This window comes from Hordeum vulgare, chromosome 3H (genome assembly GCF_904849725.1).
Source record: "Hordeum vulgare subsp. vulgare chromosome 3H, MorexV3_pseudomolecules_assembly, whole genome shotgun sequence".
Lineage (NCBI taxonomy): Eukaryota > Viridiplantae > Streptophyta > Magnoliopsida > Poales > Poaceae > Hordeum > Hordeum vulgare.
Genome location: NC_058520.1, coordinates 520476701 through 520548313, shown reverse-complemented (window position 1 = coordinate 520548313; position 71613 = coordinate 520476701). Strand labels below are relative to the sequence as shown.

Below are 71613 nucleotides of genomic sequence, written 5' to 3'. Positions count from 1 at the left end.
CCAGCTTTTCAGGCTGAAGCTTTTTGACATAAGCATCACATCCCCAAACTTTAAGAAACGACAACTTTGGTCTTTTGCCATACCACAGTTCGTATGGTGTCGTCTCAACGGATTTTGATGGTGCCCTATTTAAAGTGAATGCAGCTGTTTCTAATGCATAACCCCAAAAAGATAATGGCAAATCAGTAAGAGACATCATAGATCGCACCATCTCTAATAAAGTACGATTACGACGTTCGGACACACCATTACGCTGTGGTGTTCCAGGCGGTGTTAACTGCGAAACAATTCCACATTGTTTTAAGTGAGTACCAAACTCGAAACTCAGATACTCACCCCCACGATCAGACCGTAGGAACTTGATCTTCTTGTTACGATGATTTTCCACTTCACTCTGAAATTGCTTGAACTTTTCAAATGTTTCAGATTTGTGCTTCATCAGGTAGACACAACCATATCTACTTAGATCGTCAGTGAAGGTGAGAAAATAACGATATCCGCCGCGTGCCTCCACGCTCATTGGACCACACACATTGGTATGTATGATTTCCAACAAGTCACTTGCACGCTCCATTGTTCCGGAGAACGGAGTCTTAGTCATCTTGCCCATGAGGCATGGTTCGCACGTGTCAAGTGAATCAAAGTCAAGTGACTCCAAAAGTCCATCAGCATGGAGCTTCTTCATGCGCTTTACACCAATATGACCCAAGCGGCAGTGCCACAAAAATATGGCGCTATCATTGTTCACTCTAACTCTTTTGGTCTCAATGTTATGTATATGCGTATCGCTATCAATATTCAATATGAACAATCCTCTCACATTCGGTGCATGACCATAAAAGATGTTACTCATAGAAATAGAACAACCATTATTCTCAGACTTAAAAGAGTAACCATCTCGCAATAAACAAGATCCAGATATAATGTTCATGCTCAACGCAGGCACTAAATAACAATGATTTAAGTTCATCACTAATCCCGATGGTAGTTGAAGTGACACTGTGCCGACGGCGATTGCATCAACCTTGGAACCGTTTCCTACGCGCATCGTCACTTCGTCTTTCGCCAGCCTTCGTCTATTCCGCAGTTCCTGCTTTGAGTTGCAAATGTGAGCAACAGAACCGGTATCGAATACCCAGGCACTACTACGAGAGCTGGTTAAGTACACATCAATAACATGTATATCAAATATACCTGATTTTTCTTTGCCCGCCTTCTTATCTGCCAGATACTTGGGGCAATTGCGCTTCCAGTGACCCATACCCTTGCAATAGAAGCATTCTGTTTCAGGCTTAGGTCCAGCCTTGGGTTTCTTCGGCGGATTGGCAACAGGCTTGCCGCTCTTCTTCGAATTGCCCTTCTTGCCTTTGCCGTTTCTCTTGAAACTAGTGGTCTTGCTCACCATCAACACTTGATGTTCTTTACGGAGTTCAGACTCTGCGACTTTCAGCATCGCAAACAACTCGCCGGGAGACTTGTTCATCCCTTGGATGTTGTAGTTCAACACAAAGCCTTTATAGCTTGGCGGCGGTGATTGAAGGATTCTGTCAGTGATAGCTTCTTGCGGGAGTTCAATCCCCAGTTCAGCTAGACGGTTTGAGTACCCAGACATTTTGAGCACATGTTCACTGACAGACGAGTTTTCCTCCATCTTGCAAGCATAGAATTTATCGGAGGTCTCATACCTCTCGATCCGGGCGTTCTTCTGAAAGATGAACTTCAACTCCTGGAACATCTCAAATGCTCCATGACGCTCAAAGCGACGTTGAAGTCCCGGTTCTAAGCCATACAAGACTGCACATTGAACTATTGAGTAGTCCTCCTTACGTGCTAACCAAGCGTTCTTAACATCCTGATCAGCCGTAGCGGGTGGTTCATCTCCTAGCGCAGCATTAAGGACATAATCCTTCTTTCCAGCTTGTAAGATTAGCTTAAGATTACGAGCCCAGTCTACAAAGTTGCTTCCATCATCTTTCAACTTAGCTTTCTCTAGGAACGTATTAAAATTGAGGATGACACTTGCGTGAGCCATGATCTACAACACAAATATATTCAAAGTGGACTTTAGACTATGTTCAAGATAATTAGAGTTTAACTTAATCAAATTATATGCCAAACTCCCACTCAAAAAGTACATCTCTCTAGTCATTTGAGTGGTTCATGATCCACTTACACTATCCCAAGTCCGATCATCACGTGAGTCGAGAGTAGTTTCAGTGGTAAGCATCCTCTATGCTAATCATATCAACTATATGATTCATGATCGACCTTTCGGTCTCATGTGTTCCGAGGCCATGTCTGCACATGCTAGGCTCGTCAAGCTTAACCCGAGTGTTCCGCGTGCGCAACTGTTTTGCACCCGTTGTATGTGAACGTTGAGTCTATCACACCCGATCATCACGTGGTGTCTCGAAACGACGAACTGTAGCAACGGTGCACAGTCGGGGAGAACACAATTTCGTCTTGAAATTTTAGTGAGAGATCACCTCATAATGCTACCGTCGTTCTAAGCAAAATAAGGTGCATAAAAGGATTAACATCACATGCAATTCATAAGTGACATGATATGGCCATCATCACGTGCTTCTTGATCTCCATCACCAAAGCACCGGCACGATCTTCTTGTCACCGGCGCCACACCATGATCTCCATCATCATGATCTCCATCAACGTGTCGCCATCGGGGTTGTTGTGCTACTTGTGCTATCACTACTAAAGCTACATCCTAGCAAAATAGTAAACGCATCTGCAAGCACATATGTTAGTATAAAGACAACCCTATGGCTCCTGCCGGTTGTCGTACCATCGACATGCAAGTCGATATTTCTATTACAACATGATCATCTCATACATCCAATATATCACATCACATCGTTTGGCCATATCACATCACAATCATACCCTGCAAAAACAAGTTAGACGTCCTCTAATTTTGTTGTTGCATGTTTTACGTGGTGACCAAGGGTATCTAGTAGGATCGCATCTTACTTACGCAAACACCACAACGGAGATATATGAGTTGCTATTTAACCTCATCCAAGGACCTCCTCGGTCAAATCCGATTCAACTAAAGTTGGAGAAACCGTCACTTGCCAGTCATCTTTGAGCAAAGGGGGGTTACTCGTAACGATGAAACCAGTCTCTCGTAAGCGTAAGAGTAATGTCGGTCCAAGCCGCTTCGATCCAACAATACCGCGGAATCAAGAAAAGACTAAGGAGGGCAGCAAAACGCACATCACCGCCCACAAAACCTTTTGTGTTCTACTCGAGAAGACATCTACGCATGAACCTAGCTCATGATGCCACTGTTGGGGAACGTCGCATGGGAAACAAAAATTTTCCTACGCGCACGAAGACCTATCATGGTGATGTCCATCTACGAGAGGGGATGAGTGATCTACGTACCCTTGTAGATCGTACAGCAGAAGCGATTAAAGATCGCGGTTGATGTAGTGGAACGTCCTCACGTCCCTCGATCCGCCCCGCGAACTATCCCGCGATCAGTCCCACGATCTAGTACCGAACGGACGGCACCTCCGCGTTCAGCACACGTACAGCTCGACGATGATCTCGGCCTTCTTGATCCAGCAAGAGAGACGGAGAGGTAGAAGAGTTCTCCGGCAGCGTGACGGCGCTCCGGAGGTTGGTGATGATCTTGTCTCAGCAGGGCTCCGCCCGAGCTCCGCAGAAACACGATCTAGAGGAAAAACTATGGAGGTATGTGGTCGGGCAGCCGTGAGAAAGTCGTCTCAAATCTGCCCTAAAAGCCCCATATATATAGGAGGAGGGAGGGGGACCTTGCCTTGGGGTCCAAGGGAACCCCAAGGGGTCGGCCGAGCCAGGGGGGAGGACTCTCCCCCCCCAAACCGAGTCCTACTTGGTTTGGTGGGAGGGAGTCCTTCCCCCTTCCCACTTCCCCTCCTTTTTTTTTCTTTCTTTGATTTTTCTTCTTTGGCGCATAGGATTTGGTGGGCTGTCCCACCAGCCCACTAAGGGCTGGTGTGACCCCCCCCCCCAAATACCTATGGGCTTCCCCGGAGTGGGTTGCCCCCCTCCGGTGAACTCCCGGAACCCATTCGTCATTCCCGGTACATTCCCGGTAACTCCGAAAACCTTTCGGTAATCAAATGAGGTCATCCTATATATCAATCTTCGTTTCTGGACTATTCCGGAAACCCTCGTGACGTCCGTGATCTCATCCGGGACTCCGAACAACATTCGGTAACCAACCATATAACTCAAATACGCATAAAACAACATCGAACCTTAAGTGTGCAGACCCTGCGGGTTCGAGAACTATGTAGACATGACCCGAGAGACTCCTCGGTCAATATCCAATAGCGGGACCTGGATGCCCATATTGGATCCTACATATTCTACGAAGATCTTATCGTTTGAACCTCAGTGCCAAGGATTCGTATAATCCCGTATGTCATTCCCTTTGTCCTTCGGTATGTTACTTGCCCGAGATTCGATCGTCAGTATCCGCATACCTATTTCAATCTCGTTTACCGGCAAGTCTCTTTACTCGTTCCGTAATACAAGATCCCGCAACTTACACTAAGTTACATTGCTTGCAAGGCTTGTGTGTGATGTTGTATTACCGAGTGGGCCCCGAGATACCTCTCCGTCATACGGAGTGACAAATCCCAGTCTTGATCCATACTAACTCAACTAACACCTTCAGAGATACCTGTAGAGCATCTTTATAGTCACCCAGTTACGTTGCGACGTTTGATACACACAAAGCATTCCTCCGGTGTCAGTGAGTTATATGATCTCATGGTCATAGGAATAAATACTTGACACGCAGAAAACAGTAGCAACAAAATGACACGATCAACATGCTACGTCTATTAGTTTGGGTCTAGTCCATCACGTGATTCTCCCAATGACGTGATCCAGTTATCAAGCAACAACACCTTGTTCATAATCAGAAGACACTGACTATCATCGATCAACTGGCCAGCCAACTAGAGGCATGCTAGGGACGGTGTTTTGTCTATGTATCCACACATGTAAATGAGTCTTCATTCAATACAATTATAGCATGGATAATAAACTATTATCTTGATACAGGAATTATAATAATAACTATACATTTATTATTGCCTCTAGGGCATAATTCCAACACGTACCTCAAGCTTGAAGAACGCCGCGTGAAGATGGCGCGGATCCGGGACACACACACGACTGTCACCACCGACACTCGCAGTGGACCGGCTCCCACGCGGCCGGCTCCCGAGCAGTCGGCTGCTTTTCAACCGCCGTAGCCGACCCCATCTGGAAATGGCCGCTGTCGCGGTGGGTGTCAGCAGCAGCAGCCGAACGACGCTCCGGGTGGAACCGCTCACCCTCCATAGCAGCAGCCGGCTCCATGGTACGACGGGCAGGACCCGTGGACCGGTGTCGTGCACGCTTATTCCATGCCGGTTCCCCATGCTCCTCCTCCCGGTCTCCTAGGTCCCCGGCCCCCATCGCATCAGGCGTTCTATGTCGCGCCCCAGCCGTACATAGTGCCGGACGGCCCTCTCTCACTTGGCCAGCCGGCGCAGTCAGGCTAGCAGCCGTCGCCCCCTCCGGTCCAGCAGGCGCAGTCAGGCGGGCAGCCGTTGCCCCTGCCGGTCCAGCCGCGCAGTGAGGCGGGTTTACCCCGCCCCACTGGGAGCCGGCTTTTCTCGCGACACTGCACTCCGCCCCTACACGGACAAACTACACTAGCGGTGGTGAGTGGTACATGGATACCGGCGCTACGGCCCACATGGCTGCTCATCCCGGTACCCTTCACACCTCTTATCCCGTCAACACCTCTACTCGCATCACCGTCGGTGACGGTTCCTCTCTACCCATTACTCATATAGGACATGCTTATTTTCCCTCCTCCTCCACACCACTTTCTTTATCCAATATTTAGTTTCACCTGACCTTATCAAAAATCTTGTTTCCGTTCGCTACTTTACACGTGAAAATCCCGTTACTATTGAATTTGATGAATTTGGTTTTCTGTCAAGGACGCCCGTACCCGGATGGTGCTTCACCGATGTGACAGTATTGAAGACCTCTACCTGGTCGGCTCGACTGCCTCCTCCACCTACGGCGCTCCTGTTGCACTCGCCACCATCGTGGATCTTTGGCATGCTTGCTTGGGTCATCCCAACCCAACCACCCTTCGTCATATTCCTTAAAATTTTCTTTCACATGTAATAAGAACACGAATCACTCTTGTCTCCTGGTCGTCCAGACGACAACCAACCGTTTTCGCGCTCGAGTGCGGAGGCCGAATACCGAGTAGTGGCTAACACAGTTGCCTTGTGTTCCTGGCTTCGATAGATTCTACAGGAGTTGCATCGCAGTGTCACCAAGGCCATGGTTGTCTACTATGACAACGTCTCTGCTGTGTATCTTTCCGCCCATTCTCTTCTTTCGTCTCAGTCTCGTCTTTTCCCAGCTATGGTTTGATACATCCCAAACGTATCTATAATTTTTGTTTGTTTCATGATCTTTTGGGTGACATTGTTATATGTTTTGCTACACTTTCATACCTTTTTACACATATTTGGACTAACCAACTAACTCAGTGCACCCAGTGCCAGTTTCTGTCTACTGATGTCTTTTTTTGCAGGGACTGTTACCCCAATTTACCGAGTCCCAAAAATCCTGAGAGAAATATATGAAAATCAGCGTGATGGAAGCTTCGTGAGCACCAAAGATGGGCCAGAGGGGAGCCACGCTTCGCCCAGACAGCCTCCTTGCGCGGCCTACCCCCTGTCCGCGCCCACAGGCCCCCTGGGTAGGGCCCACCTCCTCTGGTGCCCTACCTTGGCCTATATTTACCCACCGTGGAGGAAACACTGATTGCGGAACCCTTTTTTCCAGAAGCAATTCCGATCTCCGCCGCCATCGCCAACAAGTTTCAAGGGACCAGAATTCCGGTGTCGGCACCCTGCCGGGACAGGGAAGTGCCCCCGGATTCATCTCCATCGATGTTGCTTCCTCTCTCCATGAAGTGGGAGTAGTTCCTCCTCGGGGTTGAGGTCTTCTATAGTAGCTATGTTGTTAATTCTCTCTCTCATGATGTGATCTTGATTGTGATCATGGGCTATGTTAATCTAGGGTGATCCCATGGTGTTTCCCCTTCTTCTATGTATTGGATTGATGTACTCACTTGATCTTATCTAGTATAATCCCCGAGACCATGGTGACAGCGGTCTATTGGACATGGATTAGAAGAATATTTTCATGAGTGACTTTCTCTTTTTGTGAATTGATTGAAGATTGAGAGTCTCTTGGTGCTTGTCTTTGACTATCCTTGAGATATGTTGTGGTGATTGTGGTACTCTCTTTGGATGGTCGAGGTGACATTGGGAAATACATAGATGAGAACTACAAACTCTGAGGTGTGCTTTTGTAGCCCTACATAATTCTCGTCCTCTCTTGATCACAGAGGAATGACCTGCGAGTACGTCTCCATTGCATGTTTTAGTGGAAATATCATCTCATTGGACTATGTCAATGTTGTTGGGAGTTGCCACTAGTGAAAGTATGAAGCCTATGCCTTGTTTCTCATCATTTTTACACCGTTTATGCTCACTTTTTTCACTTGGTACCTTGCTTCCATTTTTATTTCAGATCTACAATACCTTGTTTTACCATCCATATCACTTGCCTTTTAACATCTCTTCGCCGAACTAGTGCACCTATACAACTGACAATTGTATTAGGTGTGTTGGGGACACAAGAGACTTCTTATATCTTAATTGCAGGGTTGCTTGAGAGAGACCATCTTCAACCTCTACTTCCCTGAGTTCGATAAACCTTAGGTCATCCATTTGAGGGAAATTGATGTTGTCCTACAAACCTCTGCGGTTGGAGGCCCAACATAGTCTACAAGAATAGAAGTGTGCGTAGACATCAAGCTATTTCTGGCGTCGTTGCTGGGGAGGTGAGTGCTTGAAGGTATATCTTTAGATCTTGCAATTAAATCTTTTCATTTCTTGTTTTTACTTTCACTAGTTTGTCTTAATGGAAAACAAAAAAATATGAGAGAGCTTTATAAACTTTATCTTGAACTAGGACATGAAGTGTTTGAGGATAAAATTAAAAAACCTATGGAACTTCATTATTTGCATAACAATTATGATGGTGGCAATGTTATTAGTATGCTTCCTTTGAATACCAATATTGCTAATGACATGGAAAGCTCTAAGCTTGGGGATGAAGGGTTTGATGAACATGACATTTTTAGTCCCCCAACTTTTGAGGAGAAAATTTTCTATGATGATTACCATGATGATAATGATAGTCCTACTTTCACTATTACCAATGAGAAAGATTATGCTTATGTGGAGAGTAAGAGTACCTTTTTGCATGTGGATCATGGTAACAATGCTTTTAAGTGATACTTATATTGTTGAGTTTATTCATGATCCAACTGAAAATTATTATGATAAGGGAACATATGCTTACAGATATTTCAATAATATCAAGTTCCCTCTCTTTATGTCGAAGGTTTTGAAGTTGCACTTGTTTTGCCTTCCTATGCTTATTGCATTGTGCTTCAATAAATTATTCTATTGCAATATTCCTATGCATAGGAAGCATGTTAGACTTAAATGTGTTTTGGTATTTGCTTGTTGATTCTCTCTTTTTTCTACAACTCTTATTCCTACAAGAGCATCATTAAAATCTTAAGCCTATCTTTATGGCTATAAAGAAAGAGCTCCAGGGAGACAACCCTTGTTATCTTTACTTTGAGTTTTTACTTTCAGTTTTTAGTGGTCTTGATGTGTGTTACTACTTTAGAGACATCATTGTATCTTTATTTTTAAGCTTTGTGCCAAGTTTTAGTCTCCGATTGCAAGAAAGTTCAAAAGTTGTGACATGTTGTCGAGAAGCAGATTTTGTCTGCTTGACGGAAAAATTCACCAAACATCACGCGATTATCTTTTTGATCTGAATTGTTTTGACAGTCTGCTCTATACAATTGGCATTCTGGCGTATGTTTTGAGTTTTTTGATTTGAGTTGCAGAAGTGCCCTGAAAAAATTCTTTACTACCTGCTAGTCTGTTTTTCACTGATTCTGCCACGTTTTGCGTTTTCATCGTTTTGCAAATCTTAAGCTTGCTTTTCCTTTGCAAAAAACTTTTGGAAATCATGAGAAACAATATATTTTTATGAAAATATTTATTTTCAGTAGGTAATGAACTATTTTATCATGGCTACTAACCACTCTAATCAGCTTATGATGAGTTTCGTATGAAGGGAGTTTTCAAGTATGCGATGGAAGATGATGAAAGAAGATCCAGGAGTGTCAAGCGCTCTAGCTTGGGGATGCCCCCATGCACCCCCAACAAATATTCAAGGAGACTCAAGCGTATAATCTTGGGAATGCCCCCGTGCATCCCCTTCTCTATCAACAATCATGAGTTCGTCCATCTCCATGCTACATTTTTATCACTTCATATGTTATGTGCTATGCTTGGAGCATCCCGCTCTTTACTTTTTTATTTTGTTTTAGTTTTTCTTGATATTCATAACAAGTCGGAACCTAGCCTACCTTGTTTGGGAGAGAAACACGCTCCATTCCACTCTAGAACACAACATAGGTTTTCATGCTTATCTTTTTGTGTGTTCTCTATCTTTTCGTAGCTGCTGTCATGTTTAGCTCTTAGTTTTCATGCTATATCTTTTTAAGAGCTTTTATTTAGGTTTCTTACGGAACTCTCTTGAGTTATCATGCTTATATTGTTTAGAGAGTTGGCTTGTTGCACTAAGTTGTGTGTCTTGCATGAGTAGGTAATTGAGGTTGCTATTTAAGTATAGTAGTAACTTGCAATAGTTTTGAGGTATTGATTTGAGTAATGTTTGGACTATTGGTGCCAAGAGCTTGAGCCTATTAGTGATAAATGTTGTATTTTGGGAAATCCGTGTGTTTATCAAAAACTAAAAATTAGTTGAGAACTCTAGCTACTAGATTGATCGCTAACCTCTCGAGGGGTTGGAATATATAGAGTACCCTCATGTTGCCATGGGTCGAGGACGCACAAGGATAACCAAACCCCCAAAAACTCCTCCTCGGGGTACTTGTATCTTTGTGAATTTCCTAACTATATAGAGAGTTATCGATAATAAGTGTATGAGTTCTTCGGACTAATGTGAGTATTCGATTGTTGGCACTTCCACCATCTATATTTTGCTAGCCTCTACGGTACCGTGCATTGCGCTTTCTCACCTTGAGAGTTGGTACAAACTTCGCGAGTGCATCCAAACCCTTGGCATGATACGCTCTGTCATCATAAGCCTCATTATATCCTTCCTCAAAACAGCCACCATACCTTCCTATTAAGGCATTTCCACAACCTTTTTGAGATACATTGCCATGCAACATCCACCATCTCATGACTTGATCTTCATGTCATACATGATTTTTCTTGATCTAGGAGCTGCATGCTAGTTGGGATTTTCCCTTATCATTGCTACATGACACACTAGTTCCATTTCTTATCCTGCTACACTGGCATAGGCATACATTTGCATACATCATGATAGTTTTCACTTGTCTTTATGTGAGTACTTCTTATAAAGTGTGATGATCTTCTTTTTATTCTTGTAGAACATATAGTGTTGCCCTTAAGTGAGGAAAAGATCCCAAAGAGGACAAATGAAAAGATCACAAAGAGGACAAATGAGAGATAAAAATAAAGAGCCGAAGAGGCCACAAAAAAAGAAAAAAAGAGAGAAGGGGGCAACACTACCATTCCTTTTGAAAGATCCACACTCGTACTCCATTGCTATATTTGTACTACATAGAGATTATCATTCATGCATAACTATGTGGGGACCCTTAGACTATAGAACTTGGCTTGCATATTCCAATGTCGAGCCTCCTCAAATGAGCTCTAGGTCTTCATGAGCAAGCAAGTTGGATGCACCCCCACTAGTTCCATTGGAGAGCTTACCATTAGCTCATATGTGCATGTGTTGCATGGCAATCCCTACTCCTCACATCATATCTATCATTTGGCTTTCTCTCGCCTATGGTTGCCCTCATTGATGTGAGCCTTTCACACCTTTTTGTCTTCCTTCCCCATCATTGTTCTCTTTGCCATCCTAAGTGTCAACATATCTTGCTTGCGCTCATCCATTGCATGAGTGCTCAAAGTCGAAAGGGAGAGGATCATTTTGACTTGTGTGTGACTGGTGGTCTGGGGATGAGTCAAAATAAGATTTCGAAGGAGACCAAGTGTGAAATTTTAGTAGATTGAGTTCTCAATTAAAATATTTTTATGCTCTCAACCCATCTCCCACTTCTTGCACGCAAACACCATTTGGAGACATTCGAGTCACGGACAGCGAGAGCTCTTGCACCTTTATGTTCTTACTTTGTTAATTTCAATACAAAATATAGACTCTTGCTTGTTATTGTCTTGACTTGAATTGCATATCTTACTTGCTTTACTTTGAAGTTCTTATATGTGTGTTTGCATGTCACCATAGAAATTATTTGTGCTATCATTTACCTACTCGAGGATGAGCAGGAATTAAGCTTGGGGATGTTGATACGTCCCAAACGTATCTATAATTTCTGTTTCTTCCATGATCTTTTGGGTGACATTGTTATATGTTTTGCTACACTTTCATACCTTTTTATACATATTTGGACTAACCTACTAACTGAGTGCACCCAATGCCAGTTTCTGTCTGTTGATGTGTTTTTTGCAAGGACTTTTACCCCAATTTACCGAGTCCCAAAAATACCGAGAAAATTATATAAATATCAACGTGACGGAAGCTTATAGAGCACAAAGGTGGGCCAGAGGGGAGCCAGGCGTCGCTCAGGCGTCCTCCCTGCACGGCCTACCCCCTGGTCGCGCCCACAGGCCGCCTGGGTGGGGCCCACCTCCTTTGGTGCCCTACCTTGGCTTATATTTATCCCCTGTGGAGGAAACGCTGATTGCGGAACCCTTTTCTCCATAAGAAATTCCGATCTCAGCCACCATCGCCAACAAGTTTCGGGGGACCAGAATTCCTGTGTCGGCGCCCTGCCAGGATGAGGAAGTACCCCCGTATTCATCTCCATCGACGTTGCTTCCTCCCTCCATGAAGCGGGAGTAGTTCCTCCTTGGGGCTGAGGTCTTCTACAATAGCTATGTGGTTAATTCTCTCTCTCATGATGTGATCTTGATTGTGATCATGGGCTGTGTTAATCTAGGGTGATCCCATGATGTTTCCCCTTCTTCTATGTATTGGATTGATGTACTCACTTGATCTTATCTAGTATAATCCCCGAGACCATGGTGACAACGGTCTATTGGACATGGATTAGAAGAATATTTTCATGAGTGATTTTCTCTTTTGTGAATTGATTGAAGATTGAGAGTCTCTTGGTGCTTGTCTTTGACTATCCTTGAGATATGTTGTGGTGATTGTGATACTCTCTTTGGATGGCCGAGGTGACATTGGGAAATCCATAGATGAGCACTACGAACTCTAAGGTGTGATTTTTTAGCCCTACATAATTATCGTCCTCTCTTGATCACAAAGGTGTTAGAGCATATATCTCCATATGTGGTTTTGGTAATTGATGACAATTCCTATGGACTAATGGTTGCCTTAAGTTATATTCAAAGGATTTGTCCATAGGCACTTCTTGAAGTCCATCTGTTGGGTTCAAGGAGTTTATATGATGACCAAGATGTTATTCAAGGTATTATCCAAAGAATGGTCATAGAAACACTAGGTTGATCAAGATCTCAGACAAAGAGTAAATCAAGATGATCAACACACAAAGCGTATAAGATGTACCGAGAGGGATCAAGTGATCCCATGGTATGGTAAGCATTGTCCATTACGTGTTTGTGTACTAACCCATGGTCTTTGTGAGACTCCTATGTGGGGGTTAGGTGTGCTTCCATTGGGCTTGCGTCAAAAGGAAGATCTCATACAACCCATGAAGGATGACGTCAAGTGGTGATCGTCATCAAGATTGTGGTGTGCAAGTTCAAGTGGATCAGCACGTATATATCATTGAAACTATTGTCAATGATCATGTGTTGATAAGGACAACCTCATGTGCTAACAAGGACAAGATCAAGATAAGCATTCCTGAGCACTACATGCTTGATTCTTGTGGATGTTCACATGGTGGACAGGACAAGATCAAGATAAGCATTCTTGAGCACTACATGCTTGATTCTTGTGGATGTTCACATGGTGGACAAATGAAGATGAATACATAAGCTAGGCTTTCCGCATTGTGTATGGGAAAGCTACTTGAAGACTTCATCATGTCTTGCTTTCAACTTGAGCCAAGAAGGAACAACAACATCAAGCTCAGGTGAAAGGGCTAACTCAAAGGTATCAGTTCCTTTGACGTTAGTGGTGCGGAGTGATGATCGGCGAATAAAAGTATACACTCAAGTATGGATCATCAGTACTCTTTTATGATTCTTGAGTCCTTAGGGATCCCGCATTATTAAGAGGGGATCACAGGTTTTGCGATGAACTTGCTCAAACTACATCTTCACTTTCTGCTCAGACCACATCTCCACTGCTTTGCTGTTATCTGTAAACAGAACCAGTGCCTCGGACATCCGGCTCCCTCCGGACGTCCGAGGGCCGGACGACCGACTGCTTCGGAAATCCGGAATCCTATACCAGAGAAATCAGAGCCATATAACTCGGATTTCCGGCTCCCTCCGGACGTCCGAGGGCCGGTCAAGGGTCGGACGACCGACCACCTTCGGAAATCCGGAGCCCTGCACCAGAAGAACATGAGCTCTATAACTCGGATTTCCGGTCCTCTCCGGACGTCCGGTCGCTGTTTAATTCAAAATAGTTTCAGTCGTATCTACAGGCCTCGGACGACCGACCCCTGTTGGACGACCGACCCCTCGCGGACGCCCGGACTTCCGACAACTGTCGGACGTCCGGACCCTGTGTGACTTAAAGTATCCCCAACGGCTGTATTTCACTCCCCACTATAAATACCCCCCTCCCACTTCGTGAGAGAGTTTCCCAACACAGCCTTATCCTCATAAGAACACACTTCTACCTCACACACATTTGCTCACACCAAATCTTAGATCCCAAGAGCATTTGTGAGCCCCTTTGAGAGTTGTTCCAATCAAAAGATAGATCGTCTCCCTCTCCTTCTCTCAACCCAAGCTATTTGAGATTTGAGCAAGTTTTGAGCATTCCCCGTGATCTTGTTACTCTTGGAGGTTGGAGACTCCTAGGCGGTAGGAGTTCTTCGAAGAGGAATCAATCCGTGTGATTATCCCCCGGAAAAGTTTGTGAGGGTTTGGAAGCCACCTCAAAGGCTTACCACTAGTGGTTGAGAAACGCCTTCGTGGTGTTATCTCAAAGGGAGAATAGGGTGAGCCTTCGTGGCGTTGGTGTGCCTTCGTGGTAACATCCACTTCTCTAACGGTGACTAGCTTCCCTCCAAGGAAGTGAACATCGGGATACATCTTTGTCTCAGTGACCTTGGTTATCCTTAACCCTAACTCCTTACTTGTGGTTTACTTGTGTTACTTGAGCATACATACATTACATATTGTTTGTGCTCATTATATTGTGTTGGCCATTTCTTATACAAGATTAATCATTCAAGCATACCCTCTATATCCACACGTACATACTTGCAGCCCTTGATATATCGTGTGATATAGTGTGATCTAGTATCTTGTGTTGTTCACCTACTTGTCGTGTGATATAGCTCAAGTAAGTTTGTATAACTTACTTGTGCTTGTTAGTAACTGCATTGTGTCCATCTTGGTAGATCGTGTTGTTGATACACGTTGCAGTGCCTAGTGCATTTAGGATTTGTGCTTGACAAGTACCCTCTTAGTTTATTTCCGCATTAGGTTCAAGCCAAATCTGAAGAAGTTTTTAAATAGCCTATTCACCCCCCCCCTCTAGGCGTCATCGAGGTCTTTTCAAAAGGAATGACCTCCGAGTACATCTCCATTGCATGTTTTAGTGGAAATATCATGTGATTAGACTATGTTAATGTTGTTGGGAGTTGCCAATAGTGAAAGGATGAAGCCTAGGCCTTGTTTCTCACCATTGTTACACCGTTTATGCTCACTTTGGTCACTTGCTACCTTGCTTCCATTTTTATTTCAGATCTACAATACCTTGTTTTACCATCCATATCACTTGCCTTTTAACATCTCTTCGCGGAACTAGTGCACCTATACAACTGACAATTGTATTAGGTGTGTTGGGGACACAAGAGACTTCTTGTATCTTAATTACAGGGTTGCTTGAGAGAGACCATCTTCAACCTCTACTTCCCCGAGTTCGATAAACCTTAGGTCATCCACTTGTGGGAAAATGCTGCTATCCTGCAAACCTCTGTGCTTGGAGGCCCAACATAGTCTACAAGAATAGAAGCGTGCGTAGACATCATGGTCCATCACCCGTCTCGCGCCTGGTGCCACAGACCGAGATTGTCTCGCACCCGTGTGCAAGATTTGCATGTCCTGCGTCCAGGGACAGGACCGTGTTCGTCTCGCGCCTGGTGCTACAGGACGACTCGATGGAGGCCACTTGTGGCCGGCCTATGGGGTCTCCGCATTGGGGGTCAACCATGGATGCGAAATGCCGGGCCTTTTGGCTCGTCTGTTCGGTTGGAATGGATGTAGGTTTCGGGTGACGTGGTATCAAGGTCTTGGATACCGGGGTGGCGGCCCAGGAGGTGGTGGCGCGGTGCTCATGTGCATAGCTCGTGCCTTGGTGCATCGTGCTTGCCATGGCCGTGTGGACGATGTGGTAGCCGAGGTGTGGCGTTCGTTGGTTGTGAGTGTTGGCCAGGGTCAAAACCTTCTCTTTCTTCAGAAGGAGCAGCGACGGCGAAGCTCGTTCCCTTCTTGAAGGCGTTGTCGCGGCTCTCATTAATGGTCATGTTGCTCCGGAGGAAACTCTGATCCTCGGATCGGGCAATGGCGACGCTCCGGTGTCGCATCCTTGCTGAAGGCGTCCCCATGGAAGCCACGGTTCATCATATGCGGCTTCACTCCATCGCGGTGGCATGTTCATGGTTGAAGCACCCGGATGCTATTAGTGCTAGAGATGGTGTTGATGCGTTCAGCGCCTATGTATCCTGCCGAGGGTGTGTGTGCGTGTGTTATGAAGGAATGGGTTTGTATCAGATGCTGTTGATTGTTGATTTACATATAAAACGGTGAGAAAGCTTTTATCGGTAATTCATGCACGTGGTCATGATCTCGAGAGGAAATATGTACATTGGTGCATCACTTGTTGTCTTGTTGTCTCCGGAAGCGAGTGCGGGTGAGTAAATATTTCATTCCAATGTCATGGCAAAAATTATATTACCTCGGTCCCACTTACTTATTTGAGATAAAATAATTCGAGACCGAGGGAGTATCAACTAATGTTAATCAAGTATTGAAAACAAGACATCCAAGTACTTGAAACTGTATACTAGCACACCGATAAAATTTGCACGTCAAGCAAATAGATAGGTCAACAATAGAGTGATCAAAATGTGTGACACAACCAGTATGTCAAAGTAGCAAAAATACAAGCCAAGGAAGCAGACGAATAGTCGCACCGAAAGACTTCTCAAAATCTTACCATCCTTCACCCGTTCGAGGTTCTCAAAGGGTGAGATTCTAGAGGCATTCTCTCATATATAACTATACATGCAATCGTCGATGCGCGGAAGCCAAAAGTGGCACATTAAAATGTTGGAAATATGGCCTATATGCAATAATGAAATAGTTATTATTATACTCCCTGTTTCAAGATAATCGTTTATTATCCATGCTAGAATTGTATTAAATGGAAACAGAAATACATGTGTGGATATATAGACAAAACACTGTCCCTACTAAGCCTCTACTTGACTAGCTCGTTGATAAAAGATGGTTAAGGTTTCCTAGCCATAGACAAGTGTTGTCACTTGATAACGGGATCACATCATTAGGAGAATGATGTGATGGACAAGACCCAAACTATGAACGTAGCATGTGATCGTGTTGTTTTATTGCTACTGTTTTATGCATGTCGAGTATACATTCCTATGACCATGAGATCATGTAACTCACTGACACCGGAGGAGTGCGTCGTGTGTATCAAACGTCGCAATGTAACTATGTGACTATAAAGGTGCTCTACGGGTATCTCCGAAGGTGTCCGTTGAGTTAGCATGGATCAAGAATGGGTTTTTTCACTCCGAATGATGGAGAGGTATCTCGGGGCCCACTCGTTAATACAACATCACAAACAAGTCTTGCAAGCAATGTGACTAAAAAGTTAGCCACGAGATTTTGTATTACGGTACGAGTAAAGAGACTTGCCGGTAACGAGATTGAAATAGGTATAGAGATACCGACGATCGAATCTCGAGCAAGTAACATACCGGAGGACAAAGGAAATGTTATACGGGATTAACCAAACACTTGACATAGAAGTTCAACCGATAAAGATCTTCATAGAATGTGTAGGAGCCAATATGGACATCCAGGTCCCACTATTGGTTATTGACCGGAGAGTGTCTCAGGTCATGTGTGCATAGTTATCGAACCCGCATGGTCCGCACACTTAAGGTTCGTCTTTTGTCACAACCTATTCACGTCCTTCTTCTGTACCTATAAAAAAGGTCACTCCTCTTCACAGGGACACACCAGACTAACACCTTCCTCACACCATCAAGTTCCAAAGCTGTGAGGTACTCCTAGGTTCTCCCTATCCTGGCTTGCAGCGTGCAGTGCAGTTCGGGACAATAGGCCTCCGAAACTCCATTTCTTGGAGTCTTGTAGGGGAGAAGGGTGATAGGGTTTTTGGGAGGCTTTACTACTAACCTCTTCATCACACACACCACGAACGCCGATGACTAATTACCCAACGACAATTCTTCCCCGACGTCGTCAACCTCTTTAACGACATGGGTGACAACAATGTCAACGCCAACGCCGACGCTAATGCTACTACCACTGCTCAGTATGTATTTGTATCCTTTCTGTTCCTGATTTTACTAGAGTTTCTTGGTCTAATATCTGTTCTAGATTTATTCTCTTCTAGCACACATGTTGAGATGATATTTGCCTCCTCTACAATAGTTTGCCTCCCTAGTCTTGCCTCTTTTATTATGGCCTACTTTTCTCAAGTTTGCATGACTAGTCTTGTCTTTTATTATAATGATCATATTTTATTTACTTTTATTTCTTTTAAACCATTTAGTAAATTGTTCATATTTCCAACATAAAAGTATAAACACTCTCCCTCTATAAAGAAATATAAAAGTGCTTAGTGCTAGACACTCATATATTTATTTACCAAGGGAGTACCACACCACATTGTTGCATAGACTAAGCATCCAAGCTTCCCCGCTTTTGCAAGAAATAAGAGCATCTAAAACCGGGCGTCCTAAATCGGCCTCAAACGTTAACGTCCACGTGACCCATCTGGTCACTAACTGGTCACGAAAATCTGATCTAGATGGACGCCTCAAACGGACCTCAAACGCTCGGGTTGACCGGCACCCCTAATATCCAGCCCAAACATGAGACGGATATGGACGCGCCCGCCGCATATGACTAACGATGGGGTCCCATGCGGAATCGCCTAAAAATCCGGCAGTTCGACGGACGCCTCCTCCGTCACTGCGGTGTGAAGGTCGTGTGGCGCCGCTCCAGCTCAACGCCAAAGGACAAATCCGACTATTTAAGCCAGTTGGCGTCCCCCAGCCCTAGCCCATCCACCTCCATCCTCTCTACACCGCCACCCGAACCTATACGCCTCCTCTCCCCCGCTCTTCCACGCTCACCGACATCGCCATGGTCCGGCAAAAAAATCACCACCTACGCGATGCTCACGCCAGAGCGTCGGAGGCGGATCGAGGAGGAGATCCAGGTTAGGCATGCCGCACGCCTCGTTGTCGGGCTGCCATCGGACTCGCGGGAGCCGAAGAAGGAGAGGTGCAACAACCAGAGGAGGAGGAGGGAGAGTAGCTGCCAAAGCTAATGGAGGTGGCGGATCCGAAGGTGGACGAGGCGGAGCAACCTGCTCTGGGGTTCAACATGGTAAAGGCGGAGGCGGAGTTCAGCATCGTCCAAGCCAAAAAGATGGCGGAGCACTAAACCATCGTGGAGTCCATCCAGGATGAGGTTTATGTGGAGGCCAACCGACAGTTCCTTTGGCAGAAGCACGCGATGCCTAACGCGCTCTTCGGTGAACACGAGGCGGTGATAGAGGAGGACGAGACTGGAGCAAAGCAGGTGGAGGCGTCGCAACAACTGTCGTCCATGTACACGAAGCTGGACACGGAAATAGTCTGACATCTTTGACAAGGAGCAGATAGGTGATCTACGTAGTACATATGTTTTTTGTTTTGTTTGAATGCTTTTATATGGATTTAAAATTTTAATGCATAAGACATATCCGATGGATATGTTGAAGGACATTTAAATGGTCATATTTGTCATAGGTACTTGCAGATGCTCTAATAGAGACAGCGAAATTGAGATCCATCAAAGCCAACTCCAAGAATCTGCATAGCACATTGGCCAGTTTTCCACGTCGAGGTTAAAGCACGATTAACAAGCTTATCCTTCCTTTCCACAAAAGGCCATCCCGATGAGCAAACCACGACCCGACACCAAATCCCGCTGCCCATGGCGCCCGAATGGGAAATAATACTAGTAATTAAAATACAGCATCGCTGCCTGCCTGCGTGTCCTAATCCCATTTAGCACCTACAGCACGCACCAAGCAAGTGGCTAAATCAAAGCCGAAAACTTTTGACCGCAGCGGGAGCTCTTTTGTTGTTGTTGTTGTTACTGGTGGTTGCGCTGGTGCTGGATGTCTGAGCAACCAAGGGAGAATTTTGGGGCCATCGTGATGTGGCATCGCCTTGTTTTCTCCACGCCCTCCGTTGGACGCAAGGCACGGCTCGACCCAAATCCTGTTGTTTGGTTGCTCTGCTTAACCACTACCCACCAATCCATCCACCCTCCGTGCCTTGCCGAAACGAACAAGAACGACACACGGTTGTTCTCTCTTCTATGGCCAGGAATGCTGAACCTACGGAAGCAAAATTCAGAAAATACTGCAGGAGCACGAGTGCAAGTTTGGTTGCTTGCCACGGAAATGCTACGATAAAAGTTTGGCGGTTTGACGGGGCGGTGTTGGGGGTTAGCAATAAGTAGTGTAGTTGTCTTCACTCTCCCGTTTACCAACAACCACCACCCAAACCTTGGTCCGGCCGGCGGCACTACAAAAGCAACAGATCGCCACCAGCGTGGTTACCCAACCCATTCACCTGCTGCGAATCTACACCCCACCAACCAAATCCTCTCCCGCAAAGTACGCACGGCACAGCAACACATGCAGCAGCCGCAGCAGCTCGCGTGAGCGTGGGCGGGTACACTAGAGCCGAGCTGACGGTGATCACCACCATGGCACCATGCTCGTCGTCGTAGTGTGCTACAACTAGCGGCGACAGCGAAGGCGAGCGTGCAGTGCCGCCACTGTCGACAGCTTTCCGGTGGGGGCAGGGAGGCAATACATCGAGTTGGGGACGGGACGACGAGGGGGGAGGAGGCAGGAATCATTCGGCTGCAAAGTTGCCGGCGCCACCTCGTCGGCACTGTCCCCGCTTTCCTGGGCCGCGTGGGGGCCGCGCCGCTGGTCCTGCGTGATTGGGTCTGGGTGTGCTGCCGCTGCGCCACCACCACCGCACCGGCACCAGCACCAGCACCAGCACCAGCTGCGGCCGCTCCCATCTTTTCAACAAGAGAGAGAGATGCTTCCGCTCCTCCTTATATCCACGCTCCCGGCCTTCACGCTGCTCCTCGTCGCCCGCGCCTCCTACAAGCCCTGGAAGCTGGTGCGGGAGCTCGGCCTCGTCGCGCTGCTGCTGGCGCGGGAGTTGCTCCGGCACTCCGCCTCCGCCGCCGCGGGCAGGAAGGAGCAGGGCGCAAGAATGCCGCCGCCGCCGCCGTCCAAGGCCACGACGCCGCCGCCCGCATTGGCGGAGGACGACGACGCGGCCGCGCTCCCGGTGCTCGACCTGCCGGAGCTGGCGCTGGAGCGCGTGCTGGAGGAGCTGTCCCCGGCGTCGCTCGCCGCGATGGCGTGCGTCTGCGCGGGGCTCAGGGACCGCTGCTCCATGGACAGCCTGTGGGCGCGCCACGTCCGGCGGAAGTGGGGCCGCGTGCTCGGCGCCGCCGCGCGCAGGGAGTGGGGGGCGGAGCTGGCCGCCGCCGCTACCCTCCCGCGCCCGGCCAGGCGGCGGGGCTGGGCGGACTCGCTGGCGTGCGCGTGGCCCTTCTCCTGGATCGGCCGCCGCTGGCTCAAGGAAGAAGACGCCGCCGCCGCCGCCGCCCGTTCTTCACCCGCGCCGCCGGCGGACTCGGTGGCCGCGTGGTACCGCGCGCTCGAGTGCGGCGACTTCTGGTTCCCCGCCCAGGTGTACAACCGCGAGGTAGTTAACACTTAATTACCTTTGCCCAGCTCTAAATTAAAGTTTGATCCGTCATTAGATTAGGTAGATCAGGCACAGCTCGCTTCGCTGCTGTTTCTTTCTTGCAAAAAGCTCGCTTTTTTAATGGTGGGATAAGCTGCTCTGTTGTGTTTAGCAGGACGGGCATGTCGGGTTCCTGCTCTCCTGCTACGACGCTCACCTCCGCTACGACCGGCGAACCGACACCTTCACCGCCAGGTACCACTCGCCACTCATCACTCCACTCCACCTGCCCGAGATCGATGGAATTCATGACTGGTTCATAAGCTGTTCTGATCAATCAGTGATCGATCGAGATATGTACGTATGGTTTAATGCGTGAAGGCGATGAGAGCATGGGATATTTTCGTCCTGCTTACGATGTGTTGATTGACGGTGTGTTGTGAATTGTGATAGGTACCCGCCCCACGGCCGGAAGCCGGCCAAGGAGGAGGAGGGCGTGCAGTGGTGCAGGGTCCGCGCGGCGCCGCTGAGCACGCCGGCGCAGGACCTCCACGCCTCGGGCTGCCTGGAGGACCTCCGCCCCGGCGACCACTTCGAGATCCAGTGGCGGAAGAACAAGGATTTCCCCTACGGTATGTATGGGTTCTTGCTCTTGGCCTGCCGATCACTCACTGCATGCCCTTGCTGAATCGGCCGCGCCACTGCATTTGGTAGTAACGGATGCTTTCTTGTGATGATGGATCACAGGCTGGTGGTACGGCGTCGTGGGCCACCTCGAGTCGTGCAACGCCAACGAGCATCTCTGCCGCTGCCATGAAGACGGTAACGACCTGCTTCATCCGTCTCCTCCTCTGAGATTGTGTGTCTTTTCTAGCCGTCCTGTAACACGTGCGGGCGGGATAAAACCTCAGGGAAGATAAGAAACACGTGAAATCTATTATTCGGGGACACAACACGTCGAGGGCAACAAAGATTCGTTATCCCGTAGGAGATGAGATAGGATCAGATCAACTTGCGTGAAACGTCGTGGCTACAGTCTCTCTGATCATTGCCCTCCCGTGATCTTGCGCCCTTCGTCCTATCCACAGCCCAGAGTCTGAATGTGTCTGGCATCTCATGCGTTCTTATCCATATCCACAGCGTGTTCCACTTGTTCTTCTTCTGCCATTGTGTTGTGTGTGTGTGTGTGTTTATCTGAATTTTCTTTGATGTGTGTGCTGTGTCAGATACGATCATGCTGGAGTTCAAGCACTACGCGGCCGGCTCGAGGTGGAGGCAGACCACGGTGAGCAGGAAAGACCACCGGGAGAAAGGGGACGAGACTGACGGCTTCTACGGCGGCATCAGGAAGCTGCAGACCAAGGACGAGATCTCCACGTGGCGGCGATTCTGGCCGGTCGACGTGCTCAGCTGAACCTGAACATATACCTGCCGCTCCGTTGTACACCTCATTACCGGCGGCCTGGCTGCCGAGCTGCGGCGTTCGAGTCCCTTCACCTACTGCTCCTGCGGCGTTCCTCTGAAGAGTCTGCTCATCTGCTGCTCCTGCGGCGTTCCTCTGAAGAGTCTGTTCACCTGCTGCTCCTGCGGCGTTCCTCTGAAGAGTACGTTCACCTACTGCTCCTGCGGCGTTCCTCTGGAGCGCAGGACCTCCGAGTTGGTTGCAGCCGAGAAGCGACGAACATAGGTCGTGTGAATGATGATGTATAGCTTCACCAATCCTTCAGTTCGCACGGTGCTGCTGCGGGTTCCTAGGTTTGTAGATTTTCAGAATGTTACATGGCATAAATCGACGTGCAGTTGTATCTTTTCCAGTCATGCTAGTCAAGTACATACAGGTAGCCGCTGCTTCGGACGTGGACAGCAGCCCTGCTTGCTGGAATAGTTGTGCGGATCTCACAACCAAATGCTCAGCTTCGGGACACGCTTGACGGACTGCGATTTTGTCCGTTTAGATCGGCCCGACGGACATCACCATTCGATATAACGTTTGGATCGGCGCATGCATCCAATGCTGGTCTGATCCGTTTTTATCGGCACGTGAAAATAGTAATAAAGCATTTCAAAAATAATAAACAAGCATTAATTAAATATTAAAAGTCGGTCACGAAGACGGTAAGAGTCCACGCGTCTCACTATATTAATTAAACATAAAAAAACTAAACTACGAGACAACCCTAGACGGCTATGGCGGCAGCGTCGAGTCTGGTCAGGTCAACCAGCGTAGGCGCACGGCCCGCCCAGGGGAACGCCCTATTCCAGTGTACAGCTGTCTGCACCTTCGTCGTCTGTCCCGTCGACACGGGTTGTACTGGTGGCTGTGGCAGCACAGCACGGGCGCTCCTCCTCCTCCATCTACCATCGTTCCTCCTCCGCCTCCTTTTGGAGCGCCACCTACCTACGGTTGTCGGTGCTCCGCCGCCACGTGTCGCGTCTTCGAGTGCTGGAGGTAGGCTTCCTCCTGCTGCGATGTCGCGCCCAACCGGATGGGCGGCGCGCTGACCCACTCGCGAAGGCAGCCGGTCCACTCGTAGACCTCCTTGTTGGAAATATGTCCTAGAGGCAATAATAAATAGTGAACCGGACCGACTTTATACGTACTCTTACATGAGACTGGTTCCACCGCCCGACATGCAATTGTTGCATAAGATGGATAGCGGGTGTCTGTCTCTCCCACTTCAGTCGGATCGGATTCGATGAAGAGGGTCCTTATGAAGGGTAAATAGCACTGGCATATCAACGTTGTGGCTGCCACATAGGTAAGAAGTGTTCTTGCTAAAAACGCAAATCAGCCACGTAAAACTTGCAACAACATTAGAGGACATCTAACTTGTTTTTGCAGGGTATGCTATGTGATGTGATATGGCCAAAAGGATATGATGTTATATATGTGATGTATGAGAATGACCATGTTCTTGTAATAGGATTCATGACTTGCATGTCGATGAGTACGACAACCGGCAGGAGCCATAGGAGTTGTCTTAATTTATTGTATGAGATGCAACACCATGTGATTACTTTACTTCATTGCTAACCGTTAGCCATAGTAGTATAAGTAATAGTTGGCGAGACGACTTTCACAAAGACACAATGATGGGGATCATGATGGTGGAGATCATGGTGTCATGGCGGTGAAAATGATGATCATGCAGTGCCCCGAAGATGGAGATCAAAGGAGCAAGATGATATTGGCCATATCATGTCACTATATGATTTGCATGTGATGTTTATCATGTTTTCATATCTTATTGGCTTAGAACGACGGTAGTAAATAAGATGATCCCTTACTAAAATTTCAATAAAAGTGTTCCCCCTAAGTGTGCACCGTTGCGAAGGATCGTTGTTTCAAAGCACCACGTCATGATCGGGTGTGATAGATTCTAACGTTCGCATACAACGGGTGTAAACAAGATTTACACACGTGAAACACTTAGGTTGACTTGACGAGCCTAGCATGTACATATATGGCCTCGGAACACGGGAGACCGAAAGGTCGAACATGAGTCGTATGGTGGATACGATCAACATGGAGATGTTCACCATGGATGACTAGTACGTCTCACGTGATGATCGGAAACAGGCTAGTCGACATGGATCATGTATCACTTGGATGACTGGAGGGATGTCGATCTAACTGAGAGTTCATTAAATAATTTGATTAGATGAACTTAATTATCATGAACATAGTCAAAAGGTCTTTGAAAATTATGTTGTAGCTTGCGTTGTAGCTCTACTGTTTTTTAATATGTTCCTAGAGAAAATTTAGTTGAAAGATGGTAGTAGCAAGTATGCATACTAGGTACGTAAACTCAGGATTATCCTCATTGCTGCATAGAAGGCTTGTGTCCATAATGCACCACACGGTGTGCTAAACCCCAAGTGTCGTCTCTAGATGTTGCGAACATCTGACATACACCTTAGTGATGACTACATGATAGTTTAGTGTATAATACTTAAACGGCTTAGAATTGAGGCGCAGAAGATGTTTCAAACATCACGGGACATACGAAATGTTCCAAAAGCTGAAATTGGGATTTCAGGCTTGTGCTCTTGTTGAGAGGTATGAGACCTCCGACAAGATTCTTAATCTATGAAGTAAGGGAGAAAAGCTCAATCGTTGAGCATGTGCTCAGATTGTCTGAGTACTACGATCGCTTGAATCGAGTGGGAGTTGATCTTCCAGATGAGATAGTGATTGACATGGTTCTCCAAAGTCACTGCCACCAAGCTACCGAGCTTCGTTATGAACTATAACGTATCAGGGATATATATGATTATCCTTGAGCTATTCGTGATGTTTGACACCGCGAAAGTAGAAATCAGGTAGGAGCATCAATTGTTGATGGTCAGTAAAACCACTAGTTTCAAGAAGGGCAAGGGCATGAAGGGATACTTCATAAAACGGCAAACCAGTTGCTGCTCTAGTGAAGAGATCCAAGGTTGAACCCAAACCCGAGACTAAGTACTTCTGTAATAAGGGGAATAGTTAGTGAAGAGGAACTATCCTAGACACTTGGTAGATGAAAAGGTTGGCAAAGACGACAAAAGTATATTGGATATACATGATAATGATGTGTACTTTACTAGTAACTGTTAGTAACTCGAAATAAAAGCTACGGAATAAACGGAGACTAGCTGAAGGCGAGGTGACGATATGTTGGAAGTGTTTCCAAGGTTGATGTGATCAAACATCGCACGCTCCCTCTACCATCGGGATTAGTGTTAAAGCTAAATAATTGTTATTTGGTGTTTGTGTTGAGCATAGACATGATTGGATTGTGTTTATCGCAATATGGTTATTCATTTAAAGAGAATAATGGTTACTTTGTTTATTTGAATAATACCTTCAATGGTCTTGCACCTAAAATGAATGGTTTATTGGATCTCGATCGTAGTGATACACATGTTCATAATATTGATGCCAAAAAGATATAAAGTAGTAATGATAGTACCACCTACTTGTGGCACTGCCATTTGAGTCATATTGGTATAAACGCATGTAGAAGCTCCATGCTGATGGATCTTTGGACTCACTCGTTTGAGACATGCGGACCATGTCTATTGGTATAAACGCATGAAGAAGCTCCATGCCGATGGATCTTTGGACTCACTCGTTTGAGACATGCGGACCATGTCTATTGGTATAAACACATGAAGAAACTCCATGCAGATGGATCGTTTGGACTCACTTGATTTTGAATCACTTGAGACATGCAAATCATACCACATGGGCAAGATGACTGAAGACCTCGTTTTCCAGTGAGATGGAACAAGAAAGTAACTTGTTGGAAGTAATACATATTGATGTGTGCAGTCAAATGAGTGCTAAGGAACGCAGTGGATATCATTATGTTCTTACTTCACAGATGCTTTGAGTAGATACTAATATATTTACTTGATGAAACACAAGACTGAATTACAGAAAGGTTCAATTAATTTCAGAGTGAAGTTGAAGATCATTGTGGCAAGAGGATAATATGTCTACGATGTGATCGTGGAGGTAAACATATATATCTGAGTTGCGAGTTTGGTACACAATAAGACATTGTGGAAATTGTTTCACAACTAATGCCGCCTGGAACACCATAGTGTGATGGTGTGTCCGAACATCATAGTTGCGCCCTATTAGGATATGGTGCATACTATGATGTCTCTTATCGAATTACCACTATCGTTTATGGGTTAGGCATTAGAGACAACCGCATTCACTTTATTTAGGGCACCACGTAATTCCATTGAGATGACACCGTATGAACTATGGTTTGGATAAACCTAAGCTGTCGTTTCCTAAAAGTTTGGGGCTGCGACGCTTATGTGAAAGAGTTTCAGCCTTATAAGCTCGAACCCAAAGCGGATAAATGCATCTTCATAGGACACCCAGAACAGTTGGGTATACTTCCTATCTCAGAACCGGAAGCAAAGTGTTTGTTTCTAGAAATGGGTCCTTTCTCGAGGAAAAGTTTCCCTCGAAAGAATTGAGTGGGAGGATGTTGGAGACTTGATGAGGTTATTGAACCATCACTTCAACCAGTGTGTAGCAAGGTGCAGGAAGTTGTTCCTGTGGCGCCTACACCAATTAAAGTGGAAGCTGATGGTAGTGATCATGAAGCTTCGGATCAAGGTAGTACCAAGCCTCGTCGGTCGACAAGGACGCGTACTACTCGAAAGTGGTACGGTAATCCTGTCTTGGAGGTCATGTTGCTAGACAACAATGAACCTACGAGCTATGGAGAACCGATGGTGGGCCCGGATTCTGACAAATGGCCGGAGGCCATAAAATCCGAGAGAGGATCCATGTATGAGAACAAAGTGTAGACTTTGGAAGAACTGCTTGATGGTCGTAAGACTATTAACTACCGATGGATCTTTAAAAAGAAGACATGCGATGATGGTGAAAACCCACGATTAAGAAAGCTCGACTTGGAGCAAAGATGTTTTCGACAAGTTCAAAGAGTTGACTACGATGAAGACTTTCTCACTCGTAGCGAAGCTGAAAGTCTGTTGGAATTATGTTAGCAGTTGCTGCATCATTTATGAAATCTTGCAGATAGGATGTCAAAATATTATTTCCTCGACGTTTTCGTTGAGGAAAGGTTGTATGTGATACAACCAGAAGGTTTTGTCAATCCTAAAGGATGCTAACAAGTATGCAAGCTCCAGCGATCCTTCTATGAACTGGAGCAAGCATCTCGAGGTTGGAATATACGCTTTGATGAGATGATCAAAGTTTTTGGGTTTATACCAGGTTTGTGAGAAACTTGTATTTCCAAAGAAGTGAGTGGGAGCACTATAGAATTTCTGGTTAGAATATGTGATTGACATATTGTTGATTAGAAATAATGTTGAATTTCTGGAAAGCATAAAGGGTTGTTTAAAAGGAGTTTTTCAAAGAAAAACCTGGATTGAGCTATTTGAACATTGAGCATCAAGATCTATAAAGATAGATCAAAATGCTTAATAGTAATTTCATATGAATACATACCGTGACATGATTTTGAAGGAGTTCAAACTAGATCGGCAAAGAAGGAGTTCTTGGCCGTGATGTAAGGTGTGAGTATTGAGTAAGACTCAAAACCTAACCACGGCAGAAGAGAGAGAAAGGACGAATGTCGTCCCCTATGCAATGGTCGTAGGCTCTACAGTATGCTATGTTGTGTACCGCACCTAAAGTGTGCGTTGCCATGAGTCAGTCAAGGGGTACAAGAGCGATCCAGGAATGGATCACTGGACAGCGGTCAAAGTTATACTTAGTAACTAGTGGACTAAGGAATTTATCTCGATTATGGATGTGGTAAAAGAGTTCGTCGTGAAGGGTTACATCGATGCAAACTTTGACACTAATCTGAAAGACTCTGAGTAGTAAACCGGATTCATATAGTAGAGCAGTTATTTAGAATAGTTCCAAATGGCGCATGGTATCAACATCTACAAGATGACATAGAGATTTGTAAAGCACACACGGATCTGAAAAGTTCAGACCCGTTGACTAAAAACCTCTCTCACAAGCAAGATATGATCAAACCCCATGGTTGTTAGATTCATTACAAACACATAGTGATGTGAACTAGATTATTGATTCTAGTGCAAGTGGGAGACTGTTGGAAATATGCCCTAGAAGCAATAAAAAATTGTTTATTATTATATTTCCTTGTTCATGATAATTGTCTATTGTTCATGCTATAATTGTATTAACCAGAAAACGTAATACATGTGTGAATACATAGGCCACAACATGTCCCTAGTGAGCCTATAGTTGGCTAGCTCGTTGATCAATAGATGGTCATGGTTTCCTGATCATCGACATTGGATGTCATTGATAACGGGATCACATCATTAGGAGAATGATGTGATGGACGAGACCCAATCCTAAGCATAGCACAAGATCGTGTAGTTCGTCTGCTAGAGCTTTTCTATTGTCAAGTATCATTTACTTAGAACATGAGATTGTGCAACTCCCGGATGTCGTAGGAGTGCTTTGGGTGTATCAAATATCACAACGTAACTGGGTGATTATAGAGGTGCACTACAGGTATCTCCGGAAGTGTCTGTTGGGTATTACGAATCGAGACTCAGATTTGTCGCTCCGTGTGACGAAGAGGTCTCTCTGGGCCCACTCGGTAATGCATCATCATAATGAGCTCAATGTGACTAAGGAGTTAGTCACGTCATGATGTGTTACCGAACAAGTAAAGAGACTTGTCGGTAACGAGATTGAACAAGGTATAGGGATACCGACGATCGAATCTTGGGAAAGTGTCGTACCGGTAGACAAAGGGAATTGCATACGGGATTGAGTGAATCCTCGACATCGTGGTTCATCCGATGAAGATCATCGTGGAGCATGTGGGAGCCAACATGGATATCCAGACCCCACTGTTGGTTATTGGCTGGAGAGATGTCTGGATCATGTGTGCATGTTTCCCGAACACGTAGGGTCGACACACTTAAGGTTCGGTGACACTAGAGTTGTTATGGGAATTGTATATGTGATTACCGAAGGTTGGTAGGAGTCCCAAATGAGATCCCGGATGTCACAAGGAGTTCCAGAATGGTCCGAAGGTAAAGATTCATATATATAAAGTGGAGATTTGATCACCGGAAATGTTTCGAGGATCATCGGTATTGTACCTGGACCACCAGAATGGTTCCGGAGGTCCACCGGCCCGGAGGGACACGTGAGCCAAAAGTGGATGGGAACCAGCCCCTAGATGGCTGGTGCGCCACCCACCAAAGGCCCAAGGCGCACAAGGGGGCCAAGGAGGCCAAACCCTAGGGCGTGGTGGCTGCCTTGGGTGGCAAGCCACCCCCTAGGGCGCCGCCCCTCCTCCATCTAAGGGTTGCCGCACCTCCTAGGGTTTCCCTAGGGGTGGCGCACCCCCTCTCCCTCCCTCCTATATATATTGGAAGACTTGGGAGGGCTGCAGACACCTGATTTGATCACCCTTGGCGCAGCCCTACCTCTCTCTCTTATCCTCCTCCGCGGTGCTTAGTGAAGCCCGGCTTGAGAGCCACATAGCTCCACCGCCACCATGCCGTCGTGCTACTCGAGTTCTCCCTCAACTTCTCCTCCCTCCTTACTGGATCAAGAAGGAGGAGACATCCCCGGGTTGTAGGTGTGTTGAACGCGGAGACACCGTACGTTCGATGTTCGGATCGGATCTTCCGCGATTTGAATCGCCGCGAGTACGACTCCATCGACCGCGTTCATAGTAACGCTTCCGCTTTGCGATCTTCAACGGCATGAAGATGCTCTACCTCACTCGTTGCTAGCTTCTCCTAGATGATCTTGGTGACAGTAAGGAATTGTTTTGAATTATTACTACATTACCCAACCCTAGTCGATGTGGATCATGTAACACTTGGATGACTAGAGGGATGTCGATCTAAGTGGGAGTTCATTAGTAATTTGATTAGATGAACTTAATTATCATGAACTTAGTCTAAAATTGTATTTACAAATATTGTAGATCCAATGGCCAACGCAAATGTCCCATTCAACTTCAACGCGTTCCTAGAGAAAACCAAGCTGAAAGACGATGGGAGCAACTATGCGCACTGGGCTCGTAACTTAAAGCTCATCCTCATGGCTTCCAAGAAGGCGTATGTCCTTAATGCACCGTTAGGTGATCCTCCATTCCCGCGGTGACCCAGGATGTTAGGAACGCCTGGTAGTTGCGGAGTGATGACTACTCTCTCGTTCAGTGGGGCATGCTTTATAGTTTAGAACCGGGGCTCCAAAGGCGTTTTGAGCAAAACGGAGCATATGAGATGTTCGAGGAGCTGAAACTTGTTTTTCAAGCTCATGCCCGAGTCGAGAGATATGAAGTCTCCGACAAGTTCTTTAGCTATAAGATGGAGGAGAATAGTTATGTCACTGAGCACATACTCAGAATGTCTGGGTTGCACAACCACTTGACTTAGCAGGGAGTTGAACTTCCGGATGATGCAGTCATTGATAGAATCCTTCAGTCGCTTCCACCTAGCTATAAAGGCTTTGTGCTGAATTACAAGATGTAAGGGGTGGAAAAGACTATTCCCGAGTTGTATTCAATGCTGAAATCTGCGGAGGTAGAAATCAAGAAAGAACATCAAGTGTTGATGGTAAATAAGATCACCAGTTTCAAGAAGGGCAAGGGTAAGAAAAGCTTCAAGAAAGACGACAAAGTAGTTGCACGCCCGGTAAGCCAGTTGTCAGGAAGAAGTCAAAGAAAGGACCCAAGCCTGAGACTGAGTGCTATTATTGCAAGGGAACCGGCCACTGGAAGCGGAACTGCCCCAAGTACTTAGCGGATAAGAAGGCCGGTAACGTCAAAGGTATATATGATATACATGTTATTGATGTGTACCTTACCAGCGCTCGTAGTAGCTCCTGGGTATTTGATACTGGTGTTGTTGCTCACATTTGCAACTCTAAGCAGGAACTGCGGAACAAGCGTAGGCTGGCTAAGGACGAGGTGACGACGCGCGTCGGGAATGGTTCCAAGGTCGATGTGATCGCTGTCGGCACGCTACCTCTACAACTACCTTCGGGATTAGTTTTAAACCTTAATAATTGTTATTTAGTACCAGCTTTGAACATGAACATTGTATCGGGATCTCGCTTGATGCAAGATGGCTACTCATTTAAATATGAGAATAATGGTTGTTCTATTTATATGACTGGTATGTTTTATGGTCATGCCCCGTTGGTCAATGGTTTATTCCTGATGAATCTCGATCGTGATGTTACACATATTCATAGTGTGAGTACCAAAATATGTAAGGTTGATAATGATAGTCCCACATACATGTGGCACTGCCGCCTTGTTCATATCGGGGTAAAGCGCATGAAGAAACTCCATACAAATGGACTTTTGGAGTCACTTGATTTTGAATCATTTGACACATGCGAACCGTGCCTCATGGGCAAGATGACCAAGACTCCGTTCTCCGAAACAATGGAGTGAGCAACCAACTTATTGGAAATAATACATACCGATGTATGCGGTCCAATGAGCGTTGAAGCTCGCGGTGGCTATCGTTATGTTCTCACCCTCACTAATGATTTGAGTAGATATGGGTATGTCTACTTAATGAAGCACAAGTCTGAAACCTTTGAAAATTTCAAGGAATTTCAGAGTGAGGTGGAGAATCAACGTGACAAGAAAATAAAGTTTCTACGATCTGATCGTGGAGGAGAATATTTGAGTCATGACTTTTGGACACACCTAAGGAAATGTGGAATTGTTTCACAACTCACGCCGCCTGGCACACCGCAGCATAACGGTGTGTCTGCACGTCGTAATCGCATTTTACTGGATATGATGCGATCTATGATGTGTGATACGTCTCCAACATATCTATAATTTTTGATGGTTTCATCCTATTATCTTGTCAAACTTTGGTTGTTTTGCATGCCTTTTATATATATTTTTGGGACTAAATTATTAACTCAGTGCCAAGTGTCAGTTCCTGTTTTTTTTCATGTTTTTGACCCCTTTCAGAGGAGGATTTTGAATGGAGTCCAAACGAAATGAAACTGCCAAACAGATTTTTTCCAAAACAGAAAAAGATCGGGAAGCCGGAGAATGAGGGCAGGGGGACTGCACGGACCCCACAAGCCCCCTAGCCGCGGCCAAGGGGCCGCGCCTCCCAGGCTTGTGGGCTCCCTGGGCCACCTCTGCCCTAGGTTATGCGCCTATATATTCCCTAAAATCCCAGAAAAAATCAAGATATCATCGAAAGTACTTTTCCGCCGCTGCAAGCTTCTGTCTCCGCAAGATCCCATCTGGGGCACGTTCTGGTGCCCTGTCGCAGAGGATTCGGATATGGAGGGCTTCTTCATCAACACCATGACCTATCCGATGATGCGTGAGTAGTTCACCATAGACCTACGGGTCCATAGCTAGTAGCTAGATGGCTTCTTCTCTCTCTTGGATCTTCAATACAAAGTTCTCCATGATCTTCATGGAGATCTATCATGTCATCTTGCTTAAGGCGTTACTCTGTTCATCATGAACTCAATACACTAGATGCATGCTGGATAGCGGTTGATGTGTGGAGTAATAGTAGTAGATGCAGAAAGTATCGGTCTACTTGTCTCGGACGTGATGCCTATATGAATGATCATTGCCTTAGATATCGTCATGACTTTGCGCGGTTCTATCAATTGCTCGACAGTAATTTGTTCACCCACCGTAATATTTGCTATTTTGAGAGAAGCCTCTAGTGAACACTATGGCCCCCAGGGTCTACTCCACACCATATTTTCAGCCTTACACTTTTTCTTCGTTGCACTTTCCGCCTTCAGATCTCACTTTGCAATCAATCTTGAAGGGATTGACAACCCCTTTAAAGCGTTGGGTGCAAGCTCTTTTGTGTTTGCGCAGGTACTCTCGACTTGACGAGATTCTCCTACTGGATTGATATCTTGGTTCTCAAACTGAGGGAAATACTTACTGCTCCCGTGCTGCATCACCCTTTCCTCTTCAAGGGAAAAACCAACGCAAGCTCAAGAGACGATAGAAGGATCTCTGGCACCCTTGCCAAGGAAGGACTTTTGTTGTCGTAGCAATGTATCTTACCAATTTACCGCTATCATTTTGGGGATATGCATTGGAAACCGTCGCATTCACTTTAAATAAGGCACCGTCTAAATCGTTTGAGACGACACCGTATGAATTATGGTTTCGCAAGAAACCTAAGTTGTCGTTTCTCAAAGATTGGGGCTGCGATGCTTATGTGAAGAAACTTCAACCACAGAAGCTCGAAGCCAAAGCGGAAAAATGCATCTTCATAGGATACCCTAAGGAAACTATTGGGTACACCTTCTTTCTTAGATCCGAAGGCCAAATCTGTGTAGCCAAGAACGGATCCTTTCTAGAGAAAGAGTTTCTCTCGAAAGAATTAAGTGGGAGGAAAATAGAACTTGATGAGGTAATTGTACCTCCTCTTGAACCGGAGAGTAGCGCAATGCAAGAAAATGTTTCTGAGGCGACGACACCGGCTAGAGAAGAAGTTAATGATGATGATGATGAAACTTCGGATCAAGTTGCTATTGAACCTCGAAGGTCGACAAGGGTACGTTCCGCACCAGAGTGGTACGGCAACCTTGTCATGGAAATCATGTTGTTGGACAACGGTGAACCTTCGAACTATGAAGAAGCGATGGCGGGCCCGGATTCCAACAAATGGCTAGAGGTCATGAAATCTGAGATAGGATCCATGTATGAGAACAAAGTATGGACTTTGGTGGACTTGCCAAGAATAAATGGATCTTTAAGAAGAAGACTGACTCGGATGGTAATGTGATCATCTATAAGGCTCGACTTGTCGCTAAGAGTTATCGACAAGTTCATGGGATTGACTACGATGAGACCTTCTCACCCGTAGCGATGATGAGGTTGGTCCGAATCATGTTAGCAATTGCCGCATTTTATGATTATAAAATCTGGCAAATGGACGTCAAAACGGCATTCCTGAACGACTTTCTTAAGGAAATATTGTATATGATACAGCCGGAAGGTTTTGTCGATCCTAGCAATGCTAACAAGGTATGCAATCTCCAGTGCTCCAACTATGGGCTGGTGGAAGCATCTCAGAGTTGGAATATTCGCTTTGATGAGGTGATCAAAGCGTTTGGGTTTGTACAGACTTATGGAGAAGCATGTATTTACAAGAAAGTGACTGGGAGCTCTGTAGCATTTCTCATATTATATGTGGATGACATATTGTTGATGGGAAATGATATAGATCTGTTGGAAAGCATCAAGGTCTATTTTAAGAAGAGTTTTTCAATGAAGGACCTTGGAGAAGCTGCTTACATATTAGGCATCAAGATCTATAGAGATAGATTGAGACGCGTTATAGGTCTTTTAGAAAGCACATACATTGACAAGATATTGAAGAAGTTCAATATGTATAAGGCTAAGAAGGGGTTCTTGCCTGTATTACAAGGTATGAGGTTGAGCACGACTCAACGCCCGACCACGACGAAAGATAGAGAAAAGATGAGTATCGTCCCCTATGCTTCAGCCATAGGCTCTATCATGTATGCCATGTTGTGTACCAGACCTGATGTGAACCTTGCCATAAGTTAGGTACGGAGGCACCAAAGTGATCCAGGAGTGGATCACTCGACAACGGTCAAGAATATCCTGAAGTACCTGGAAAAGGACTAAAGATATGTTCCTCGTATATGGAGGTGCCGAAGAGCTCGTCGTAAAAGATTACGTCGATGCTAGCTTCGACACAGATTCAGATGACTCTAATTCACAAACCGGATACATTTATATTTTGAATAATGGGGCAGTCAGCTGGTGCAGTTGCAAGCACAGCGTTGTGCCGGCATCTACATGTGAAGCGGAGTACATAGCTGCTTCGCAAGCAGCACATGAAGGAGTTTGGATGAAGGAGTTCATCACCGACATAGGAGTGATTCCAAGTGCGTCAGGCCCGATGACTCTATTCTGTGACAACACTGGAGTTATTGCTATTGCAAAGGAGCCCAGGTTACACAAGAATACCAAGCACATCAAGCGCCGCTTCAACTCCATTCGTGGATACATCCAGGATGGAGATATAGATATTTGTAAAGCACATACAGATCTGAATATCGCAGATCCGTTGACTAAACCTCTTCCACAAGCGAAACATGATCAGCACCAGAACTCTATGGGTGTTTGATTCATCACAATGTAACTAGATTATTGACTCTAGTGCAAGTGGGAGACTGTTGGAAATATGTCCTAGAGGCAATAATAAAGTGATTATTATTATATTTCCTAGTTCATGATAATTGTCTATTATTCATGTTATAATTGTATTAATCGGAAACCGTAATACATGTGTGAATATATAGATCACAATGTGTCCCTAGTGAGCCTCTAGTTGGCTAACTCGTTGATCAATAGATGATCATGGTTTCCTGATCATGGACATTAGATGTCATTGATAACGGAATCACATCATTGGGGAATGATGTGATGGACAAGACCCAATCCTAAGCATAGAACTAGATCGTGTTGTTCGTCTGCTAAAGGTTTTCTAATGTCAAGTATCATTTCCTTAGACCATGGGATTGTGCAACTCCCGAGTAGGAGTGCTTTGGGTGTATCAAACGTCACAACATAATTGGGTGATTATAAAGGTGCACTAGAGGTATTTCCGAAAGTGTGTCTTGGCTTGTAAGAATCGAGACTCGGATTTGTCACTCCGTGTGACAGAAATGTCACCCCCAAGATGCGACCCTATCCTCAATTTGGCACGAAGGCCTCGTCAGGGATAGAAGCGCATCTCGTCGTGTCGCAAGAATGGATATCGTTACAAGTACATGTACTGAAAAGGAGAGTTACATAAAGAGTTGGCTTACACTCGCCACAAGCTACATCAGAGTCACATCAGTACATTACATAATCATCAAGAGTAAGAGCAGGGTCCGACTACGGACGAAAACAAGCGAGAAAAAAAGAACGACGTCCATCCTTGCTATCCCAGGCTGCTGGCCTGGAACCCATCCTAGATCGATGAAGAAGAAGAAGAAGAAGCAACTCCAAGTGAACAAACATCGCGCTCGCGTCGAGTAACCTTTACATGTACCTGCAGCTGGTGTTGTAGTAATCTGTGAGTCACAGGGGACTCAGCAATCTCATTTCCAAAGGTATCAAGACTAGCAAAGCTTAATGGGTGAGGTATGGTTGAGTGGTGAGGTTGCAGCAGCGGCTAAGCACATATTTGGTGGCTAACTTACGAGTACCAGAAACAAGAGGGGTAAGATCTACGCATAGCGGACGTGAACTATTGATGATCAAATGAATGATCCTTAACACCTACCTACGTCAGACATAACCCCACCGTGTCCTCGATCGGAGAAGGAACTCACGAAAGAGACAGTCACGGTTACGCACACAGTTGGCCAATTTTAATTAAGTTAACTTCAAGTTCTCTAGAACCAGTGTTAAACAAAGCTTCCACGTTGCCACATAACCGCGGGCACGGCTTTCCGAAAGATTTAACCCTACAGGGGTGCTCCAACTAGTCCATCACAAATTACCAGAAGCCGCATAGAAATCCTCAATCACGAAGCTCGCGATCTCGTCGGATTCCCTAGTGGAAAACCTCAACTCTGAGATTACCCAAAGCATCACCGGAATCCCGATGCACAAGATATCTCGTCAAAGGTAAAACTAATCCAGCAAGGCCGCCCGACGTGTCGATGATCCCGATAGGAGTCGCGTACCTCGTTCTGAGGACACGACGGATGGGTCACACTAGGAGTACCAAACCTCGGGTTGCCCCGCGGTGGCCCCGTAGTCTGCCAATTTGGACCAACACTCATGAGGAGCACTGGCCCGGGGGTTGATTAAATTATCCTCGGGGTCCGGAAAGTCCCTATGCAATTTTATTAGGTTTTTAGGCAAATGTAGTACCAAAGTTGGGCCTTGCCAGACCAGTCTTAATCAGAAACGAATTATCAAGGGGGTCCCCATAACAACCCCGATCGTGTTAGGAGCGCTCAAGTATGGAACATAACACCGGTAGCCGGAAACTAAGGGGGCAAAGGTGGAACAAAACACCAGGCTAGAAAGGCCGAGCCTTCCACCTTTTACCAAGTATATAGGTGCATTAAATTAGATAGCATTTAATATGGTGATATATCAAGGAACCCATGCTTTCACATGGAAGCATCTGCACCTGCAACTAGCAACGCTATCAACAGGGTTAAGCAAGCATTAACATAGTCAATCAGTGGTTTGCTAGGTTGAACAGGTTGAATGTTTTCATGGCATTGTTGAGAGGCTGAATTTAACAGGTGGTAGGCAACGATACATAAACGATAGAAGCGATAAACTAGAATGGCAATGATAGTAATGGTATCTGGGGAAATGATCATCTTGCCTGAGATCCCGCTTGGAAGAAGAATGCCTCCGTGAAGCAGACGAACCGACGTAGTCGAACGGGTCCTCACATCCGACACGCTTGCGGAACTCTATCGAGACGGGGAAACCAGAAACAAGCATCAACACACGAAATTCACCACACGATCCACAACACATATGATGCATGAGCTACTGAATACATGCAAGTCACGGCATGGCAAATCACACAACCAAACACTACACATTAAGTGAAGTTCAAGATGCACGAGTTGCATCTTGACGAAACTCCACGTTAATTATTTAGTTCACTCCCGGTTATCTACACGGCAATATTATTGTTGTCAAACATGCAAGAGGTGAAGCGGAAATTAAACTACCTATCTAGACATTTTAAATGAGGTCGGAAATGACATATAGCATCTCCGAGACGACCTCACACGTTAATTTACAATTCTGACCAGATCTGTACTAATGCATTTAATTTGTTGTTAAACGGCAAAACAAATAGGTTCACGTGATTCTACGCGTCAAGGCAAGCAATCTACACATAAAGAACATCTCCAACGGAGCTACGGATCAAAAGATACAAGCACCGCAAGATATGATGGCATGAATGCAAAAATGTGTGCAACGACGGCTACGAGCACTTCAACACATACAAACAGCAAGAGAAAATGAAACTACACGAGATTCTAAGCAAGTTTCATATAGGACACGATCAAATCGGAGCTACGGTTCAACATCTACAAGCAAAACAAGAAAACACTACAATCTGCCAAAAACAGCCACATGGCAACTTCTACGCCTCACAACTTCGGCTACCCAACTCCGATATGCTCAAGCAAGGCATGGCAAGGAAGAGGGCAAGAAGCACTACCACGAACAACTAACCCAACTAGCATGGCAGCAAGTATCACTAGAGATAGAAGTCACAAAATGGCATCTCTCACACAATTTCAGACTTAGTGAAAATAACACCTCCTGAAAGTGCAGTTTTCGATCTGAAGCAATATTGACAGCAGCAAAAACTATAGCTACAGGTCTCCAAATGGCATGAAACTTCACAGCAAGCTAGAGAAACACAAGGGGTACAACTAACTCCATTGGACCAACCCCAAAAGAGCTACAGATCACAAGATGCTAGCAAGACAAGACAGCAACAAAAAAATAACAGATTCCCGACTTAGCGATCTAACAGCCAATCCCTACACGCAAGAATGACAATGACCGATCTAAAATACGTGGAAAAATAGTCCCTAAAACATGGACATTTTTACCACGGCATCCGGGCTATCCGAGAACGCGCGAAAAATAAATACCGGACACTAACAAATTAGGACAGCAAGTTAATCTATGCATACGGCATGCCAAACGACGTCGAATAAGAATGCAAGTCTTATAATCGGGTTCTACGCGAGAAAATACACGTTTTACATATATAAAACGTTGCGAACCGACTAACGGTTGAAAAGATACATGCGTTTTAAAATACGTCTACTTCTCTGGAATTTGATATAAATCCGAAAATTCCTAAACACTCTTACGGGCCGAACTGGGCGCAACATAGCAATAAAATGCGCTGGCGGGGGAATACCTCAAGGCTTACCTGGGCCGGCCGGCCTGGTGGAGCGAGGAGGAGGCCTCGGCCTGGGGAGGCCTGACGCTCGGCTGCTTGGGCCGCGACCAGCGCTGGGCCACAGGCGAGGCGGGAGGAGCTAAAGGGCCTCGGGCGAGGTGGCGGCAGCGAGGCCCAGAGGCGCTGGTGGGCCGGCCCACACGGGCGAGGAGGCGGCAGCGCCCGCACGATCTCCTCGTCCTCTCGACCAGGGAGCCACGGCGGCGCTGGCAGGGCTGAGCGCCAACGGGGGCTGCTGCAGCGGGACGCTAAGGCGAGGGAGGAGGCGGCGCCGGCCGGATCTGGCCGGACCTCGCCGGATCCGGCCGCCGGCGGGGCGAGGCAGCAAGGCGGCGACGGGAGGACCGGGGCCCTGGCGGCGGGGTTGCAGCGGCGTGGCTCGATGGGGCAGGGTACCTCCGGCGAGGAGCTGCGGGTCGGGGTCGAGGTGGCGCAGAGGGCTCCAGCGGCGACGGCTGCTGGCTGGCGCGGCGACGCGGGAGAGGGAGCCACGGGGAGGCGCGGCTCGGGCAGGAAGAACGGGGGCGGCGGCGGCTCGGGTCCGGGCGGCGGCGCGCAGATGGGCCCGGCGGGCCTCAGATGGGCTCGGCGGGCCCGCGGCGACTGGGGCTGGGGAGAGAGAGGAGAGGCTGTGGCGGCTAGGGTTAGGTTTAGAGCGCGGATAACGAGGCAGGATTAGGGGGAGGCTGTCTAAATGTGATGGTGGTGTATATATAGACAAACGGGGGGCTCGGTTAACCCGAATCGCGATCCGGATCCAACCGCGGGGTCGGATTCGGACGATTCCGAACGCGGGTATGGGTACGCGGCCGTGAAGAGGGGATATCCGGGGACGAGAGGGAGAACGGGCGGCGCGGCACGAATTTTAAAACACCGACAGACGTCCGACGGTAGACCGAATACGGTGCCGCTACGGTCGACCGTTCGGGTACCAAACGGTCTCCGATTGCGAAGAAACTTGACAGGCGGCCTGGCTATATTAAAATAAGACCGCACGTCAAATCCCAACCCGATCAGAGAAAGTTTTAAACGCACTTTAAAAACAGGGTTTCGACAGTGCCGCGGGCGCGTGCGAGTGCGGTCGGTCTCAGAACGGACGACGACGAGAACCGGCAACTACTAACGAATGCAAGTTTGAAAACTGGCATCAACGGAGATGCCGATGCAATGCAGATGATGCGCATGATGCGATGATGATGCGACCAACATAAATAGACACACGACGAAAACGGAAAGAGAGGGGAATCTTCTGGAACGTCGGCATCGGGCTGTCACAAGAAAGGTATCTCTGGGCCCACTCGGTAATCCATCATCATATTGAGCTCAGTGTGACTAAGGAGTTAGCCACGGGATGATGTGTTATGGAACGAGTAAAGAGACTTGTCGGCAACGAGATTGAACAAGGTATAGAGATACCAACGATCAAATCTCGGGCAAGTATCATACCGATAGACAAAGGGAATTGCCTACGGGATTGATTGAATCCCCGACATCGTGGTTCATCCGATGAGATCATCGTGGAACATGCAGAACCAACATGGATATCCAGAACCCGCTGTTGGTTATTGACCAGAGAGGTGTCTCGATCATGTCTGCATGCTTCCCGAACCCGTAGGGTCTACACACTTAAGGTTCGATGATGCTAGGGTTATAGGGAAATAGTGTATGTGGTTACCGAAGGTAGTTCGGAGTCCCGGATCAGATCCCGGACGTCATGAGGAGTTCTGGAATGGTCCAGAGGTAAAGATTCATATATAGGAAGTGAGGATTTGGTCACCGAAAGTGTTTCGGGCGACACCGGTAATGTACTCGGACCACCGGAAGGGTTCAGGGGTCCACAAGCCCCAAGTTGCTACAGGGGTAACCGTGGATGGGAACCAACCCATATGTGGGCTGGCGCGCCACCACAAGCAGTCCAAGGCGCAGCAAGGGGTGGAGGGGGCAAACCCTAGGCATGGGAGGCCACTTTGGGCCTCAAAGCCCAACCCTAGGGCGCCGCCACCACCTTGGCAGGCGCCCCAAGGGCCATATAGGGCTGCCGCACCGTTAGGGTGGGAAACCCTAAGGGTGAGCACTCTCCTCCCTCTCCTCCTATATATAGTGGTGGTTTTGGGAAGATTTGAGACAAGAATTATCTCTCTCTCGGCGCAGCCCTACACCTCGTCCTCCATAGTGCTTGGTGAAGCCCTGTCGGAGTTACCATACAGCTCCACCGTCACCACGCCGTCCTGCTGCCGGGGCTCTCCCTCAACCTCTCCTCCCTCCTTGGTGGATCAAGGGGTTGGAGACGTCACCGGGCTGCACGTGTGTTGAACGTGGAGGCACCGACGTTCGGTGCATAGATCGGAATCCATCGTGATCTGAATCGCTGCGAGTACGACTCCGTCAACCGCGTTCTAGCAACGCTTCCGCTTAGCGATCTTCAAAGGTATGAAGATGCTCTACTTCTTTGCTCGTTGCTGGTTTCTCCATAGATAGATCCTTGCATGACGTAGGATTTTTTTTGAAATTACTACGTTCCCTAACACTTAATGCATTTGTCCAAATATATACTTTCGGTGTCATCTAAACAGTGTGTGCATGCGTGGTATCCCTTGTTTGTTTGTCCTGAAAGGTTACTGAGAGCAGGCCAATCATTGATGGTTATAATCAACAACGCATGTAGGTCAAATTCCTGTTGTTTGTGCTCATCCCACACACGTATACCTTTTTCATTCCGCAGTTGTACAAGTTTTACAACTAATGGCCTTAGGTACACATCAATGTCATTGTCGGGTTGCTTAGGGCCTTGGATGATCACTCGCATCATAATGAACTTCCGCTTCATGCACAACCAAGGAGGAAGGTTAAAAATACATAGTCATAGGCCAGGTGCTATGATTGTTGTTGTGCTCCCCAAAGGGATTAATGCCATCTGCGCTTAAACCAAACCATACGTTCCTTGCATCACGTGCAAAGTCCCCCACCTTCTGTCGATTTTTCTCCACTGCGACCCATCAGCGGGTGCTCTCAACTGCAAGTCTTTCTTACGGTCTTCCTTGTGCCATCACATCAACTTGGCTTGCTCTTTGTTTCTGAACAAGCATTTCAACCGTGGTATTATAGGAGCATACCACATCACCTTTGCACGAACCCTCTTCGTGGGGCGCTCGCCCTCAACATCACCAGAGTCATCTCGTCAGATCTTATACCGCAATGCCCCGCATATCGGGCATACGTTCAAATCCCCGTACTCATCGCGGTAGAGGATGTCGTCATTAGGGCATGCATGTATCTTCTGCACCTCCAATCCTAGAGGGCAGAGAACAAGAGGCTCACCACGGTGGTGCCTGCGACGAGATCGGCGCGGGCGATTGACAACGGTGAGGACGGGGACGGGACGGCACCTACACATGTGTAGACTCTAAGAAGTTAATTTGAGCTCAGATTGTGCATCTAAATCAAAAGAACTCCCACATACAGTCCTACACTAAAAGCCACAAACCACTCTACTTCTAGAGCATTTGAAATGAGCTAAACTAGAAGTGAGAGATGAAATGATGAAGTAGCTAACCTTTTAGAACACTTGTGTAGTTGGTGCACGGACAAACCTAGACAAATCTTGACGAAAATGGAGCTTGGACGTCGAGCTTGGAGAGGAAAAAGCTTAAGTATGGCTCGGACATTTCAACGAACATCTCATGTGCATGCATAGAACGGTGAACAGAGCAGGGCTTGTACACCTGACACACGACTAAAAAATAGAGGAAAGGATGGGCAGGGGCAATGGTATATATAGGCATCTCTTTGATCCCGGTTGGTGGCAAGAACCGAGACAGAAGACTGACCTTTAGTCCCGGTTTCAGCCACCAACTCGGACTAAAGGTTTGCGCTAGGAGCGAGGACCATTGGTCCCAGTTCGTGTCTGGAACTGGGACCAAAGGGGTCAGACGAACCGGGACTCTAGCCCGACCAGCGCCCTGACTTCATGAACCGGGACTGATGCATCCATTGGTTCCGGTTCGTAACACAATCGGGATTAAAGCTCTTATCTCGTCTGGACCAAAGCCATGTTTTCTACTAGTGCCTGATCACCCCATATCAGTCTTATATTTGGCTTGGATATGAGGGGTGTCGGTTAGTTCGGACATTTGAGACGGGTTTAAAAGATCCGATTAAATCGCGTTTTTATGACCGGTTAGTGATGGGTCGGGATCATTGATCGAACCAAATTTTCAGACTTTTGAGACATATACGAGGGGTCCGGTAGATGCTCTAACATGCTCGTACTAGTAACAAAAAGCTATTACTCACATTTATATTGGGACCGAGGGATATTCAGTAGTAGCACCATACGATAGAGATCAACAACTGTGTATTCATGTCTTCATGATCACCGAGTATTATGCAGTTACAGAAGAGAAAAAAAATGTTTCTTCTGTTAATATGCAACGCTTACAGGTTGGAGAAAGATGACACAACGTCTGATCAACAGTTCAACTCTGCCTAGTGCATGCCTAGCCTGCTAAACCCTGTGAAGCTGCATGGTGGAGACCGACGGAGAAGGTTTTCGTGAGCATTGAGCTGTCACACCCCGCCAGGCTTCTCTCCCGCCTCTGCTTGAGCATCTCCGGCGCCTCCACGAGTTGTACCCTGCGCTGCCGCTTCGCCTCCGATGCTTGTTGGTACCTTTCATGGAGTTTGCGCTTTGCGGCCTCCATTGCCTTCGCGTCTGGATCGGCCGAGACAATGACATGCCGACCGACAGCGGCCTCCTTGGGCTTCGCCATGTTGATGCCGCCGACGAGATCGGGCGCCTTCTTGCTGATCTCCACCGTCTTCTTCTTCTTCGCGTCAAGATCAGCCGAGGCGTGCTGCTGATCGTGACCGACGATCTCGTTGGAGGAACGCCGCTCCGTCGTCGTTGCGCAGACATGCTGCTGCTGATCGACGGTCTCCTTGGGCTGAGGCGCGGTGAACTTGTCCGGCTGGTGCATGGCCTGTCCGCCGAAGTCGTCCAGGGCGGCCGCCCTCCACCCGCTCACGATGCCCTTAGCGAGGACGCGGACCCGCTCGGACTCGTGCTTCCGCAGCGCACGTACGGCCTTGGCGAGGTCCGTGGTGGCAAGCACCTTTGGCGTCACCGGAGTCGACCGCAACGTCTCGAGGGACTCTGCCATCAAGCCGTCGAGAATCCCGCAGAGCGTCTCTGCCTTGCCGTCGTCCGCGGTGTTGCAAAGCCCTTCAAAGATGTCGCCCCTGGCGCGCCGGAGCCAGTCGCGGCACAGGTCAGGATCGGCCGTCTCGATGGCGGCGTCGACGGAGTCGAAGGCGCCGAAGAAGCGCTTCCAGCGGCGGAGCAGGATCATCTGCGCGGCCATGGCAGCGGATTTTTGGCGAGCGGCTGTGATCGATCTTTGGATGGAGAATTGGGGGAGGAAGAATGCGGTCGCGTACAACGAGAGCTACCATCAAGTTTATATAGATCTTCCGGTAAAGCGGTGAGCAAACCGAGTGCCATTCCATTTCCAGGCCGGACCGGAGGCGAGGCGAGCAGAGCAGCAGTCGGAAGCGCGTTCAGCGTTGCGCGCGCGCCGTCTTCGATCGGCAATCGGTTAGCATGTGCCGTACCTCGTCTACGCTACGCACCAGCAAGCACCACCCCATGGCCACCATCTTGCGAGCTGCCGCAGCTGAAGCCGCCACTGGCGCCATGATCGACGACTACGCCGCCGGCTTCCGCAAGAGACGGCGCATCAGGAGCACCGAAGATTACGAGCTGACGCGCGTGCTGGAGCCGGGCGTGCCACCGCGCCACCGGAGAGGACGTCGCCCTTAAGTTCCTGGTCCGCTCGCCCGACGGCGGCGGCGGCAAGAGGAAGCGCCACCGTGCCCACGCGCTCCACCGCGACCTGCTGCGCGAGGCGTGCTACCTCGCGGCGTGCGTCGGCTTGCACGGCATCGCGCGGGACCCCTCGCCGGGTAGTGCAGCCTCCTCCTGGAGCAAGTCGGCCCGAGCCGCGGTCATGTACTGTACTGTGCGCTCGCCGCCGTCTGTTCACGGAGGATTAGACGGGCTCCTCGCGTGCAACCCGGTGAGCGTCTGCCGGCGGCCGTGGTGCTCCAGTGCCCGTGGCTCGCTGGCACCGCCGACGACGTCCCTGCTTCTGCTGTATAGGATGCGTGCTCTACAATCATTCTACTTCATCGCTTCGGAGTCCATTTCTAGTCCATTGAGGTACAAGATTATTTGTCTTGTAATGTACTCGTATATTTAGTGTCAGTGAACACCTTTTAAGATGCTTAAAATGTGCACAAAGCTTGCTGCTGTAATGGAATTGTCTCCCTCCCTAAACAGTGATCTAAACGTTCTTATATTTGTTAGGGAGTACTTTTCAAAATATTACAGGAATGGCGATTAAGCCATGACAGTTCAGCATGGTTACACAAAAAGAACTGTACATTATTTGTCTACAACAAGAGATAAAAAAGAGGAAAAGTTAACACAAACAGAACTAATAAGCTTACCTGATAGGAAAACTTGCTACATCCCGTTACATGTCTGTTGCATGTTTAACTAAATAAGAGGATTGATCCAAGACCACCCGTACATCTCATAGCTATCACAGTTTCACACAACACAAAATAGGATTCATCTATACAGCGTAGTCCCTTTTTTTAAACCTAACATAACGGAAGTCAGAATCGTCCGAATACATAAATCTGATACTCATTCCATGGGAGTAGCTTATGAATTATACTTATCTGATATAAAGACCAAACAAACAACATGAAGAAGAACATATCACTACCTATTAGAGCATCTCCAACACGCACCAAAAACTGCCCCGTGCTGAAAAAATTGCGGTTTTAGCACGCGCGCCCGCGTTGGTCGGTCCAGCAGAGATGTTAAAGTCACGCGCGCTGGATAATCGGTTGTGCGCCCCCCCCCCCTTCCCCGCGCGCCGCCGCTGCTTTCTCCACCTCCCCCGCTTGCCGCCGCCGCTCAAGCGCACCATCCCTCCGACGAACAGCGCCCGCCGGCCATTTGGAGCTCGGCACTCACGAGGTGTTCGACGAAACGCTTGCAAGGTATGTATATTTCAACTTTATATTTTGTTGACGAATTTGATGCATTTTGTTCGTAGTTTTAAACTAGTTTCAATATTGTAGATGAGTTCACCCTACGATTCTTCTGACAAAGAATTTGATATGAAAGAGGAGAAGAACCTCGCAATAATCGTAGCTATGCATATCAATAAAAAACCGAGACACGGTGGTTCAGTTATGGGTTGTCAGAAATTATAAAGGGATAAGATTGATGCTCACAACAAATTGATAAGGAATTATTTTGCGGAGGATGACACATGCCTCGAGTCCAACTTTCGACGCCATTTCAGGATGAGCATTCAACTCTTGAAACGCATTGCAGAGAAACTGGCGAGCCATGAGTATATTTCAAAAGGTCAGTGCCGCTTTGCGTATGTTGGCATACGGTATTCCGACAGATCTCGTTGATGACCACTTGGACATGGATGAGAGTCAAGCCATCATCTGTGTCAAGCGCTTCGGAGTCAGAATTGTGCAAGTGTTTGGTGAGGAATATTTGACAGCTCCAATGTTGAAGACACCACAAGGATTTTGGAGATGAACAAAGCTCGCGGGTTCCCAGGTATGCTTGGCTCCATAGATTGCATGCATTGGAGTTGAAAGAATTACCCTAAGGCATGGTATGGTCAATTCCATAGCCAAAAAAAGGTACAACTATCATCTTCGAACCTGTGACCGATGAGGAGACTTGGATTTGGCATGCTTTTTTGTAATGCTTTGATCTTTAAATGACATCAACGTTATTAATCTGTCACCACTCATGAATAAGATTGCAAAAGGTGAAACTACACCGATGGAGTTTGTAGCAAATGGCCATACATACAACTAGGGCTACTATTTTGCAGATGGCATCTACCCAAGAAGGCAAACATTTGTGAAACCGTTGACGACATTGCAAGGTAAGAAAAATCTTGATTTCCACATCTTTGTGTACAGCTAACAAAGATGTGGAGAGAGATTTTGGGATTTTGCAAGCCCAATTTGCTATTATGAGAGGATCGGCTAGATTTTGGGATCAAAAGATCCTTTGGTGGCACCCCGGGCAAAGCTCCACTACAACACAGTGTGGCGTGTCTTTAGCTCCAACGCAACACCGACGGAGTCCGGCAAAGTTCCATTGCATCACCGGCGAAGCTCCAACGGAGTTTGGCGAAGTCCCATTGCAACTCCGGCGGAGCTCCAACGCAGCACCGACGGAGTCACACGAAGCTCCATTGCAACATCGTCTATGCTTCCGTCGAAGTTGAGGGGGATGGCCCGACGTACCGTTCCGACGAGCCGCACGACCACCCGTAGAGTAGCAGTGTTGTTGTTGCAAAAAAAAGCAGCAACATAGGAGTGCTCACCGCAGCCTCTTCCACTGGTAGCACAGGTCAAGTTGCAAGGCGGACCGCCGGTCACAACAGCCAGAGTTGAGGGAGATGTCGATTCACAGCAATGACGGTGCTGCAGAGAAACATGAATTGCAGCATGGAGTGGCAGTGGCAAGCGGGAACCTTACAGTCGTGCTGGCGAGAGATACCCCGCCCCAACCTTGCTGCAACCGCGTCGTAGCGTTGCGAGTGTCGACCTTCGCCTACTTGCATCAATGGCAGCTGCGGGCCATGGCACGAAAGTCGCAGTCGGGTGGTTGCTTCCCCTATGTTTGCAAGAGAGGCGGTGTTCGGGCAGAGTTGCATTATAAGGCCGTCGACGGCAACTATTTTCTGTTCCGTGCTTTGTTGGTTGGTGGTGCTTGCCATGGGATCGAAGGCCTCTTCTTTAGTAGTGTCGTGTGAGGATGAAAAGGAGAAAAGAAGAAAACGTCTGAAGAATACTTGTAGCAAGTAGATAAGGCTCGGATGGAGCGGTGATGGCCTTGTATGGGACACTGGTGGGCACTTGAGGCCTTGTTCGGTTCTTTCCGAATTGGAGAGGTTTGAAGGGGATTGAGAGGGATTAAATCCCGTGTAAGTCAAATTTCACCTCAATCCCCTACAATCCTCTCCAATCCCCTTCTCGTTGGGATTAACCGAACATGCTCTGACGCGGCTTATGAAGGAAAGAAATCATCCCAATGAAATAAATGTTTTCTAATTATGTTACTCCAGAGGTCCCACCGGCCAGCTCCACGTGTGTTGCTCTTCCACAAGTCAGACTCAGCTCGATCCTGAAGCTGCTCCGTCGGCGCGCAACCTGCCCCGCGGCCGCATCCACCGACCAGAGCACCAGACGGGACGCCGGCCGCTCGTCTCCTCCAGCCCTCCTCCCGACCGCCGGCGATGAGCGGCGGCCTTCCGGGTTTCCGTACGCAATCTACCACTTTCCCCCAACTGAATCGAAGTCTCGATTCCCCTGTTGGCCTTCTTTCTCGTTTGCTTGTCTGCTGCCGTAACTCGCAGCATCGATAGTGCGATCTGACCACCAACCCCGATTTGCTCTGTTGCAGACAATGCGCCGGTGTCGAGGGCCGTGGTCGTCGCCGCCGCGCTATTCTCCGTCCCCTTCGGCCTCCGCTCCCGCTTCCTCGACCTCGGCCTGTCCCACCAGGCAAGTCGACCTACCCCCCCCCCCCCACCCTGCCCAGTACTTGTATTAGGTCCAATCTGCTCCTGCACTTGCTTGCTGTGCTCTGGGTCAAGGGGTGGGAAATGAAGGCAAATTATGTGTGGTGGTGAGCTAAGTGGGCTTTTGACGATGCAGACGTAATAGGTTTCCCGTTGCCTGTGTCAATTTGGTTGATTTGAGCTGCAATTGGCTAGGTGTTTGGGGGATCACACGGGCAATGTTGCGAAATTCAGCGGATTGAGTTCACCATCCCCTTTCTTAATGCAGAATCTTTACGAAAATCTGCGGATATGGAGAGTGATTGCCTCGTTGTTTGCTTTCTCGTCGTCGCCTGAGCTTATCTTTGGAGTGGCCTTGCTCTACTACTTCAGGGTGTTCGAGCGCCAGATAGGTTCAAACAAGTATGCTGTAAGTAAGAGGATGTTATGCTTAAGATGCTGCACATGCAGTTGCTATATACTCCCTTCGTTCCAAAATAACCGTCGTGATTTAAAGTTCAGATTTGAACTAAAACCAGGCGATGGTGAACTCAATCCACTAAAACCACGACACTGATTTTGGAACGGAGGGAGTATAATTTGCTGATGCTGATGCAGTTATTTAAACATGTAGGTGTTCATAGTCTTCTCCATGACGGTGTCTGTACTGCTTCAGATCCTAGCTTTAGGTTATCTGAAAGGTATGCGTTACTACTCTTTCTCATTTTCATAACCCCTAGTTGAGTCAAATGTTGCTTAAATTGTTAGTGTTCGGATCAGTTTATTTGTTTGTTATGGGTTGCTTTTACTTGATACCTCATGCGAATGCTCATCTACCATATAAATGCATACAAAGTTGGAAATTGATCTGCTTAAAGATCATAAGGATCTTTTCATGGCCAAACATGGTTTCCTTGCAGCACAGTTTTCTTTACACCAAAAATCAAGATCTGTAACCAGTGTTTACCATGTTTCTATTTGAGTGGTCCTGAAGGTTAATTTCCTAAATTTTTAAGGGCCACTGTGTTGACGTAGACGGTTCTTCTGTTTCCAGTGTCAATAATGAGTTCGGATCAGTTTATTTGTTTGTTATGGGTTGCTTTTACTTGATACCTCATGCGAATGCTCATCTACCATATAAATGCATACAAAGTTGGAAATTGATCTGCTTAAAGATCATAAGGATCTTTTCATGGCCAAACATGGTTTCCTTGCAGCACAGTTTTCTTTACACCAAAAATCAAGATCTGTAACCAGTGTTTACCATGTTTCTATTTGAGTGGTCCTGAAGGTTAATTTCCTAAATTTTTAAGGGCCACTGTGTTGACGTAGACGGTTCTTCTGTTTCCAGTGTCAATAATGAGTTGTTTGTTCTCATCCAAGCATTGATGCTTGAAGCCTTAAAGCTTGTTTTCTTAGCATAAAAGCTTTATGTGTCATCGTTCTAAGTTATTCTGTGAGCGAGGTTCGTGATTCTAATTGAGGAAAACAAAAAAAGTAGTTGTAGAGCTTTTTCTGTTTCTAACTGTGGCACTATATTCACCTGTTAGACTGATTATTTACTTCTGTTTGTGATACTATTTGCTTTTCTTATCTCCCCCATGACATCTGCTTAGTTGTATTCCATTTTTATCTGACATCTCAATCTTGGATGTGCAGATCCATCTTTCAATCCATTAACATCTGGACCATATGGCCTCATATTTGCATCTTATGTACCCTTCTTCTTTGACATTCCCATCTCAACAAAGTTTCGCATATTTGGAGTGCAATTATGTGACAAGTCATTCATATATTTGGCAGGGCTCCAGGTCAGTCCTAAGATAACTGTTATCCTTCTCTTGAATCTTCCACAGTTCTGTTGTGTTGTAGCTTTATATTTTGATTTTATATCTTCAGCTTCTTTTCTCATCTGGAAGACGTTCTGTTATACCTGGACTGTCTGGTATACTTGCTGGGCTTTTGTACCGTCTGAATATATTTGGTATCCGCAGGCTAAAGGTGACTCTACGTCTTTACCAACATATTTCCAGAAGTTTGAATAATGTTTCTTCACCTTATCAGAGTATCAATTAATAAACCATGCTTTCTATGTGCAATTTCTTTTACTCTACTCATCTATTTTCTACATATGGCCCAATGTCTAATAATTATGTTTAGATCTCTAATTGAGATATCTGATGACATTGACAGAAATGATTAAGTATTGCCATTGGTTAGGATATTTTCGTAATGTCAATTTTCTTTCATGTATATATGTGTTTCTTTGGTAAGATTTACATGTCCATATGTGATCCGCCTGTATTTGCGTTGTAAAGGAAACTTTGAATGATTACAGGTCCCAGAGTATGCAACTTCACTGTTTTCGCGGTTGTCATGGCCCTTCTCTAACAACTCTTATCAGAGATTGCCAATTGCAACAACTGATGAAAACATTCCTGATCACCAGGCTCGTCAAATGCAGGCAAGTATTTGCAATAGATTGATTTTGTTTAGAGATTAGTGGATGACAGCATGAATATTGAAAAGCAATGATCTATTTCTTGAAGGAAAAAAAATGCCTTATTGAGTATTGGTTCCATTTAGTATTTTTATTCGTGGGTACAATGAAAGAGTGCTTGAGGAAATCCAGATTTTACTGTTGTAATTTCCCTGCAAAATGTACATCTGAAATAAGCTTATGATCCTAACAAGATCAAGTGACCTGACCAAGCCATTTAAGGTCAAGTGGTGTTATCAAATCCCTTAAGTAAAACAATAAATAGTTTTTGCTCTTAAATAATGTTAGATGGTCATCGTTTAAGGCCTTCCGTAATGCATTGTCTCTTAGCGCGGTATCCTAGGTAGTATACGATCGTTAGATACAACCATCCTAATGTATTGTATGTTAAGTGTCGTATCTTAGTAAGCATGTATTTAATGATTTTGGCCTCATACTAATATGTGATTGGTCTAACAAGTTATTTTGCCTATGATACCGTGCAAGAGCCGTATCCTAAATAAGATACAACAACCTCCTCTTTCCTTAATAAATATAGTGCCACGTCAGCATTTTGCCTATGATATTGTGCCAAGATACTACCATTACGGAAGGCCTTAGATTGAGCATATCCGATATTCACTGGTTTAACTGACCATTGTTCCTTATCAAATTCGATGCAGGGCGTGCACACAGCTACCCCAGATCCAACGGAGTCGTCGATTGCCACGCTTGTCTCCATGGGTTTTGATCGTGCTTCTGCAATTCAGGCTCTTGCACTGACAAATAATGATGTAAATTTAGCCTCGAACATCCTGCTTGAAGCACAATCCACGTAGAAACATTCCAGGCTGAAGACTGATACTTTGTAAATGTGAAACATTTAGTTAACGTATTTTTCTGGTCCATACTATTTTCAGGATTTGTTAATTTTATAACTCCATTCCACACGAGTTAGAAACATTGAAAAAAATGAACAGGAACTCCCGCTGGGCTGCTGTGTGTAATATCTCCGTTTTGAAACTGCCGAAGTGCAAATGAGGTTCCGTGTAGCACAAAATATGCATCCATAGTCTGAAATATTCTTGCCTTTCTTATTTGTTCATGGAAAATTTAGTACTCCCTTCATCATAGTATATTGGACGTATCTCCAAAACGATAATTTTTTACAATTAGAAGAAAATAAGGCGTATGTCATTAATTAGCCTATTAATTAGGGTGTTTTGGAAACCGTCTCCACCAATACATGCAAGAAAGTCACTCGTTTAGTGGACGGGGTTACTAATGCATCAGTTGTTTTTCCTACCAATAGAAAAACAATTAGGTCCCAAAACCTGTGAGATACGTCCAATATACTGTAATGGAGAAAGTAAAGAATACTGTATGTGCTAATGTTTTTTAGGGAATAGCTGGTTTTCAATCAGTTTTCCTTGCAATAAAATTGTATCAATTTCTTTTCAAAAATACATCAGGTGGGAAGTCTTTCCCCATGACCGTTCCAGAAAAAGGAAACCCTCAGGAACCGTGAATTACTGAAATTTAAGCTCTACCCAGTTGGCGAGGGACCCTAAAAACGTAGGAGTAAGAATTTGAGCTCAGTTCAGCAAGTGAAAATTTTAATCTCAGGCAGAATCGATGAGCGCCAGGCATCATACAGCAATGTACAACACAGTAGTCTGACAGGCTGAGGCCACTCGAGAAATTCAATACTAGTCTGTTGGAACCATGATACACCCTGCAAACATTTTGCCGAAACAATTTGCAAAGAAATACCAACTCAGAAAGCCTGAATTCACCACCAGAGAGGTCCAGAAATGTCCGACACAGAACATACCGTACGGCATCAAGTGATACAATACCCAGAAGGTGCCATAACATGGAAAATACAAAGCTTAGGAAAGGCAGGAAGAATGGCGGTGGCGTACAAGCGGTAGTTGCGATGATAAACAGATTCATAACAAAGCACCAAACAGATCAAACTCTGCCCCTAGAACCCCCACCCAGCAAAGCACCACACAGACCTCCCCCTCCTTACATGTCGTCCTCGGCCTCCTGATCCTCATCCTCGTACTCGCCCTCCTCGTCGGCAGTGGCATCCTGGTACTGCTGGTACTCTGAGACGAGGTCGTTCATGTTGCTCTCGGCCTCGGTGAACTCCATCTCGTCCATGCCTTCGCCAGTGTACCAATGCAAGAAAGCCTTCCTCCTGAACATGGCAGTGAACTGCTCGCTCACCCTCCGGAACATCTCCTGGATGGAGGTCGAGTTGCCGACGAAGGTGGACGCCATCGAGAGCCCTGTCGGCGGGATGTCACAGACGCTGGACTTCACGTTGTTGGGGATCCACTCCACGAAGTAGGACGAGTTCTTGTTCTGGACGTTGATCATCTGCTCATCAACCTCCTTTGTGCTCATCTTACCACGGAACATGGCAGAGGCGGTGAGGTAACGGCCATGGCGAGGATCGGCGGCGCACATCATGTTCTTGGCATCCCACATTTGCTGGGTGAGTTCTGGGACCGTGAGGGCACGGTACTGCTGAGACCCACGGGATGTCAATGGAGCAAAGCCCACCATGAAGAAGTGGAGGCGAGGGAAGGGGATAAGGTTCACTGCCAGCTTCCGGAGGTCGGAATTCAGCTGACCAGGGAACCTCAGGCAGCATGTGACTCCACTCATGGTAGCAGAGATTAGATGGTTCAAGTCCCCAACTGCACAAAACAAGCAAACATGGAAAATATCACATGGTGTTCTCCAGAAAACAGATGGGAAATACTAGAGACAATGAAAAGTTAAAGTGGCTTACAGCTAGGTGTGGTCAGCTTAAGAGTCCTGAAACAGATGTCATAGAGAGCCTCGTTGTCAAGAACCATGCACTCATCAGCATTCTCAACCAACTGATGGACTGAGAGAGTTGCATTGTATGGCTCAACCACAGTGTCAGATACTTTTGGTGAGGGGAACACTGAGAACGTCAGCATCATGCGGTCAGGGTACTCCTCCCTGATTTTAGATATCAACAGGGTACCCATGCCAGATCCAGTACCACCACCAAGGGAGTGGCATACTTGGAATCCTGATAACATAAACATGTTAGGATTAATTATCATCAATACATGATAAAATAAAGCACAGACATGGGAAAAATACAGAACAATAAAGCAATTCAGTACACTTGAAGACTTGCTGAACAGAATACAATATAAGAACACTGTCTTGAATGGGTGGATTGCATCATTATACAATCCTTTTTGATCACTAGACTACCTCACAAGAATATTTAGTTATTTACACTGATAAAAGGGTAGTTATGGTACTTATTTGGTGGGCCAACAAATCTAAAGGATATATAGCCTGCACCCTGATATAATGGATATCTAAATGAGTGCTGGACATGTAAATATTCCAAAGGTACAAGTGGCAGGCCCTCTTCCAGAGTTCACAACCATCACAATACTAATATGGTGCACATTACATATTAAGGAGACACCACATAAGCATACACACTCTCGGAATAAAAAGGATTCTCTCTAGCTACCGTCATAATTAAGTAAGTGATGAGCTCATTACCTTGCAGACAGTCACAGTTCTCAGCCTCCTTCCTCACAACATCCAAAACAGAATCGATAAGCTCAGCACCCTCGGTGTAGTGGCCCTTGGCCCAGTTGTTACCAGCACCAGATTGCCCAAAGACAAAGTTGTCAGGGCGGAAGATCTGCCCATAAGGCCCAGTGCGGACACTGTCCATGGTACCCGGCTCAAGGTCCATAAGAACTGCACGGGGCACAAAGCGACCACAGGAGGCCTCATTGTAGTAGACATTGACACGCTCCAACTGCAGGTCAGAGGTACCGGTGTAGCGCCCAGTTGGGTCAATGCCATGCTCATCACACACCACCTCCCAGAACTTGGCACCGATCTGGTTGCCACATTGCCCACCCTGGATGTGCAGGATCTCCCTCATCTTCGCCCTGAAAACAGAAGGCAGACGCATGGCCAAATGAATATCAGACATTGCAACAAGCATGGGAAACTGAGGAATCGATTCACTCAGAGGGCAGTTGCTAAGTTGCTATCACAACTGGACCATCTACAAACTAATGAGGCTTATCAATAAGGATAGATCTACGCAAACAACACATGGTACTTCAGATCCCAGTTGTGGCAGATGACGAAGAACCCATCTAGATCCAGAGTGTTAAGGCAAAAATGACACTTAACCTACCGCACACTACGCACTGACAAATCAACTACTAGTAACTAGTAAAAGCTCAATCGGGTGCCACCAGATCTCGCACACAATGACTCATGAACTAAACTAGCACTTCGTCGAGTGGATCCCCAACGATATACTACCGCTAATGATAATCTGATACCCTGTAACAAAACTAGAGAATATACCACACTACTGCGCCGGGCCTAGATCCAGATCTGTCGAAATGAAATCCATAGATCCAGACCTTAGAAGCGATTAAACGAAACAAATCAAAGTGTAACCTAGATTAGAGGTAACTACAGACTGCAACAACGCATTATGCTGCAGACATCAGCAAAGCCCTGGCAGATCCTAGCGTTAAACACGCTTCCGCCGCCGAAAAAAATTCAAAAATCAGACCCAGCAATCGCTCGAATCACCGTGACATTCCAAATCCAGATTTACAGCATCAAAAGTACTAAGAACAAAGTGCGCGCATGGGAGAGGTAAAGAAAGACTGTGCTTACGAGGTATGAGATGGTTCGCGCAACGAGAACAGTCGGCGGCGAGAGGGAGAGCGGGGGGAGTAGGAGGGGGTGTGGTGGCCGGGGAGGAGCGACGCGAGCGCAGTGGGTGTTAAATAGCCGTAGGCGGCGGAGGGGGGGGCGGCCGGCATCCGACGGCCCACGCGCGCCCCCTCGTCGGGCCCGACGGCCCGGATCGCTCGACCTTGAGTAAATTTGAAATCTCCCCCCTCGAGGCGGAATGCCCGAACTGCCCCCCGGGATATTTCGCCACGCTGGCCCTCGTTCGTCGGTGGTCACTCACCGGCCAGCGCTGGACGCAGACCAGCCTGCTCACGTGCGTCGCGGATGACAGGCTGGGCATGGGTAAGGCCGGCCCCGCATGTCGGTAGGGGTGTGGGTGTGGGGATGCGTGGCGAGCCATTACTTGCGCAGGTGGTCTGGCTGGCCCACGTGGGCTATGGGTCGGGTTCAGATGCGTTCCAGAGCCGCATCGTGGGGTGGGTGCTGGTTGGTGCGAGGTCCAGTCTCCAAGGCGTCCGCCCTACGGAGAACAGCTCGGCTGGTGGGACCGCGAGGACAGGGACGTGTGACCGGTTCTCCCCCCCTCCCCCCCCCCCCCCTCCTGCCTTTCCTGGGGACCGCACGTGTGAGGCACATGCCCGCCGTCAGTGCACTCTCTCCGTTGCACGCCATGCTCTTCTGTCTGTGCTGATTGAGTGAGGAGATCGGGTCGTAGGAGTACTCATTGAGTGTATTTCAAGTGTCCTCTTCTGTTTTGCAGTACTAGTACCATCTACAGCCAGCGTGGCGGCCAAATTTCATGTTTTGGCTTTTTTTTCTGGATGAAGTAAATCGACATCTGATCTTCGTTTGCAAAAGAAATAGGATCTCATCTTTTTTCTACCGCGAGAGTCCATGACGGTACTGTATAAGAGCAACTGTAACCGGCTGGTCCAAAGAGACGCGCGATATGTCCGGATTTTGTCCGTTTGGGTCGGTCGGACGGACATCCGTGTCCGTTTTTGCAATTGAAGTCGGCGCTTGCGTTCAATGTAGGAAAAAAACATTTTAAAAATATAGGAATCATTAATTAAACAATAAACCCACTATCATCATTGCAATGATCACCACTAGTCATCATATTATTACCTTGTGGCAATTCACACGTAGGTGAAGTAGATGAAGTTGAGAAGACCACACGACTGGAGGTGGAGGGAGAACAATCATCCCTACATATCTTGGACACAACATATTTATCTTGAAGTTTGGTCCACAACGCATGAGCATTCTGAAATGGCATGAGTTGGAATATAACTACATTGCTGAGAGCATCAAAAAGCACATTAAAAGCTTGAGCATTGAGCTAAGAGTTTTTCTCATCCTTTAAAGATATATTTTGAAAATACTTTAAGGAGAAAAACCCATATCTAAGAGTGTCCAAATCCCCAAAAGAGTGTCAAAGAATTCATGACCCTAAAGAGATTAAACATGCGAATTACCCAAACATCAAAATTTATGCCATCGAAATTAAGAGTGTCAAAGAATCCTAATTTCCTAGTTGACATCCTTACTCTCTAGGGGGTTCAACCTAATAATGAGAGACCTGGTTCTGATACCAATTGAAAGGACGTGGATGTCGCCTAGAGGGGGGGTGAATAAGCGTTTTAAAATAATTATGGTTTAGTCTTGAACAAATGCGGAATAAAATTAATGTTTAATTTTTCAAGCACTAAACCCAAAACAACTAGGCTCGCCTATGTGCACCAACAACTTATGCTAAGCAAGATAAACAACTAAGTGATAGCGTGATATAACAAGAAACAATATGGCTACCACAAAGTAAAGTGCATAAGTAAAACGGCTCGGGTAAGAGATAACCGAGGCACGCGGAGACGACGATGTATCCCGAAGTTCACACCCTTGTGGATGTTAATCTCCGTTTGGAGCGGTGTTGTTAGGGCATATTTCTCCCTAAGTGTTTTTGGTGATTGATGACAATGCATATGCGGACTAATCGTGTGCATTGAGCATTTCAGATTATTCATGACTAGGCACAAGACGATTCAGTGCCCCTCGAAGTCTTTCAAAGACGGTTGATTTCTATGTTTCTCTTTGGTGGATTGGAGTCGTACGAAAGCCGCACTATTAAGAGGTGGTCCGCTTCGGAAAGGTTTGGATGGAATCAAGACGTACACATTTTCATTGCACCACCTTTCCCTTGCTTTAATGGAGCTCCAACATGTTTTCCCATGTATGTGCAAAAGGGTTAGCAGTAGTACCGCAGGCATAGCGGTAGTGTCGCCCTCTGGGTGGTAGCTGGACGGTAGTAGTTTTTACTACCGCTCCGTCAGACTTTTTGCGCATTCTTTTTCCTCTAAAGTGGTAGGCACGGTAGTAATTTCTTACTGCTGTGGTTAGTGAACTACCGTGCGGTAGTACTGCTCCTAGCAGTGGTAGTATCGCTCCTAGCAGCGGTAGTACCGCTCTGCTAGAGATGTGAGTGGGGGGTAACGGTTGGTTTCTTCCCCCCACTATATAAAGGGGTCTTCTTCCGTGAGAATGTTCCTCTTGCCTCCCCAAGCTCCATTGTTGCTCCAAAAGCTCATTCTTGTCCGTTCTCTCTCCCTAGCCAATCAAACTTGTTGATTTCATAGGGATTGGTTGAGAAGGCCCTGATCTACACTTCCACCAAGAGATATTTAATTCCCCCCCCCCCACTAATCCCTTGCAGATCTTGTTACTCTTGGGTGTTTGAGCACCCTAGACGGTTGAGGTCACCTCAGAGCCACATTCCATTGTGGTGAAGCTTCATGGTCTTGTTGGGAGCCTCCAAGCTTTGTGTGGAGATTGCCCCAACCTTGTTTGTAAAGGTCCGGTCGCCCCCTTCAAGGGAACCAATAGTGGAATCACTGCATCTCACATTGTGTGAGTGCGTGAGGAGAATACGGTGGCCCTAGTGGCTTCTTGCGGAGCATTGTGACTCCACACCGCTCCAACGGAGACGTACTTCCTGTCAAAGGGAAGGAACTTCGGTAACACATCCTCGTCTCCACCGGTTCCACTTGCGGTTATCTCTTACCTTTACTTTGTATTTATTATTGTTGTGGTGTATTCCTTGCTTGAACTTGTTGTCGTGGTTGTTAGCATCACATAGGTTGCTCACCTAGCTGTTCATCTAGATAACCTTTTGTTGCTAACCCTAATTTGTTAAGAAGAGCTAAAAATTGGTAGTTGCCTATTCCCCCCCCCCTCTAGTCAACCATACCGATCCTTTTAATTGGTAACAGAACCACGTCTCTTTATTAAGGGCTTCACCACCCGAAGAGTATGGTTGACGACGGTGAGGTTGGGCACAAAGTGCCCGAGGCCGTGGAGTTGAGTTCGATCACACGGGACGACTTGAATGAGGCTATGGCCTAACTCAAGACGTCCATTACGACCGAAGTCAAGTCCATGCTTAAAGAATTACTTGAGGGGGTGAAGAATTCTCTTGAACCATTGCTTGTGGCTAAACCCACCACATCGGAATCGGAGGCCAATTCGGAAAGAAAATGGCTAAAGGTACTCGAACTTCTTCCCCTCTTGACAAGAATGGGACGGGAACCTTTGCCTTGGTTCCCCCTCCCCCGGTCTATGGAGGACGGGTCCCTACACCGCATATTAATAACCTTGGTCCTCCTCCTAAACTTGTTAAAGGTGATTTCGCTAACTGGGTATTTTCCATCAAGTCTCATTTGAATCACAACTCAACAAACCTTTGGAGAATCATCGAACAAGGCTTTTACCCACATGATCCAAACAACCTCACTCCAATAGAAGAGGTGGACAATCAATACAATCATTTTGCGTTGTTCATCCTTCAATCCGCGATTCCTCACGAAGATCTACCTCACTTACGCCCCTTAACCCGTGCAAAGGATTGTTGGGATCACATCATGGTGTTGTACAAGGGGAGCTCAAGCATTCAACGGTCCAACTTTGAAGTGGTTCTTGATGAGGGCGATGAGTTTGTGATGCTAGAAGATGATGACCCTCGTGATCTCTATCGAAGGGTGACTTCTCTTGCCGTTGCTCTCCAAGAACATGGGAGCAAGGATACGGATGACACTTGGATCAAGCGCAAGTTTCTCAAGGCCATCATGCCATTCAACAAAGCCATGTCGTCAAAGGCCATATTTCCACACCTTGACCTCACGCGAAGTGTTAGATGAGTTCATTGCCATGAATATTATGAACAAGAACGCCGACAATGCTCTTGCTCGTGTCCGGTCGAAGAAAGCCTCACCCAACCTTGCCTTGAGAGCCAAGGTCATTTCGGATGAAGAAGAGGAAGAGGAAGACGATGGCTGCCCCGAAGACACAAAGTATGCTTATCACGAGCACATGGCTCTTGCATCAATGCAATTTTGGGCAATGAGAGAAACTCAAAGCCCAACTTCTCCAAGAACAACTCAAGTGGGTCCAAGAACAAGCAACGAGTAAGGACATGCTACAATTGCGGCAATGTGAGTCACTTTGTGGCACATTGTTCTTATGAGAGGAGGGAAGACAACGGGGGCAAGCTCATTCCCAAAGACAGAGCCAATTCCTTCCCAAGCAAGAACATCTTCACCAAGAAGACTCCTCCAAGGGGTTTCATGGTCCATGAAGATTACACCTCCGATGATGACGAAGATGATACAGGCCGTGAGGGGATGGCAAAGGCTACCGTGGCCATTGCCACTGCCTCCCCCAAGGTGTCTCTCTTCGGCGCCACCAACGAGAACCGCATCGCCAAGTGCCTCATGGCCAAAGGTATCAATAAGGTAACCCCCAACATCAAGACCACTATGAGTACTTCTCCTTCATTGTTAGATTGTGTTGATAATAGTGAAGTAGTGGAGCTTGATGAGAATGAGTTTGACAAATTCCTGTGTAAGATCAAAGGTGAATCCAATAAGCACTTTGTTGCTCTTTTGGAACAACTTGGTGTGGCCAATGATCTCATTGAGACTCATGAGGATACTATCTCCAAGTTGCAAGAACATAGTCGTGATTACGCCGATGAGATTGTGGAACTATCCATTGCTCTAGAGGAGGAGTGTGGTCTTCACTTGGCTCTTGAGGAGTCACACAACGTTGATCATGCTAAATTACAAAAAGATCTTGATCATGCTATTGTTCTTACACGTGTGCTTAAATCCGACAAAGTTGCACTTGGGATTGGCCATGATAGACTCAAGGAAGAATTTGACACACTTGACAAGGCCCACAAGGTCTTGAAAGGTGCTCATTTTTCTCTTAAGGAGTCTCATGATCAACTCCAAGTAAAACTAACCAAGGAGATTTCTACTTGTCCTCCTTTTGTTCTAATTGATAATGCTTGTGCCACTAACCCTTGTTATGAGCATGTGCATCTTGTGGAGGAGAATGCCAAGTTGAAAGAACAACTTGAAAAGGGCCTTGTGTCATGCATCCAAGGCGAGAAGAATCTAAATGACCTTTTGAGTAATCAAAAGGAAGTGGTACGAAAGGAAAGACTTGGGTTTGCACCCAAGTATAAAAGGAAAAAAGAAGAACAAGACCAAGCTTTCTCCCCTCTCAAGGATATCTTTGTTAAAGAGGGTGAGAGTACTCATAAGAAGATGAAAAAAAGGAAGGGGGTGACAATGCCTAGAAGGGCAAAACCACCTCTACCAACAAAGCCGACGACTTTAACCCCTCTTATGTTTTATGTCATGCTAGTGATGGGCATGTTTATGTCAAATTTGTTGGTTCTTATTACGATTACATTGAATGGGCTATTTGGGTTCCTAATACCCTTGTTTCTAATATCAAAGGACCCATTCGAGAATGGGTACCTAAATCCAAGCATTGATCTCTTGTAGGAGTTTGCTTCCGATGGAGTGTCATGGTTGCTCGACAGTGGATCCACAAATCATATGACCGGGAGCAAGGACTTGGTGGTGGATGTGCATCCAATTCCATCTATGCCCACCCATGTCCAATTTTTTGATGCCTCAACGTCTAAGGTAATGGTATTTGGCAAGGTGGTCATCTCTCAAGATTTATCTATAGAGAAGGTCATGCTTGTTGAGTCCCTTGCATACAATTTTCTTTCCGTTCATCAGCTTGCAATTGTGGACTTTGACACATTCTTTAATCTTGATATTGTGGCCCTTTTGTGGAGCAAGACTCTTAAAGTAGCCTTTGTTGGACGTGTTGAGAACGGTCTTTATGTGGTGAACTTTTCGGAGCGACCTACTAAGATAGCGACTTGTCTAATGGCTAAAGTTGATGTGGGTTGGCTTTGGCATCGCCGGCTAGCTCATGTGAATATGAGATCTTTGCAAAGTCTCCTCAAAGGGGACCATGTTCTTGGACTAACAAATGTGAGTTTTGCCAGAGACCGTGCTTGCAGTGTTTGTATTGAAGGAAAGCTTCATGAAACGGATCATTGTCCCACAACTATCATCTACTCAAAAAAGGCCTTTGGAGATCCTTCACATGGATCTCTTCAGTCCTCCATCTTTTGATATTCTTGGGGGAAGAAAGTATTGCTTGGTGATTGTGGATGAATACTCAAGATACACTTGGGTATACTTCTTCAAAAGGAAGAGAAAGACTCAACAAACTGTCATCGACTTTGCTAATGAAGCTCAACGTCAACATGAAGCAAAGATTTTGATGATTAGAAGTGACAACGGCACCGAGTTCAAGAACTATACCTTGAATGAGTTCCTTAGTGACGAGGGGATCAAGCACCAATATTCAGCACCCTATACCCTCAACAAAACGGTGTGGCAGAAAGGAAGAATCTGACATTGATGGATGCGGCAAGAACCATGATGACAGAATTCAAATCTCCGTACAACTTTTGGGCCGAAGCCATTAATACTGCATGTCATGCATCCAATTGGCTCTATCTCCGCAAAGGCTTGAACAAGACTCCATATGAGATTCTTACAGGGAACAAGCCCAACCTCAAGTACTTCCGGGTGTTCGGTTGTAAGTGTTTCATACTCAAGAAAGGTGTTTGTTTGCCTAAATTTGAAGCTAGAGCTCATGTGGGCATATTTGTTGGTTATGCTACAAACTCTCATGCTTACCGTGTTCTCAACAAGTCAACTGGACTCATTGAGGAGACGTGTAACGTAGAGTTTGATGAAAATAATGGTTCCCAAGTGGAGCAAAGTGGTCTTTGTGATGTAGGTGATGAAATTCCTCCTCAAGCCATAATAAGAATGGGGATTGGTCAAATACTCCCCATTGAGGAACCCCTTGTGGCCAAAGGAGAAGGACAATGCTCTACTCAAGTGGATCCATCACCCTCGCTAGACCCACACGCTTCCGAAGAACAAAGTGAAGGCCCTCAACCCGATGAACAAGATCAAGGACAAGATCAACCTCATGAAGATGGTGTTGCACCAAATGATGTCCAAGATCATACTCAAGACTCTGAGTTTGCTCAAGATCAAGTGCAACCACAAGATCAAGGGCAAACTAGTGAGCAAGCTCAAGACGGTGCTCAATATGTTCAAGAAGACGCTCCTCAATTACCCAGTAAGGAAGTCTTCGAGCGTTGCGCCGCCAAGATAGCTAACAAGCTCCGGGTTCAACAACATATCTTCAAGAATGTGCTTGGAAGCTTCAATAATGGGGTAACTACTCATCAAAAATTATCAAATTTTTCTTTGCATCACACGTTTGTTTCGTGTGTTGAACCCAAAAAGGTACATCAAGCGCTCAATGATGAGGATTGGCTGTTGGGGAACGTAGTAATAATTCAAAATTTTCCTATGTGTCACCAAGATCAATCTAGGAGATGCTAGCAACGAGAGAGAGGGAAAACATCTTCATACGGTTGAAGATTGCTAAGCGGAAGCATTGCAACGAACGCGGTTGATGGAGTCGTACTCGCAGCGATTCAAATCATGGAAGATCCGATCCAAGCACCGAACGAACGGTGGCTCCGCGTTCAACACACGTACAACCCAGGGACGTATCCTCCTTCTTGATCCAGCAAGGGGGAAGGATAAGTTGAGGGAGAGCTCCGGCAGCACGACGACGTGGTGGCGGTGGAGCTTGTGGTTCTCCGGCACGGATTCGCCAAGCGCTACAGAGGAGGGGGAGTAGAGGGGTAGGGTTGCGCCAAGGGAGAGGGTTCACATGTATGCACAACCCTCTAACCTCTCATATATCTATAGGGGGAAGGGAAGAGGGGGCCGACCACCCTAGATGGCCTAGGAGGGGGCGGCAATGGCCAAGGGGGTGGCTTGCCTCCCAAGTTGGTGTGAGGCAGCCCCCACGCCCTAGGGTTCCCAGCCCTAGGTGTGTTGGGCCCCTTGGGTGGTGCGCACCAGCCTACCAGGGAGCTGGTTCTCTCCCTCCTCTGGCCCACGTGGCCCTCCAGGACAGGTGGCCCCTCCCGGTGGACGCCTGGAACCCTTACGGTGGTCCCGGTACAATACCGATAAACCCTGAAACCTTTCCGGTGACCGAAACTGGACTTCCCATATATAAATCTTCACCTCCGGACTATTATGGAACTCCTCGCGATGTCTGGGATCTCATCTGGGACTCCGAACAACTTTCAATAACCACATATACAATTCCCATTACAACTCTAGCGTCACCGAACCTTAAGTGTGTAGACCCTATGGGTTCGGGAAACATGCAGACATGACCGAGACGCCTCTCCAGCCAATAACCAATAGCGGGATCTGGATACCCATATTGGCTCCCACATGTTCCACAATGATCTCATCGGATGAATCACGATGTCGGGGATTCACTTAATCCCGTATAGAATTCCCTTTGTCTATCGATATGATACTTGCGTGAATTCGGTCGTCGGTATCCCCATACCTTGTTCAATCTCGTTACCGACAAGTCTCTTTACTCGTTCCGTAACACATGATACCGTGACTAACTCCTTAGTCACATTGAGCTCATTATGATGATGTATTACTGAGTGGGCCCAGAGATACCTCTCCGTCACACACAGTGATAAATCCCAGTATCGATTCGTACCAACCCAGCACACACTTTCGGAGATACATGTAGTGCACCTTTATAGTCACCCAGTTACGTTGTGACGTTTGATACACCCAAAGCATTCCTACGATATCCGGGGGTTGCACAATCTCATGGTCTAAGGAAATGATACTTGTCATTAGAAAAGCTCTAGCATACAAACTACACGATCTTGTGCTATGCTTCGGATTGGGTATTGTCCATCACATCATTCTCCTAATGATGTGATCCCCTTATCAACAACATCCAATGTCCATGGTCAGGAAAGCATGACCATCTATTGATCAACGAGCTATTCAACTGGAGGCTCGCTAGGGACATGGTTTGGTATATGTATTCATACATGTATTACGGTTTCCGGTTAATACAATTATAGCATGAACAATAGACTATTATCATGAAAAAGGAAATATAATAATAACCATTTTATTATTGCCTCTAGGGCATATTTCCAACAGTCTCCCACTTGCACTAGAGTCAGTAATCTAGTTACATTGTGATGAATCCAACACCCATAGAGTTCTGGTGTTGATCATGTTTCGCTCGTGGAAGAGGTTTAGTCAACGGATTTGCGACATTCAGATCTGTATGTACTTTACAAATATATATATATATCTCCATCCTGAATGTAACCACGAATGGAGTTGAAGCGGCACTTGATGTGCTTGGTCTTCTTGTGAAACCCGGGCTCCTTGGCAATGTCAATAGCTCCAATGTTGTCACACAAGAGAGTCATCGGGCCCGACGCATTGGGAATCACTCCTAGGTCGGTGATGAACTCCTTCATCTAGACTCCTTCCTGCGCTGCTTCCGAAGCAGCTATGCACTCAGCTTCACATGTAGATGCCGCCACGGCGTTTTTCTTGCAACTGCACCAGCTGACTGTCCCACCATTCAAAATATACACGTATCCGGTTTGTGACTTGGAGTCTTCCGGATCTGTGACGAAGCTAGCATCGACGTAACCCTTTACGACAAGCTCTTCGGCACCTCCATAAACGAGAAACATATATTTAGTCCTTTTCAGGTACTTAAGTACATTCTTGACCGCTGTCCAGTGATCCATTTCGGGATCACTATGGTACCTCCCTACCAAACTTATGGCAAGGTTCACATCATGTCTGGTACACAACATGTCATACATAATATAGCCTATGGCTGAAGCATAGGGGACTATACTCATCTTTTCTCTATCTTTTGCCGGGGTCGGGCATTGAGGTGTGCTCAATCTCACATCTTGCAATATAGGCAAGAACCCCTTCTTGGACTTATAAATATTGAACTTCTTCAGTATCTTGTCAAGGTATGTGCTTTATGAAAGACCAATGAGGTGTCTTGATCTATCTCTATAGATCTTGATGCCTAATATGTAAGCAGCTTCTCGAAGGTCCTTGATTGAAAAACACTTATTCAAGTAGGCCTTCATGCTTTCCAAAAATTCTATATCATTTCCCATCAACAATATGTCATCCACATATAAAATAAGAAATGCTACAGAGCTCCCACTCACTTTCTTGTAAATACATGCTTCTCCATAAGTCTATACAAACCCAAACGCTTTGATCACCTCATCAAAGCAAATGCTCCAACTCCGAGATGCTTACACCAGCCCATAGATGGAGCGCTAGAGCTTTCACACCTTGTGAGCATTTAGGATCGACAAAACCTTTCGGTTGCATCATATACAATTCTTCTTTAAGAAAGTCGTTAAGGTAAGCCATTTTGACGTCCGTATGCCAAATTTCATAATCATAAAATTCGGCAACTGCTAACATGATTCGGACGGACTTCAGCATCGCTACAGGTGAGAAAGTCTCATTGTAGTAAACTCCTTGAACTTGTCGATAACCCTTAGTGACAAGCCGAGCCTTATAGACGGTCACATTACCATCCGCAACAGTCTTCTTCTTAAAGATCCATTTATTTTCTATGGCTTGCCGATCATTGGGCAAGTCCACCAAAGTCCATAGTTTGTTCTCATACATGGATCCTATCTTGGATTTCATGGCTTCAAGCCATTTGTTGGAATTCGGGCCCGCCATCGCTTCTTCATAGTTCGAAGGTTCACCGTTGTCTAACAACATGATTTCCAGGATAGGGTTGCCGTACCACTTTGGTGCGGAACGTGTCCCCGTGGACCTACGAAGTTCAGTAGTAACTTGATCCGAAGTTTCATGATCATCATTATTAACTTCCTTTCTAGTCGGTGCACGCACCACAGAAACATTTTCTTGCGCTGCGCTACTCTCCGGTTCGAGAGGGGTACAATTACCTCATCAAGTTCTACTTTCCTCCCACTCACTTCTTTTGAGAGAAACTCTTTCTCCAAAAAGGATCCATTCTTGGCAACAAAGATCTTGCCTTCGGATCTGAGATAGAAGGTATACCCAATAGTTTCCTTAGGGTATCCTATGAAGACGCACTTTTCGGACTTGGGTTCGAGCTTTTCAGGTTGAAGTTTCTTGACATAAGCATCGCATCCCCAAACTTTCAGAAACGACAGCTTAGGTTTCTTCCCAAACCATAATTCATATGGTGTCATCTCAAAGGATTTAGACGGTGCCCTATTTAAAGTGAATGCGGTAGTCTCCAATGCATATCCCCAAAATGATAGCGGTAAATCAGTAAGAGAGATCATAGATCGCACCATATACAATAGAGTGTGATTACGACGTTCAGACACACCGTTACACTGAGGTGTGCGAGGCGACATGAGTTGTGAAACAATTCCACATTTCGTTAAGTGCGTGCCAAAATCATGACTCAAACATTCTCCTCCACCATCAGATCGTAAGAACTTTATTTTCTTGTCACGTTGATTCTCTGCATCACTCTGAAATTCTTTGAACCTTTCAAAGGTCTCAGACTTGTGTTTCATTAAGTAGACATACCCATATCTGCTTAAGTCATCATTGAGGGTGAGAACATAACGACAGCTACCGCGAGCCTCAACGCTCATTAGACCGCATACATCAGTAAGTATTATTTCCAACAAGTTGGTTGCTCGCTCCATTGTTCCGGAGAACGGAGTCTTAGTCATCTTTCTCATGAGGCATGGTTCGCACGTGTCAAATAATTCATAATCAAGAGACTCCAAAAGCCGCATGGAGTTTCTTCATGCGCTTGATACCGATATGACCAAGGCGGCAATGCCACAAGTATGTGGGACTATCATTATCAACATTACATTGTTTGGTGCTCACACTGTGAATATGTGTAATATCACGTTCGAGATTCATTAAGAATGAATCATTGCCCAGCGGGGCATGACCATAGAACACATCTCTCATATAAATAGAACAAGCATTATTCTCGGATTTAAATGAGTAGCCATCTCGCATCAAACGAGATCCAAATACAATGCTCATGCTCAAATATGGTACTAAATAACAATTATTGAGGTTTAAAACTAATCCTGAAGGTAGATGTAGAGGTAGCATGCCGACGGTGATCACATCAACCTTGGAACCATTCCCGACGCGCATCGTCACCTCGTCCTTCACCAGTCTCCGCTTATTCCACAGCTCCTATTTTGAGTTACAAATGTGAGCAACCGCACCGGTATCAAATACCCAGGAGCTACTACGAGCGCTGGTAAGGTACACATCAATAACATGTATATCATATATACCTTTGACGTTACCGGCCTTCTTATCCGCTAAGTACTTGGGGCAGTTCCGCTTCCAGTGGCCGGTTCCCTTGCAATAATAGCACTCAGTCTCAGGCTTGTGTCCATTCTTGGGCTTCTTCCCGGCAACTGATTTACCGGGCGCGACAATTGCTTTGCCATCCTTCTTGAAGTTCTTCTTACCCGTGTCTTTCTTGAAACTGGTGGTCTTATTCACCATCAACACTTGATGTTCCTTTTTGATTTCCACATCCGTTGATTTCAGCATCGAATATAACAAAGGAATGGACTTCTCCATCCCTTGCATATTGTAGTTCATCACAAAGCTTTTGTAGCTAGGTGGAAGCGACTGGAGGATTATGTCAATAACCGAGTCATCCGGAATATTAACTCCCAGCTAAGACAAGCGGTTGTGCAACCCACACATTTTGAGTATGTGTTCGCTGACAGAACCATTTTCCTCCATCTTACAACTCAAGAACTTGTTGGAGACTTCATATCTCTCGACCCGGGCATGAGCTTGAAAAACCATTCTCAGCTCTTGGAACGTCTTATATGCTCCATGTTGCTCAAAACGCTTTTGGAGCCCCGGTTGTAAACTGTAAAGCGTGTCGCACTGAACCAGGGATTAATCATCACTAGAGACTGCCAGGCGTTCATAACGTCTTGAGCCGCTGGGAATTTAGGTGCGTCACCTATCGGTGTATCAAGGACATATATTTTCTTGGAAGCTATGAGGATGATCCACAAGTTATGGACCCAGTCCGTATAGTTGATTCCATCGTCTTTCAGCTTGGTTTTCTCTAGGAACGCGTTGAAGTTGAGGGGAACATGAGCGTGGGCCATTCGATCTACACTATAGATTGTAAAGGCAATTTTAGACTAAGTTCATGATAATTAAGTTCATCTAATCAAATTATTTAATGAACTCCCACTCAGATAGACATCCCTCTAATCATCTAAGTGATACATGATCCATATCAACTAGGTCGTGTCCAATCATCACGTGAGACGGATTAGTCATCAATGGTGAACATCTCCATGTTGATCGTATCTACCATACGACTCATGTTCAACCTTTCGGTCTCTCGTGTTCCGAGGCCATGTCTGTACATGCTAGGCTCGTCAAGTTAACCTAAGTGTTTCGCATGTGCAAATCTGGCTTACACCCGTTGTATGCGAACGTTAGAATCTATCACACCCGATCATCATGTGGTGCTTCGAAACAACGATCCTTCACAACGGTGCACACTTAGGGGGAACACGTTTCTTGAAATTTTAGTGAGGGGTCATCTTATTTACTACCGTCATTCTAAGAAAATAAGATGTAATAACATGATAAACATCACATGCAAATCATAAAGTGACATGATATGGCCAATATCATCTTGCGCCTTTGATCTCCATCTTCGGGGCGCGACATGATCACCATTGTCACCGACATGACACCATGATCTCCATCATCGTGTCTTCATGAAGTTGTCTCGCCAACTATCACTTCTACTACTATGGCTAACAGTTAGCAATAAATTAAAGTAATTATATGGCGTTTTTGATTGACACACATGTCATGCAATAAATTAAGACAACTCCTATGGCTCCTGCCAGTTGTCATACTCATCAACATGCAAGCCGTGATTCCTATTACAAGAACATGATCAATCTCATACATCACGTATATTTCATCACATCCTTTTGGCCATATCACATCACACATCATACCCTGCATAAACAAGTTAGACGTCCTTTAATTGTTGTTGCAAGTTTTACGTGGCTGCTATGGGTTTCTAGCAAGAACGTTTCTTACCTACGTCACAACCACAATGGTGATATGCCAATTGCTATTTACCCTTCATAAGGACCCTCTTCATCGAATCCGATCCGAGTAAAGTGGGAGAGATAGACATCCGCTAGCCACCTTATGCAACAAGTGCATGTCATGCGGTGGAACCTGTCTCACGTAAGAGTACGTGTAAAGTCCGTCCGGGCCGCTTCATCCCACAATGTCGCTGAATCAAGATAGGACTAGTAACAGTAAGAAAATTGACCAAATCATCTCCCACAAGTACTTCTGTTCTACTCGTGCATAGAATCTACGAATAGACCTAGATCATGATGCCACTGTTGGGGAACGTAGTAATAATTCAAAATTTTCCTACCTGTCACCAAGTCAATCTATGAGATGCTAGCAACGAGAGAGAGGGAAAACATCTTCATACCGTTGAAG

At 46.4% G+C, this 71613-nt stretch overlaps 4 protein-coding genes across 6 annotated transcripts; 2 read left to right on the top strand and 2 right to left on the bottom strand.

The window, feature by feature from the left end:
• Nucleotides 1-20167: 20167 nt before the first annotated feature.
• LOC123444645 (F-box protein At2g32560-like) lies at nucleotides 20168-23250 on the top strand. Of its 2 annotated transcripts, none has more exons than XM_045121434.1 (5): nucleotides 20168-21454; nucleotides 21609-21691; nucleotides 21890-22068; nucleotides 22184-22258; nucleotides 22663-23250. In XM_045121434.1, exons 1-5 carry the CDS (start codon nucleotides 20774-20776, stop codon nucleotides 22848-22850), a joined length of 1206 nt encoding a protein of 401 aa, XP_044977369.1. In that variant the 5' UTR covers nucleotides 20168-20773; the 3' UTR covers nucleotides 22851-23250. The 2 variants fall into 2 exon arrangements, with proteins under 2 accessions (XP_044977369.1, XP_044977370.1); XM_045121435.1 differs by having other exon boundaries at nucleotides 20170-21454; nucleotides 21612-21691.
• A 21123-nt stretch (nucleotides 23251-44373) lies between these two features.
• Nucleotides 44374-45173, bottom strand: LOC123441956 (probable mediator of RNA polymerase II transcription subunit 26c). The gene has a single exon (XM_045118113.1). The coding sequence runs from the start codon at nucleotides 45085-45087 to the stop codon at nucleotides 44425-44427; it is 663 nt and encodes a 220-aa protein (XP_044974048.1). The 5' UTR covers nucleotides 45088-45173; the 3' UTR covers nucleotides 44374-44424.
• Nucleotides 45174-49144: 3971 nt separating this feature from the next.
• On the top strand, nucleotides 49145-53081 carry LOC123444644 (rhomboid-like protein 20). Of its 2 annotated transcripts, XM_045121432.1 has the most exons (8): nucleotides 49145-49303; nucleotides 49446-49546; nucleotides 49832-49972; nucleotides 50177-50243; nucleotides 51202-51353; nucleotides 51442-51543; nucleotides 51881-52006; nucleotides 52705-53081. In XM_045121432.1, exons 1-8 carry the CDS (start codon nucleotides 49279-49281, stop codon nucleotides 52858-52860), a joined length of 870 nt encoding a protein of 289 aa, XP_044977367.1. In that variant the 5' UTR covers nucleotides 49145-49278; the 3' UTR covers nucleotides 52861-53081. The 2 variants fall into 2 exon arrangements, with proteins under 2 accessions (XP_044977367.1, XP_044977368.1); XM_045121433.1 differs by lacking the exon at nucleotides 49832-49972 and having other exon boundaries at nucleotides 49146-49303.
• Nucleotides 53082-53787: 706 nt separating this feature from the next.
• Nucleotides 53788-56914, bottom strand: LOC123444643 (tubulin beta chain). The gene is made up of 4 exons (XM_045121431.1): nucleotides 56744-56914; nucleotides 55592-55992; nucleotides 54828-55097; nucleotides 53788-54732 (listed from the first exon to the last, which is right to left on the bottom strand). Exons 1-4 carry the CDS (start codon nucleotides 56890-56892, stop codon nucleotides 54053-54055), a joined length of 1500 nt encoding a protein of 499 aa, XP_044977366.1. The 5' UTR covers nucleotides 56893-56914; the 3' UTR covers nucleotides 53788-54052.
• Between the last annotated feature and the right edge of the window lie 14699 nt (nucleotides 56915-71613).

What these genes read in the sequence shown, in the direction of transcription:
- LOC123444644 (XM_045121432.1), top strand. Translation starts at nt 49,279, where the DNA reads ATGAGCGGCGGCCTTCCGGGTTTCC. An exon ending in ACCTCGGCCTGTCCCACCAG is followed by an intron (nt 49,547 to 49,831) that starts GCAAGTCGACCT and finishes TTCTTAATGCAG; the next exon opens with AATCTTTACGAAAATCTGCG. An exon ending in TTGGTATCCGCAGGCTAAAG is followed by an intron (nt 51,544 to 51,880) that starts GTGACTCTACGT and finishes GAATGATTACAG; the next exon opens with GTCCCAGAGTATGCAACTTC.
- LOC123444643 (XM_045121431.1), bottom strand. Translation starts at nt 56,892, where the DNA reads ATGCCGGCCGCCCCCCCCTCCGCCGCCTACGGCTATTTAACACCCACT. An exon ending in CGCGAACCATCTCATACCTC is followed by an intron (nt 55,993 to 56,743) that starts GTAAGCACAGTC and finishes TTCTGTTTTCAG; the next exon opens with GGCGAAGATGAGGGAGATCC. An exon ending in TAAGCTGACCACACCTAGCT is followed by an intron (nt 54,733 to 54,827) that starts GTAAGCCACTTT and finishes TGTTTTGTGCAG; the next exon opens with TTGGGGACTTGAACCATCTA.
- LOC123441956 (XM_045118113.1), bottom strand. Translation starts at nt 45,087, where the DNA reads ATGGCAGAGTCCCTCGAGACGTTGCGGTCGACTCCGGTGACGCCAAAG.
- LOC123444645 (XM_045121434.1), top strand. Translation starts at nt 20,774, where the DNA reads ATGCTTCCGCTCCTCCTTATATCCACGCTCCCGGCCTTCACGCTGCTC. An exon ending in ACCGACACCTTCACCGCCAG is followed by an intron (nt 21,692 to 21,889) that starts GTACCACTCGCC and finishes GAATTGTGATAG; the next exon opens with GTACCCGCCCCACGGCCGGA. An exon ending in GAACAAGGATTTCCCCTACG is followed by an intron (nt 22,069 to 22,183) that starts GTATGTATGGGT and finishes GATGGATCACAG; the next exon opens with GCTGGTGGTACGGCGTCGTG.